The sequence below is a fragment of the Phlebotomus papatasi genome, chromosome 3 (genome assembly GCF_024763615.1).
Source record: "Phlebotomus papatasi isolate M1 chromosome 3, Ppap_2.1, whole genome shotgun sequence".
In the NCBI taxonomy this organism is placed as follows: Eukaryota; Metazoa; Arthropoda; class Insecta; order Diptera; family Psychodidae; genus Phlebotomus; species Phlebotomus papatasi.
Window position 1 is genome coordinate 35,157,136 of NC_077224.1, and position 69,186 is coordinate 35,226,321.

The following is a 69,186-nucleotide window of genomic DNA, read 5'->3' on the forward strand; positions in this document are numbered from 1 at the left end:
AGCTGAAGTTGGGAGACGCCATTCAGTTATCTTGAATCAAATTCGTGAAATTATACAAATTTTGTATTTAAACCAAAATATTAAAGGATTTGGATGAACTGGCACAAAAGTGATATATGGGTGAAATGTAGACCAGAATGTACTCTATAATTTTCCTATAGAACATGATCTCATCGATTACTCAGAAGCCAAGATAAGCGAGGTTTTTTGTTTCTTAACTTTTTTTTTCATCCAGAGTGCCCCAAGTAGTCATTTGTTGAACTTCAACTATATCAAAGAATTGTTGTATTTTGTCGGACTTTCCATTTAAAACCCTATTTTAAGTGTCTTGGTGGAGCAGAGGCAGTCAAATTGGCATCTGAGTGATTTCAAAGCGTTATTATTGGAAAAATCAATTTTTTCACACTTAAACGGCAAAATCGGAGTGATAGCGTAGTCTGAGTGGAAAATGATGTATGGACGAAATGTAGAGACAAATATGCTCTACAATTATGTTGAAGTAATCATCAAAATCGGTTCAGCGACAGTCGAGATAATTGAGGTTATGTGATATTGAAATTGGTTTTTCGACTGTGGCGCCCCTGGTGTTGGTCCCACGAAGTTCAAATATTCTAGAAAGTTGTAGCATTTGGTGAGATCTTTCGTTTAAGCCCTCATTCATCAAAATCGGTCTCATAGAACCGGAGATATGATTTTTTGAATTTCGTGAACTTTGACCCCTCATATCTCCGGTTCTGTTTTAACCACAGCGCACATACGCACCATTTTGGAAACGTCCTAGACTGGACTACAACATACTAAAATTTCATTAACTTGCACAATGCCGTTTTTGAGAAAAGTGACTTTGAATTTCGATGAATTTTGACGCTATCACAGCGCCATCTGTGGTGACTTTTTGAACTTCCATCTGAAAGTGCTCATTGAGACGAAACCAAAAAGGTAAAATTTAGGTCGCTATGTTAGTTAGAACCGGAGATAGAGGCAGGTCAATGTTCGAACTTTGACCCCTTATAGCTCGGGTCAGGGGTTTTAGATCGACTTAAGGTTTTTTTTGTTTGATAGGTATAATCAACGGCTACAACATACTAAAATTTCAGCCCGATGCACAATGGAATTTTTGAGTTATTTAACTTATAAGATTTAAAAATTTTCTTTTTAATAATAGCGCCCCTAGCGGTGGTTTTATGAACTTGCGATGTTAGAAGGGGAAGTGGCATTTCACAAGAGCTTTCCAAAAAGCCCTCACTTTTTAAATTCCAACAATTAGAACCGGAGTTATGGTCATTTTAAGAAATTTTTTTTGGACCCTTATAGCTCGGGTCAGGGGGGTCGGGGGACCTTAAGTTTGGTATTGATGGAAAGCTCTAAGGCCCAGCTATAACATACTAAAATTTGAGCCCGCTCGATGCCATAGGGGCGGAGCTATTGAGAAAACAAAAAAGGGGGGTCTTCAAAATGGCGGAAGGAGGGGTGGGGGGTGGGGGGTCTATGCACCAAGTTGCAATTTTCACCCGATATATAACCTTTGCCGAAAACCGCAAGTCGATATCTTTTTTAGTTTAGGAGCTATTAAGCTCCAAAGAGCGGCCGGCCGGCCGGCCGGCCGGGAACGTAAAATAGCCACATATATATTCGTGATCAGGAAGTGGCGAAACACATTTTGGCCAAGTTTGAGGTCGATCGGACGACATGAAATTTTGTTAGGATTATAGTAGGTGAGATTGTTAAGAATCTCACCTAATACAAAAAAAAATCTCACGATGTTCAATGGCAAAAAACATAGTTTTTGTAGTGAAAGCGGTAGGGTGGGCGAAAAATAAAGGTCATGTCAATGGTACTAGGATTGACTTACAGAGGGAGGATCCCTTGAAGATATATCTCTATCTTTAATCGTTTGTGATCTAGGTCTGGTATCAGACAGAGACGGACAAACAGACGGATTAAACGGCCAACCTAAACGATCAGAAAAAATGTATTTCCGGGGGAGTCGAAGGTAGGGATTACGAAATCAAGGCATTATACTACTTCCTCAGTATATTTCGAGTAGAGATATCGAGTTGGACTTAGATGAGATTTTTTCGATTTTATCGAAAAAGCAAGAACCGACATAAATGCTCTTAATATAATTTACTTGAAGTCAAAATAACAACCAAGATATATTTCAAGACAGCAGTAATATTGATTTCGCGAATGAATTCAAGTCAGGTGAAGTCGTAAAATGAAGCTGATCTTTTTTTTCCCTAATTTTCTTTTAATCAAAATTAGTAGTCAGTATAGGAACTCACGGTGAATACTCGAAAGAAAATGTGCAAGACGGAAAAAAGAGAAGAAATTACTGTTATAGGATGGAATGACGAAATTAGTATGAGTATAAAAACATAATAATAAAGTCAATTCACGAAAAACGTTTTTCCATTGCACGTATCGGTTCATCATCATTTGGCTTTTCGCTTAAAGGATAACACAGAAATTTTTTGTGGGTAGTTAGATGAGAAAATCCATGCATTCTCTCTTTCGCTCCACATTCCTCTGGATCCCCTTTGTGGTGCTGGATATCCCCTTCAATGAGGTCCAATCAATAGCACCACGGAAATGAAGAGAAGAATTTCGAGGTGAAGAGATGTCTGAGTATTTCTCAATCACACTGTTGACTTCGACACTGGCAATAATGAGTGTGATGATGGCAAGACAAAATTAGTATGCTCAATGTACTTCATGTCTTCAAATGGAGCCATTGACAACCACAGGGTATTATACCATTTAAGACAACCACAGTGTGGCTTGCCTCAATATTACTTTCCAATAAGGAAATAATTGTAATTAATTGCTTTGAATATTCCTCCTGAATTAGATACTCCAATTGATCATAATGCAATATTGGAGTTTCTCTTCAGAGACCAACAACCTCATAAGATTCTCCAAATTGTTCAGTTAGAAGTTAGCATTTAAGTGCTATGGGAATTGATATAATATTTGAATCAATTTTCATTAGTGGGCCTTTGTAAATCTAATTAACAATTCAATTATACAATATTTGCTGTAACCCAAATATTCATGACTCATAGAGCTATTTATTTACAGAAAATAAAATTGCGTTTTTTGATAACATTTTGGAAATTACAGTCCGTGTTCAATACTGTTCATTCCTAAAATCATAAGCTACTAACGAATTTGAAATTCTTTCTAACTCAGACTTTTAAGATTTCCTCTCTGAATCAACCAACTATACCAAAAATAAATTATTAACGAAAAGAGTTTAGGATTCACATTTGATTTAAAAACTAAAATTAATTTTCAATTAAAATTTACTCAATCTGTTGAAAAATAATGTTTTTAGAGTCTTTTAAATATGTAATGTAAACATATTAAAAAAAACATTAGTTTCAAAAGTAGAAAGGAGATGTTACTTATGGGGATTCCCTCGAAGATGCTATGTTCATATCTCTAACCGGTTGGCTTATAGCTCTGGTAACTGCTCTTATAAAAGATCAAATGCATAAACAACGTGGTATTATTTGTTAGAACTCATCTGATTCGCAAAGATAATGTTCGAAGAAGTAGTTTTTGGAGTGGAATTTAAAAAGGATTGCAAAGGAGTGTTAAAAATAGAAAATCTTCAAATTATCCTCTTCAAACAGTTCTTTCATTTTACAGATCATGGCCTCATTCCATAAGAAAAGATCACAAAATGACATTGTAGTCTATAGATCCAATTTAACATTTTAAGTAGATTATTTATAAAATGAATTTGAATTTAGAAAAAAAAACTGAAAACAGAAAAAAACTGCTCGGTTTCCCACGGTTAAGCAATGCACTTTTTCCAAAGCTGTTTAATTTGAGACACTACATACATAAGTTTTCGGGTCGCGATCAAAATCCCGAAAGCCATATTTTTTTTTATATATATTTATTGTGATGGAACTGGACTTTTTTCTACCATTTTTGTACATTGTTCAGTTTACAAATTTATTATTCAGTTTACAATGTTTCGTTAAAAAGGGACAGATAATCCTAACCGGCTTATGTAGGTGAGATTCTTAACGTGAGCTAACTCGGAGTGCATGCAAATTCGATTTAGAGCTGAAATTGTGAGTCGCCATTCAGTTATCTTGAATCAAATTCGTGAAATTATACAAATTTTGTATTTAAACCAAAATATCAAGGATTTGGATGAACTGGCACAAAAGTGATATATGGGTGAAATGTAGACCAGAATGTACTCTATAATTTTCCCATAGAACATGATCTCATCGATTACTCAGAAGCCAAGATAAGCGAGGTTTTTTGTTTCTTAACTCGTTTTTTCATCCAGAGTTCCCCAAGTAGTCATTTGTTGAACTTCAACTATATCAAAGAATTGTTGTATTTTGTGGGACTTTCCATTTAAAACCCTATTTTAGGTGTCTTGGTGGAGTAGAGGCAGTCAAATTGGCATCTGAGTGATTTCAAAGCGTTATTATGGGAAAAATCAATTTTTTCACACTTAAACGGCAAAATCTGAGTGATAGCGTAGTCTGAGTGGAAAATGATGTATGGACGAAATGTAGAGACAAATGTGCTCTACAATTATGTTGAAGTAATCATCAAAATCGGTTCAGCGACAGTCGAGATAATTGAGGTTATGTGATATTGAAATTGGTTTTTCGCCTGTGGCGCCCCTGGTGTTGGTTCCACGAAGTTCAAATATTCTAGAAAGTTGTAGCATTTGGTGAGATCTTTCGTTTAAGCCCTCATTCATCAAAATCGGTCACATAGAACCGGAGATATGATTTTTTGAATTTCGTGAACTTTGACCCCTCATATCTCCGGTTCTATTGAAACCACAGCGCGCATACGCACCATTTTGGAAACGTCCTAGACTGGACTACAACATACTAAAATTTCATTAACTTGCACAATGCCGTTTTTGAGAAAAGTGACTTTGAATTTCGATGAATTTTGACGCTATCACAGCGCCACCTGTGGTGACTTTTTGAACTTCCATCTGAAAGTGCTCATCGAGACGAAACCAAAAAGGTAAAATTTAGGTCGCTATGTTAATTAGAACCGGAGATAGAGGCCGGTCAATGTTCGAACTTTGACCCCTTATAGCTCGGGTCAGGGGTTATGGATCGACTTAAGGTTTTTTTTGTTTGATAGGTATAATCAACGGCTACAACATACTAAATTTTCAGCCCGATGCACAATGGAATTTTTGAGTTATTTAACTTTTAAGATTTAAAAATTTTCTTTTTAAAAAAAGCGCCCCTAGCGGTGGTTTTATGAACTTGCGATGTTAGAAGGAGAAGTGGCATTTCACGAGAGCTTTCCAAAAAGCCCTCACTTTTTAAATTATGACAATTAGAACCGGAGTTATGGCCATTTTAAGAAATTTTTTTTGGACCCTTATAGCTCGGGTCAGGGGGGTCGGGGGACCTTAAGTTTGGTATTGATGGAAAGCTCTAAGGCCCAGCTATAACATACTAAAATTTGAGTCCGCTGAATGCCATAGGGGCGGAGCTATTGAGAAAACAAAAAAAGGGGGGTCTTCAAAATGGCGGAAGGAGGGGTGGGGGGTGGGGGGTCTATGCACCAAGTTGCAATTTTCACCCGATATATAACCTTTGCCGAAAACCGCAAGTCGATATCTTTTTTAGTTTAGGAGCTATTAAGCTCCAAAGAGCGGCCGGCCGGCCGGCCGGGAACGTAAATTAGCCACATATATATTCGTGATCAGGAAGTGCTGAAACACATTTTGGCCAAATTTGAGGTCGATCGGACGACATGAAATTTTGTTAGGATTATAGTAGGTGAGATTGTTAAGAATCTCACCTAATATCCATTCAGACGCTTAAAGCATTTGCACCAGGCGGGGCGGGACTCGAACTTACAAGTGTGACTGTCGAGCCGGAGTCACACCGCCCAAGAGCCCAAGAGTCTTACCAATTTCATTACGGTTCCACTAAAAGCCAAAATCACGAAAAAGAAAAAATCTGAATTCTTTAAAGTGTTATAGCTACTCCCACGATTGCACTTGCACTTGCAGGATTTTGACGTTCGAGCTTTTCAATTTCGGTCTTTTCTCTTTTCGAGATCAAAACTATGTTTTTTAGGGATTACTCGAAAACGCGTCGTGCGATTTTCTTCATTTTTGATATGTTTTAGAGATTACCCAGGCGGACATCTCGCCCGGGAAAATCCCGTTGAATCATTCCTAACAACAGTTTTTCAAGGTCAAAGGTTAAAAAGACACTAGAGTGCGCATTTATCAAGCAAATGGGGTCATGTTTGGGGACGTTGGGAAGGTCTTGGAATTTCTGACAAAACTAAATCGGTTCCAATCAGTTTTGAATCGGTAATGAACCGGTTCATAACCGATAAAAAAAATTATCTGAAAATCAATCCTATTACTTTTAAAACTATTTTGGGGGATCTTTTGAGAGATTTATGAATCACTTCAAATCGGTTGAGAACCGGTAAACGGTAAATGATGCGAAAGTACTTTTGCGATATAGCATCTAAGTCACGAGTTCGAAAATTTGGCAAAGTCTGGGACGCTTTGCCATCCTTTTTATATTTGATTGAAATGTCAACCTCAATAGTTAGTTCATGACGTGTAGGTCGACAATCTTCAAGAGACTGTATGCCACTATCATGAATCGTTTATCCTATAGTTCCATTAATGGTGGAACGAACAGACAAAATTTCATATTTTGCAAAGTTTTCATAGAAGTGAGGAACGTAAATTTCGAAGTATCCAAAAGCCGAATTCGTAAGTCGATTTCTCTCTCTCTCTTACTTCCTCTCAGTAAAGTTCGAGCAACAAAATGACTTTCATGATTCTAGCTCCAGAAAAATTTACTATGATAAATTAACACCACTAAATTGTGAATCTAAAATTGTTCAACCAGAATTTTACTAGTGTCTGTCAAAATATTTTATTCTACATGTTTTAACATTTTTTGCATTCCAGCGACATTTTAATATTTATAATCAATTGCTTAATACAGCAATATGATGATGAAACCACCCTATATTAATCCTACAAACAGCATTTTGCAATGAAAATATTTGATGTTACACTAAAATTAATGAAAAAAAGCATCGATGCAATTTGCTATATAATTAATGAAAGTGGTAAAACATTATGTAAATGTCGATGCAAAAACTTGAAATGTAAATTCAGTGATTTGATGATGATATCAATGAAATATCCGGCAATCATTAAATATTAATATGATTTGATAATTGTGATTATCATAGTATGGCACTGGCATGTGAAATAGTTTAAATTTAAATTCATTACAAATTATCTGTGACAAATTACTATATTATTGACATCTCACTCAGTCAGTGTCATTTTCCAAATCGATTAAATACACCATTAATAGAACCAAAATAGCAATTTGAAATATTGCCACATGTGGAAGAGGGAAAGGTGTATTCCTGTGTAACCCAATAGAAAAAAAATGCAAACGGTAACCACGAGAGGAAATTCATGAGGAAATAGTTTTGAAATTAATGCAAAACCACTAGAAAGGATATTGTGCGGATTTGATAATAATCTCATTATAACGTTTTAGGATCATTGAGCCCATCAATTTCATGAGCATTTACTCCTAGCGTTATATGCCGAGGACGATGGTAACAAATCATCTGCAAATTAACATAATTTATTGACTTGTAGATAAGCACAATTGCAAAACCCTCTATCACATTTAAATTTCATAAATATTCTTCATCACCTAGAGCGCTTTTTACTGCTCGAACTCTACGGAGAGAGCAGTATATAATAATCCCTCGATTTTTTCACCCCCCAAATTTCCACCTTAAACTCCCCGGAGACCACTTTTCTCAACAAATCTTCACATTTCAGACGATTTCTGAGAAATGTCGTCACGCTGTTTATCCGTCTGTCCGTCCGGCTGTCACCAGCTCTAGAGGCCAAACGGTTAGATATAGAGACTTAGGGCCTTCGGAGCACCCCCTCCCCCATAAGTCGACCCAAAGACCGTTAACATGTTCCTTATTTTCCCCCCACCCCTCCCCTTCCCCACCAAAGCTATGATTTTTAGGGATTGCTCCATAACGCGTCGTACGATTTTCTTCATTTTTGGATAAGTTTTAGAGATTACCCAGGCGGACATATCGCCCGGAAAAAAAACCGTTACATCATTCCTAATGACTCCGGCACACCTTTTAGATCAGGAAAATTTCATGAAGTCGAAATTCGGATCCCTTTCTTTCTGACATGTTTTGCATATGACTATCTCATTCTTTCGCATACCACATTCGATTGAGCTAAATTGAATTTGGAGTGATGTTTAAGAGAAGAAGAAGAGTGCGAAAGAATGAGATATACATATGCAAAACATGTCAGAAAGAAAGGGATCAGAATTTCGACTTCATGAAATTTTCCTGATCTAAAAGGTGTGCCGGGGCCATAATAACGGATTTTCAATATCAATGTTTAAAAAGACACTAGAGAACGCATTTATCAAGAGAACGGGCTTATGTTTGGGGTCGTTGGAAAGGTTTTGGAAATTCCGACAAAACTGAACCGGTTCAAATCAGTTTTGAACTGGTATTGGACCGGTTCATAACCGATAACTAATTTTTATGCAAAAATTAATTCTATTACTTTTAAAACTGTTTTGGGGGATCTTTTGGGTGATTTATGAATCAGTTGGAATCAGTGTAGAGCCGGTAAATGGTAAATGATGCGAAAGTACTTTTGCGGTATAGCTTCTAAGTTACGAGTTCGACCATTTCGCAAAGCCTGGGACGCTTTGCCACTCCATTTTACTATATCCTATTAATTTGTGGCACTCCGTCTTTTGCAAATATTATGTAGCCTTGAAGGTATGTTCAATTGTGAATTTTCATAAGCTAATATCCCTATTTAATAAATTATGTCAGAGGAATAATTTTATATAACAGTCAATAATGTGCTTGATTTTCTCCATGTTTTTTTTCTCTTTTTTTTTCAAAATATACGCTGTAAATCAAATTCTGTAAATCATATTGGACGTCCTCCGGGAAAAGTGTCAAAATATGTGTGATTTTAAATTCACCTAATTGTAGAGAAAGCTCCTGGCGATAAATGCAATTACATAAATTGTCAGATGTCGCTCCGCAACATAAATTGCCATCACCACAGAATTCCTCCCTTGGCAGATGATACTCTGTGTGACTCAATAACGCCACAGGTAACCCAAGAACACTAATGGATTAATTCGCTCAATAAGGTTTTAAGATCTTCTAATGCAATTGAAGATTTTGGTTATGTATGAAAAGAATGACAAGCATACTATATAAATTATCAGATGATTCCATAAGTTCATATAGGTATGATTTAATTGATGGAATAGCTGTGTATTCTGTAGTTTAGCTGCACAATTTTACAGCTTGAGCTTCAGAAAGACAATAATAATCCCTGATTTTTTTCACCTCAACAATATTTCCACCATCCACCCCCGGAGACCAACATATCGTCGTGTTTCAGACAATTTCTGAGAAATAATGTCATGCTGTTTGTCCGTCTGTTCGTCTGGCTGTTCAGCTGTTATTACGTCAAACGGTTAGAGATAGAAACTTGGGAATTTAGGGGACCCCCTCGTTAGACAATCCTGGAACTATTAACATGCCTATAAATCCTGCCCCTTCAAAACCATGTTTTGTAAGATTGCTTCAGAGATTACCTAGGCGAACATTTCACAAAAAATACCGTTGAATTATTCCCAAGAACGGCTTTTCAAGGTCAAAGGCTTAACAATCTCTAGAGAGTATATTTCTCAACCGTATAGTATTATATTTGGTCTTGTTGGAAAGGTCTTGGCATTCCTGACAAGTTTGAACTGATTCCAGTTGGTAATGAACTGATTCATAAGCGATAACTCCCTTTTATTATAAATTCAATTATATTCCATCTCAGCTATTTTGGATAATGTTTTAAGTCGATTTACATCGGTTACAACAGTACTTTTGAGGTACAGCATCTAAGTTATAAGTTCGAACATTTCGCAAAGCCTGGGACGTTTTGTCACTCGTTTTGTTGCTCGAACTCCACAGAATTATTTCCATTCTTCCACCCTCCGGGGACCACTTTTCTCAACAAATGTTCGCGTGTTAGATGGTTCCTGACAAATGACATCACGCTGTTTGTCCGTCTGTCCGTCCGGCTGTCGTCATATCTAGAGGCCAAACGGTAAGAGAATCTTCCGGGGATACCCAAAAAGGCGACCTAAGGATCGTTAACATGTTCCTCATTTTCCTCCCCCCCTTTCCATTCCCTCCAAAAACCATGTGTTTTGGAATTGCTCAAAATCGCGTTACGCGATTTTTTCATAATTTGGATATACAATATTTTACAGATTACCCAGGGGGATATTTCATCCCTATATGAAAATCGCGTGGAATAACGTAATAACGGTTTTTCGAGATCAAAGGTTAAAAAAACGCTCTAGAGAAAGCATTTCTCATCCGACTGGTATCATGCTTGGGTTCTTTGAGCTCGTTGGAAAGATCTTAGAATTTTCGATAAAACTGAATCAGTTATAATCGGTTATGAATCAGTAATGAAACGGTTCACAACCAATAACTAAGTTTTAATCCAAAATCAATTTTACTCCCCAGCCAGCACCAAATGCTAACCGATTTCAATTCAACTGAAAATATTTGTATTAGGTGAGATTCTTAACAATCTCACCTACTATAATCCTAACAAAATCTCATGTCCTCCGATCGGCCCCAAACTTTGCCAGAATGTGTTTTGACACTTCCTGATCACAAATATATGGATGGCTAAAAACCGTTCCCGTCTGTCCGTCCGGCCGCTCTTTGGAGCTTAATAGCTCCTAAACTAAAAGAGATATCGACTGGCAGTTTTCGGCAAAGGTTAATTGCAATGAAAATTGCAACTTGGTGCATTGACCCCCCACCCCCCACCCCTCCTTCCGCCATTTTGAATACCCCCATTTTTTGTTTTCTTAATGGCTCCGCCCCTATGGCATCAATCGGGCTCAAATTTTAGTATGTTATAGCTGGGCCTTAGGGCTTTCGACCAATACCAAACTTAAGGTCCCCCGACCCCGCTGACCCGAGCTATAAGGGTCCAAAAAAATTTTCTTAAAATGGCCATAACTCCTGTTCTAATTGTCAGAATTTAAAAAGTGAGGGCTTTTTGGAAAGCTCTCATGAAAGTTAGAGGAAAAGACTCATGCTTCGTGCGATTCAAAATTCGTAACTTTTGTAAAACTACGTAATTTCGAAATCTTCGTAAAATCCAAATAACACAAATTTTACTGTGTTTTTCAATAAATGGTTTATGATAGGGTAAGTGTGCCCAATTTCGGCGTAGTTGCATACAGGCGCCAAAGTCTCGAGTTTGAAATGTAATACTTTTAATACATATTGATTTTATTTTGTTACTTCTCTTTAAGGAATATTGCTTGGAATCTTGTAGACAGTTCATCGTCTTTATTTTCTCTAAAATTATTCTTAATATATTTTAAAATAAAAAAAAATAGACATAGCTCTGGTGGCCTATTTCGGCCACCCTTCCGGAATTCTTTCAAAGTCTTTTTCACACATCGTTTGTCGAAGCGACATTTTTTGTTATTATTTGCATTGTATAATCCCTTGGGTATGCAAAAACTAAAAATTCATGGAAATTTGACGAACAAAAATAGTGGCCGAAATTGCAAGCTGGCTGAAATTTGGTACACTTATCCTAGTATATTTTTATAACGAGTTTAATGCCTCATATTTGCTTCTAAAACCTGGGAGCTTAGGCCCGTTTTTCTTAATAGAATCTACTGAAAAACGGATTCTTTGCACCATAAACATCTGTCTTTTTTATGTTATCTTTAGAACAACCTTTTTAAGAGGTTTCGTATATGATGTTTTTTCTTAAAATAACTTTTTCCTTTTTCTTTTGCTAAAGTTTACCTTTAAATTGTGTTGGAACTTATACAATCATCCAATTTTGTCCAAATCGGTTAAGAAATACGCTGTTTGAAGATTATTAACCTTTGAGTTTAAAAAACAGTTTAAATGAATTGTATTAAAGTCTATCCTTGTTTACGAAATTTTTTGAAATAAATTATTTTACTGATGATGCATTGTTTAATTTGTTTAGAAATTTACCAATCATTGTAAATCAGGAGAAAATCGATATTTTGTTTTAAAAAGGAATCAAACATTCAAGACCAATACACTCAAATAGAGTGATGATGTATCCCTGTGCTGTGATTCCCTTTTCTATTGATTGAAACCGGTAGTAGAAAAAACCCCAAAATTGGAAAATAGAACATTACAGTCGGATCCCTTCGTCACTCGAGCGAGATACTGGAGGGCCAGGGGAAAGCCCACCCTAATGGCCAAATAGCAAACGTACATGAGTTGAAAAGGGGTCACTCACCAAAAATTGGCTAAGGGAACAGCAGACGATGGTACAGTGGCATTCCAGAGGAATCAAGGCACTGAGCATGAGGGTGTTGTACGCGACGTGCAAAGGAAGGTTATCAACGAGTTGCCCTCTGAGAAAATTCTGATGTCAGGGATGTGGAAAGTTTCTACGGGGGATTGAGCGTCTCTTCGACAGCATCTCACCACTCTACTTGGATGATGAGGACGATGGTGCTCGGGGGCAAATTTTCTCTCCCGAAAAGCATATTAGTGTTCTAGTCACGTGGCATCATCCCGGCCTCAACTTTTGAAACTTATTTAACCGTTGTCGATGATGAAAGGGATGAGACGAGGCCCCCTTTTTTTGGAAAACCCAACGGATGACTTCAGTGGTTGAACTTCATAGGAAGACTCTCTCTTTAGTGCTAAATGTACAACATCAAACGTATTCCCTGTGGTTTGAGAATGGACTTTATTGCCACGGAAATCATAATCGCTATGAAATTGGCCACAAGCACAAATTTCTGTAGAATTCGTCTCGAGGAAATCACCAATTCACCCCAAATACATCCCTCTTTCACATGTTAACAATCATCCAATGATGTTGTGAAAGGGAAATTATGGTAATTCATGGAATTAGTTAAAATCTCACTTTAATGTCTGATATTGTAGGATAAAACGACTCGGATGATGTAGAGAAAATTGTTTAGTACTCCTTAGTATTAAAAGTATTGATTAGAAATATTATGTTTTGTTTATATTATGTAGATTTGACACTGATAGAAATTTTGATGATATTTACTAAAATTAAACTTAACTTTTTAATTTTGCATGTGTTTTGTAATTTTTTTTCTGGACATTTTGTCCAGTATCACACAAAATCACACAAAACAATTCCCAAAATACACCTAAGAAGAATTATAATTAAATTTCTGATAAAAATTAGTTATCGATTTAGAACCGAATATACCACAATTGAAATATTCAAAAATAGAAAAATCGTACTACGCGTTTTCGAGCAATCCCCAAAAAACATGGTTTTGGTGGAAAAGGGGAGGGGTGGGGGAAATGATGAGCATGTTAACGATCCTTATGGGGGGGTCCCCCGAATGTCCCAAGTCGCTATCTTTTACCGTTTGGCCTCTAGAGCTGACAACAGCAGGACGTACAAACAGCGTAACAGAGGGATTACCGCTCTCTCTGTAGAGCTCAAGCAGTAAACTACAGAAAATGTGCTGTTTTTTAATAGTCGTGACCGACATAAACCCTTAAGATGCTCTGAAAAAAAGAAAACTCGCGTTTTCCAAAGCATAAATACTCAAACTTTTATCAGATTAGCAATTACAATCCTGCTGTAAATATATAAAATGCGACTAAGTAATTAGTCGTAATTTTCACAGGATTGCAAAGTCTGAAAATGTGTAGGTATTCGACATTAATGGAAAGAACTATTTTAAAGTGAAATAAATTTTCTACGCAAAGTAGTTCATATTACAAACATTGTTGTTAATCTCGTTTCATGTTTCGAAATTGGTACCTTTACTCGCATAACATTTAAAAAAAAAAACAAAAAAATATGAAGTTAGTAAAGTCTCTTCTGTACGGTTTTCACAATTCTTTTATAGTCAACTAGGATTTTGGGTGTACAGCAATATTAGGCTAATCCCCAAAAGGCCTGGAAAAGGAGTTCCAATATCATAAGACAAAGCCGAGATCGGGAGTGAATTCAAAGAGCTTGAAATGAAATTACATAAAACACTTCCTTTTCGTTCTCAAAGCATATAACGTGTATTTCTCTCAATGCGCTTCCAGCAAAAACGTGAATCTCACATTATTCTTAAATAAAATGGGGAAACACATCACAAAACTCACATGAAGAAACTCTAACCATTGTCGACTGGGAATCCCCAAAAAAGGCTTTTCTCCTCGCACTCTCTTGAAGTGGTATCCGTTAAAAAAATACTGGCCACATTATCTTACATTATTCTATCTAACCAAAAATTATACAGTTTTATAATCCAGTGTGCAGACCTACAGTTTTTATTGATTTTACGTCATTGTAGATCAAAAGCTTATAGGTGTTCAATATAATCGAAAACTAAAGTAAAGGAGCCTATTATACTCACACCTCTTCGCCTTTACACTTCCCCTTCCGTATTTGCCACATTCTATGTGAGTAGGTAAGAAAAGAACTTATGACGATGTGAACATCAGGATACATTATCTCACACGTGAAGAGGAAAAAAGAAGCACAGAAATCCTGTCAGGATTAAAATAAATGTTGCAACTTTATTGGAATATTAATAAACTAGGAGACATGTGAAAGAGAATTCATCATTTTAAACTAAATTTCTTACATTTTGATATTTGAAGTGGTGCATGTAATGTAATTCAAAAGAATCCTTGTATGATTTTAATAATTCTATTGAAGTTTTTTGGAATTGGCAACATTTGGCTTTTCAAAATATCCATAGAAAATCATAACCACGACTAAGCTATTCTTTTGCGCTTGAGGTCTTCTTCCTCGTACATTCTTTGCCTCTATATTGGTCGATGTCAGAATATTACCAGAGGCGGAACGCTAACAAACTAAAAAACATTCACGAAATTTAGATTTTTAAAATTGTGAAATATTAATATTTTCTCTTATCTTTTACCTAAGTAAAAAGTGACGCCAAACCGTTCCAGCTTTGCAGAAAGCTTGAACTCACGAAATAGCTATCTCCGTAAACTATCTTTTCGCTTGGTTTTTCGGTGCGTATTGGGTCACTCTACTGGTCACTACCCATTTAAATTGGGTTATGTATTTTTTCAGAAAATCTTTTCAAAATTATAAACTGGTGAAGAAAGCGTAATTGTAAGTGCCTTACCGTGCTATCACACTAGGATTTTTTCAATTTGTATGTTTAATTTAATTTTCAGATGAATTGATCCTATGCGTTATTTTGCATTAAAAATCATATGAATTGATAGATTTTCACTTATTTATTTTTTTCTTTGCTTTGCATTAGCAATACGACAAGGTATCGGATCAGAGATACGACAGCATGAAGAATCTTTTTGGTGCCAAATTGACGACCATCTTTTTTCACGAGTTTATCTATTCATTTCCAGAAGTATTATGGGCCTTCTGGGTCCCATTTCTACGATGAAGCATCAGACCACCTTTTATTGATTTATTTTATTGATATAAAACTAATACTTGGCTCACTAAACATTGTTTACATGTGTTAAAATAGCATAAATATGGTTGCTCAAATAAATTTCAATTCAGCAAATTAAAATGTTAAAATTGCTCATTAATTTCGATTTTATTGCAGTTAAACAAGTAGCCTTACTTGTAATTAATTATTATTTGTGGCCAAAAAACATAAAATAAGTACAGTGATTAGTGATAAACTTGTACGCGAGTGAAGCTTCAGTATCGGGAGTAATTTGCTGAGTTCCTCCAATTTGAAGGAAATTGTTGTATCAAGAAATCGCAGTTGGGAGGACTTCATACAGATTTTTAATAAGACAGTATGAGAGTCTCTCCATGAGCCCTCTTGCCTACAACTATTTGTTCTGGCTTTGAAAATTCTTTTGCATAACAGATAAGTGACTTATATATTTTAAGTACTATCACACATTTTCCGGAGTCATTCGCATTCAAAAATCTCGCGGCACTATTTAAATTTGAGCAAATTTCTTGCAAAATGTGTCGTGGCTGTAGGAATTTTCAAGTAAATTGCATAGAAATCTTATAATGCTCAATTGGCTCAACTGAATTTAAAATTAAATTGTGAAAATCCTAGTGTGATAGCACCGTTATGATTTGAAGCAAACGTAAAATATTTATTTTAGTTGTTAAATATTTTTAAAACACTTTAATATTGGATATTGAAAAATCAATAGAAAAAATCTATATATGCAGGGGTTAGGGGTCACTAAAGACTAGAAGTCGATATCTCTTGCCGGTTACAGACAAATAAAAAATATTCTAGAAACATAAATTAATTGATGTACCCGCGTTGGAAATTTCAAAATCTCTCAAAAATACCCAAATTTAAGCAAATCGGCTCAAATAGACATTTCAGACTAGCTAAAACTTCGATGTCGTAAAAACTTCCGAAGGTATCTATGGACAAATTAATCGTCTTGACTACCCTTAAAACATAATCTAAAAATTAAGAAAATATAAGAGTTATTTACGAAATAAACAGTAAAATATAAATTGACCAGAAATCAGAACTGATTTATATATTTGCTAAACAAAAATATTTTCTTTTACTGACCAAAATCTTTTTGTTGTTCATAAAATCACAACAAACTGAATTTAGTTTAATCATATTTTGAGTACGAGAGAATGGAATACACAGTATAACGTTTTTATAACACAATTTTATAAAATTTTATTGATCTAAAAGGTGTGTTGGGAATAGATTTACTTAGTAACCAAAATTGACTTAGACTCACGAAAATTTGTATTTAATCATTGAAAAAAATTTAGTCATTGATTTATTTAGAATAATTTATGAATTTGAAAAGCGAAAATATACTTGTCATTTGTTTTTCACATTAAAGTTTATTTGTAATTCGTATTAATTTGAATTATAATTTATGTACTTAATTTTTATTAATATAATAAGTAATGAATTTTTAAATTTTTTATTTTCGTCTTTTATGGGTTTTTGGTCATTTGAATATTAAATAGATAGAAAGCATCACACACGATGTTAGTTTAATGCCCTCCGGAAGTCACTTCTTTCTTGCTCTACCCATCATCAGAAGGCCCCTAAAGCATACAACGACTGTGGAGGGTTTATGTGTACATAAATGTAAGTATATATAATCAAATAAAAGAATTCTTGTCAGGATTAAAAGGGATACGTGACATGAACGCAAATACTCGTGACATGTGAGATTATTCTCTCTTCTTATGATTATATACGACTGTAAAAAAAATGGATATTTCATACCTATTTGCATCTTCTAAGCAAAGGTACATTCAAGAAGAAATGAGAATGAATTTATGCAAGTAGGATTTTTTTTTTGGTTGTCTCAAATGGAGGGACAAATCTAAGCGTTTTCCATTAATGTTTGTCTCCTTCTGGAATGTCTACTACCTTTTGGGACGGAATGGAGGGTGTGGAAAATAAAGGATTTCCTAGGAAAAACATCAATTTTCAAGCTTCTTAAATGGGGAAACTCCTCTCATTGTTGTAGTTGGGCCAACCGAAGTGGATGGAGGATGTTTTCAATATTGATTTTGCACACTTTTTTAAGTGTTGTGACGGAATTGTTCAGGCGAGAAGATTTATCGTTTTGTTTACCAAACATACTCTGAGACTTCGAGACACTTTCCAGACATCCTTCTCATTGTCAACATGGTACAGGATGAAGGAAGATACGCCATAAAGGTACTTTGAAACCTTCATCATCCACCACAACTTATTTCCTGCATTTTATGCAAAAAAAAAATTGCAGCTTTTCCTTTTACAAAAAAAATAACCGAAAATATTCCTTGTTGCGAACGAATTTATGCTTTGTTGAACTTGCCGAGAGGTAATTAATATTCCTTGTTATCAAATTGGTAAGATGAAATATCAAAATATTAAAAATGTGATGCCCTTTAGAGATCTTTTCTTCGCCTAAAAGTCCAAGTTCATGAATAAATTTCCACCCAACACTAGTCACGAATTCCATTCATCTCTCTTTCGTGAAAATGAAATGGATAAATACATGGGGCATTTCTCAATTTTCAAGTCAAAATTGTTGTTTTTCAAAGAAAGAAGAATAAGGAGACGGATTTGAATCATTCAGACTATTTGAAACGTGCTGAAGCAGTTGAAGCTATACTCACAAAGTATCTTGCGAAAGCATGAAATGTACACAATTTTTGCTTCAAAATTTAAATACTTTGTGAATATCATTTCATGTAATGAATATCAAAAGGTCTCGTTTTGAGACTCTTGTACTTTTCCCCCATATCAAATAGTGCATCACTGTTAAAATACTTTGAGTAACTCAATGAAATTCCATCAATGTTTATTGAGCAAATATTATGTAGTCACTAGAGATAGGTGATCATAAATCTTGTTGAGAGAAATTGGAGAAAAAAGACTCCCTTTGCCAGTATTTTCTGTCTGGTGTTCAGTTTCCTTGAAGAAAAATTTTTATAGGGGTGCCCAAATATATTATATCCTGTACATTTAACATACAAAAAACTGAGGTTATTGGATATTTCAGTTATGCGAAAGCTTCTTAGAACATGCCTGTCGAATTATACCTTTCAAATGATGGCCTTGGTTTCTTATCTGATGAAAAGCAAGAATAGAACAGACCACTATTTCTTTAAAAATGAAGAAACATTTACGAATATTTTATCTGAAAAGTAAATTTAGTGTGGTACTTCCTAATTGTTTTGTATTTATTTAAATAGTATAAAATTAATTATCGGTGTATAACCGATTAACTTCATTATCGATTAGAATCGATTCAGACTTGTGAAAGATACCAAGACCTTTACAACGAACCAAAATAGATAGATTTTTTGATAGAGAAATACGCTTCTCTATAGCCTTTTAAACCTTTAATATTGAAATCTAGGAAACATCCCTCTCAGCAGAGTACAAAGAGTAAAATAATGTTAATTCATTTTCATAATAATTTTTTTATAATTTCTATAATAAAAGACAAGATCAAAAACAATATTTGCAGAATTAAACAACACAAAATATTGAGCAGAAGCACAAATATTGATTTTTGGAGATTTCTTTGAAAAAAAAAACAATATTTTCCTTAGTCAAGATTACACAAAAAACTGTGTATTTGTTAAAAATATTTAAAAAATACACAAAATTTTGATAATTTATTGTCATGTGATTGAAAATTACCACTATTATAGTTGAAAAATTTTCAACGACGTTGTTTAATTTGAAAATGTATAAAATTTTAACACAATAATAGTGTGAAATCGGATAAATTAATTATTTAATTGCGATCTGTGTAAAATTTCTCACTGTTATAATCATAAAAATTTTTCAACAATGTTTCGTGATTTAAAACTGTTTGACAAATTCTAAAAATTACCACTATTATAGTATGATCTCAGTTTTTCACATTATTATAGTGTGAAAAAATACACAACTTTATGGTATTTTTTGTCACATGATCAAAAATTAACACTATTATAGTTTGATCATAATTTTTAACACTATTATAGTGTGAAGCCTTGTGTATTTCAACCAAATTTGGTGAATTTTTAAACAGAAATTGTAGAATTTTTAAACAAAAGTTGTTGAATTTTGAAGCAAAAGTTGCTGAATTTTAAACAAAATTTGTGTAAAAATTGTTGAATTTCCAGTTAAGACTTATACTTCAGTCGACATGATTTTCATTGGGCAAAAGTCATATAGAACATCAAATATTTATATGCATATTTGTAAATCGTAAAGATCCGATCATCAGATGTAATCATTTCGCATTAGGGGGGATCCCGAGTACAGGAAAAACCAATAAAAATGTCTAAAAAGGCAAAAAAATAAAAATCTTCGTAATGAAAAGAAAATTCAACAATAAACAGAATTCAACAATTTTTGAATTTACACATAAAAATTCAACAATTTTTAAATTCAACAATACCAAATTCAACATCTTGAAATTCAACAACTTTAAATTAAATAATTTTAAATTAAACACTTTTTCCAAATTTAACACTATAATACTGGTGTAAAAGATTACACACTATAATAGTGTTAATTTTTTTTCCATGTACGCTAATAAGATCAATGATATGTCAAAAAACTAGAATATTTTCTATTAGAAAGTATGTTGAACTCGTACCTTAGCGAAAGATTTATGAAAAAAATAAAATTTGGATTCTTAGGAGAATTTTACACAATAGTACCATTTTGCGTTGTAATTTACAAAGTAGTAGGGGAAAGTGGTCTGCCTTTGAATGCAGCAGCCTTTGAATATTGTAATTTTTTCACTTTTCTTTAAAGCATAAATTCTTTTCTATTAACTATTAGATAGCTATTCATAATCCTCACAAATCATCAAAAAATGCAGACCCTAGCTCTTATTTTCTAGGTGCTATGGCAAAAAACGAATCTGAGCTCTAAACTGTAATTTTGATGTTCCACAATTCATGTGTTTTTTCATAATTAAAATAATTTTTCGAACAAATCTTCTATTGTGAGTCATAGAAGGTTATTCTTGGATGGTATTTCTCCAAATACATTTTGATTCAGATGAGACAAATTTTGTGAGTGATAAAAGTTTGCAAATATTGCTCTGCGGCAGCCTTTGAATCTTAATGTTGTGTGCCTTTGAATCCTCTCTTTCCATGCATTGAAACATCTGACAGCTTCCTGTCCGGGAGCAGAATAGAACTCCTACTTTGGTCTGACGAATGTCATACAAATACTTATAAAATGCTATCTTGCTCCGGCCGGGAAGTTTCAAACTGACAATTGGCAACTTCAATGGCGTTTTATTACAAATTTTCAAGTGAAAAACAGTGCTTCAGAAAAATGTAAAAAATGTTGTTGTATAATGACTTTTGACTACAGTGGTGGTTTTATTGAGTGCATTAGGGTTCATGCTAATCAATTATGGGCCGTTTAATGTTACAGCCCTAATATTCTCAGTGAAAAATTAAGATTCAAAGGCTGCCCAAACACATTCAAAGGCAGCCCATGCAGGCTGCCTTTGAATATATCGACATAACATTTTTAAGTTCCTCACCAGGAAAAACTGAGAACTTGCGAGTCCTGAATGGGGTAACCATAGAAGCTTAATGAACAAGAGAATATTTTGGTGTAGTGAAAAGTAAAACTCATGTTGTAGTTTACTCTGAAAAAAATCTCAAATTTTGAACATCATTTTTCGTTCAAAGGCAGACCACTTTCCCCTAACCAAGAGAAATAAGAATTTTTATTAAAGTACTTTATTATCGTATCCAGTATAAAAAATTTCAAAGAAATCAATTCGCAAAAATAGCGATTAAACTTGAGGTTTTATGGTGATACTCCATTGAAAAATGAAAATATTTTTTAGTACCTGGCCTGTTCTCAAGTGCTTCTTCATGAACGACATTTCTTTGTATTGGTTCCTGTCTCGACTATTTTTCCAAGTTCTCACCATGTTCAAAAATCACCAAACGGTCATGACAGGAACAAACACGAGAAAAAGTCGATAATGTAGAAGCACTTGAAAACAGAAAAATGCTAAAAAAAAACATGTTCATCTTTTTGTAAACTTTCTTCAGTCAGAATTTCACCCGCGTACCAAAAGGAATTAATAGACTCTTAGATCTCTTAGAAAGGGGGTCAGGGACGAGATTTAAACCTACCACCCGTTCCCCTCTTTCAACCAGATCCTCCCTCTGGTCTGCACGCGCGCACGTCCTTCCTTGTCCGAGTCTAGTCACTAACTAACTCTCTCTCTCGTCCGTCTCTTAATTAATACCCTCTCTCTATTAGCGATCGTCGCTAAAGTCCAGGGGTGTCAAACCCTAATCGTGTATGCGTGCAAGAGGGAGGAAAGTGGTCATGCCATGATGTTGTCCCATCATAACACACAGGGGTAGGCCATCTCCATGGATGATAAGGTGACATCAAAGGATGTCAAATGGTCAAATGCCCGCCGGGTTTGGCAGTCGGCAAGTCTGGGGCTTACATTTTTAATTTACTAAAATTGTAAGAGCCACATAACCTCTCAATGAACATCAGCAGGTTCTTGAAATAACACACAAAAACCAGTTTTAAACCGATTTTTCAAAAAAAGAATTATATTTTTTCAAACATGAGTTATTGCGTAGCACGAATGGCCGGTTCCAATTTTGTCGATTGGTCATGATCATCTTCGAAATTGGGAATGTACATATAAAACATCTACCCCGTAAAACACGTAGATAGCAAACAAGCATATCTTAATAATGTATAATATAAAAACGAATAACAGCCCCCTTGTGAAAAATGCGATGAATTCCGGTACTATAACTTTGCGTTTGATGTTGAAAGATTCCAACAAAAGTGGTGGTAAGCAAATAAATAGAAAAATCGGGGGTATGTATTGAGCTTCCTTCAAAGAAATTTTTACCACAATTCTCATCTTTCATAGAAGTGCAACAGAAATACATACTTGAAAATCCAAGTGAATGCAGAGTTTTATTGATCGCTTTAGAAATACTTTCTGGCGTAAAGTTTTTTTTTCCTTATTCAAAGACGAATTTGGAGGAAATTGACGCAATTCTTCAGTAATTGGAAAATTTTCATGGCTTCAACCACAACTCGTTAATGTCCCCACATACTCCTTCAGCCACTTTCCTGACGAAATACTGTAACTTTCGTATATAGGAGAGTGGATATGTGCAAGAAACATGTGTAATTCAGATTCAATTTCAACCAATTTCCATTTTCACGCTCATTTTGTGTCTGACTTCTCCGATTCACATTGGAATCGCTGGGAGATGTTCTAATTGAGTATCGTAATTCCTCTGACGATGGTCTCCTCCAGAGGGAGAATGATGGTGTGAGGGGTGAATAAAAGAAACACGAGTATTCATCTCCAGAGAGAACCACAAGACACTAATAGAATTAGACAATTTGAAAGTGAGTACATTCATGTTGACACGCCACTTCCTTCTCCCGCAATTTTATCCAAATTCTCCAATTTGCCCACCTCCCCCACAAAACTGAGAGGCTTTTCCATTAGACTTACTCTATATACACACATTTTCCGCCCAAAAACGAAATGAATTGAAAATTTGCGAGCAATTTACTGAGAATGCTTTCCACGAATTAAATTAAATTAAATTATTCGTTCCGAATGGATGTAGTGGATTTGTTTTGTGAACCATTAAATTTGCTGTGGATGCTGGCGTAAATCGATGCCTTTTTCATTCTCCTGCACGAAGAGATAAAATTATCACTTCAATTATTGCATTGGATTATTTCCCGAAGTATTGTAATTTTATTTAAACTGTTATAGGAACGACTTATTATAATTCTGATACGGATATTCAAATTTCAACTTATTTGGATAGTTAGTGAAACAGCATTCGCGAATTAAGGCGCGATAAAATGTTTCATTGAAAAAAAATTATAAATCTTATTTTGAGAGATATTGAATTTGAATTGATTGGATATCACGCTATGTAAGTATAGTTGACTTTGTATGTACTGCTGTAATCTGAAACAGTAGCACGCCAGCAAGAGGTTAAGCTTAAGTTTGAGGTGCTCGACCACTGACAGGATCTTACAATAATATTAGGGTATACTGGGGCAAAATTAGTCAGCAAATGATTTTTTTCATTACGTATAATTCACAAAAAATGTTAGTATGGGAAGTTGAGCTACTTCGAGCCGTGGGGCTACATCATTATACAATCTTTTCGCCAATCCTAAATGAAACTGGTCCTTACAATTATTTTTATTTATATCCACAATTTTTCTGTCTATCCAAAGTAGATCAAGGTAAAACCCAGTTTCCTTTAAAAATATGCGAAAAATCCTAAAACAATGTAGCCCCACAGCTCAAAGTAGCCCCACCTCCCCCTATCAGGTTTATAAATATTTAAAAAGAAAATAGAAAGGGAGGTGTATATTTCGACAAATTGAGTCAAAAGTCATTCCTGCATATGATATCTTCTATCGAAGTAAAAGATCATACGAAAAGATACGTTCGAAAGTTAAAAAGTTATGGTCATCAAAAAGCTACATATATGCAGTCATAAGGCCCTAGAATAAACTGAAACCGATAAACAACTACCAGGCTTTCAAAGACCTTTCCAATGAATCAAAATTTGCACCAGTCGCTTAAGTAATATACTCTCTAGAGCGGTTTAATTAGATTTTGAAATAAAAACCATTGAAGCTTAAAACCATTCTTGTACGTATAGACGAAAAGCCTAAGAAAGTTCCATAATGTCTAAAAATGGAAAAAAATATCGAACTTCACGTTTTATAGAGATAGAAATTCATGACACCCACAGACCCCGAGACTATTCGAAATTTCGCAGTAATGTCACTTTCGGTCTTAGGTGACCCCCTCCTCTTCTGGATATTTCCTAGGATCTGTAGGTTTTTTATTTTCATTTCTTTATTCTCTCACCCTCCAATAACGTGCTTTTATTTCAAAAACTTCATACAAAAATACCATTAATGTTATGAAATTTCTCAATTTTTCTTACTCCTCAAAATTTTCGGTAATTCTGGAACTTCTGGGGGATAAGCAGTTTGAGCAGTAAAATTGATGTTTCTGTATACATGAGTATTCATGTTAGGGAAGTTTTCTTTTAAAAAAGCATTTTTTACAAAAATTACTCCCTTCAAAGCCTTCAAAGGATATGTGATAATTTCTTCAAAACTGAAACAAAATATATATGATGTAATAAGGGAAAAGAGGGGCAGTTTCACACATATGTGACTTTGGAAAATAATAAATTATTATATGGTAAATATGCTATATAAATTATCTAAATTGTCAGGAATCAAGGGAAACTAGCATAGACTTTATCAGTTTGAATATAAATGTTTGGCAAATAACTCTGGAAAAAAACTTTAGGTTAGTCAAACTGGCCCACCTTTTTCCCTAATTCCAATCTCAAAGATATATTTAATCCCTAAAGATTAGGAATTTTTAAGATTTTTATTTTCAACAAAGTTATTCATCACAAGACTAAGCAGTATATTGTGTATTAAGTTTAATCTATTAAAACAAGGTTAAGCTGATGCAGTAATCAAAGATAATTGCGTTTACCAATCCCACATTGAGCTTATAATATTAAACTCTACTAAAATTGATAACTTTGAAACATCTATATTGATTATTTGATAATATTAAATGAGTATTATCATGTTTGTTCTCATAATGCTTTGATATAATAGGTTAAGAAATTGTCAGTGAATTTCAATACATTTCTATTAGATCAAATTTCTCCATATTAGAGTTCATTCATGGATGATTAACTTGCCATACTAGTATGTCAGGTATTTGTTTAGTGAGTAAATGCAACCAATCAACCCCTAACTAATATTTCAATCCAACAAAATGGTATAATGTATACAAATTAATGCTCCTTACTATATCCCTTGGAGCTATTGCAATTTTACAATGCACATAATTTATAGTACATTATGGCTAATGTGCTAAGAAGTGGCATTGATTTGGTCTACAAATTCCAGAGATGCCTTGGGAAAGAGGTGTTGGGAGTGTGCTTGAAATTCGAGTTTGCTATCAAAGGACATGGAAGAGGACGTAATTTTAAATTAACTTACAGAGTGAGGTTCAATATTTGGAGTAAAAATCAGTTTGGAAAATAAGAAAATTTTCTCAGAGACCTGATTTGAATTATTGAGTGTGCTCTGGTACAATTTCTGAGAAAGTGAAGAGACCCAGAGAAGCTCTTAAGTGCAAAAAGAAGCTCGTTAGAGTGAACTTCCCAGGCTGATGTGTCCTACTAATTGTATAAACTACCAGTGGACTATTCAAAGATGAAGTACTCTGGGCAGGAAAATGGGTGTTTTTTTTTATCTTTGCTTGTGAAAGAAAATGGCAAATAGACTCTCAAGAGAAAACCAGGGCAGAGAGAACCCTTTTACTGCCATATACAACCACTGTAGAGAAAAATAAATAAATAATTTAGCAAATGAAAGAAAAATCACCATTTCATCATGTGAATTATAAATTATATTTGTCTCTCTGGCACTGTCCCTACGGCCAACAAATCATTCTCAATGGTAAATTCTGGCTTCTGACAACATTTCATGGAAATTACCAACATATTAAGTAAATAATTGTAAACTTTTTTTTATTCCTCCTCCATTTCAACTTCTTCATTTCCCCAAATGGTACACAAAGTAAATTGTACAGCAAACGAGAATTCTCAGTATCAGCCAGAAAAACTCATTTTGGAATTTGCGCTTAATTCAGGAGCAAATTCATCGACCGCAAATGTCTAGGGAAATTATTGTTATGAAAGCAGAATGTCAACAAAACAGACCCCGGCTATTGACGTACTTGGTGAAATGTTACCCAAACCTCTACGAGACCGGTAAGTCAATGAGGGTGTTAAACGACTTTACCACTCTTTTGACAAACATCCAATATTCCGTGGAAAATGAAAAGGATCTCATGGAGCAACGGAGAAAGCCATAGAAGGAACATTTTTATTATTTCATTTTCCAATTTTATGTGTAAATATTGTTATTTCTTGTGTTTGTAAATTGAATTTTAACTGTTTATGGGTGCGCCTTCTTTCACAGAATATCCTATTATTAATATCCGACTAATACACCATAGCACTATCACCGAAAGATCGTTCTTATTTTCGCTACATCTATTCATCCTGTTGAATGACTTCTTATCTGAAATTTTAATTTTATACTATTGATTTTTCAATCCTGGATTGCTGCATTTATAGGGGAAAGTGAGAAAATTTCAAGTATGCATTTATACATATACACATTTATGTATACATTTATTTTTATTTCGAATACGTAATATCTTAAAAACAGTACGACTTAAATTTTCAGACATAAAGGCTGCCCTAACCTTTCGCAATTATTTAAAAAAAAAACATTAAACTATATATTTCGAAAATATCAATATTTCGAGATAAAGGTTTAACTTTCGATATCAATCCCAAAAAATAAGTCAAACAGAAAAATTGAACAGGGTTGAAGCGAAGGCCATATGTACATTGCGTTTCTAAATATTTAATACCGGAAAATTCGAATTTTCTTGTATTTAAAAGTTAAAGTTTAACCCCAATAGGGGACATATAATTCAGCCAATTTCATTGAATTCAAATTCTTTTAATAGGTATTGATATTTCCAACACAGCTACATCCATTTCCATCCGTAATGAATCAATTAAGTACCGGTAATTAATTTATATGTTCGAATTTTATTTGACCTTATAAGATTTCTATTGGCTGTAGCAGAATGGTAAGTATTTTGGTAAAAAGACAAGTAAAAAATTCAAAAATGGTAAGTAAAAAATACAAATTTGGTAATTAAAAAATCAAAATTGGTAAGTAAAACCTCAAAATTGATAAGTAAAATATCAAAATTGGTAAGTAAAAACTCAAAATTGGTGTAGAATATCAAAATTGGTAAGTAAAACATAAAAATTGGTAAGTAAAACATCCAAATTGGTAAGTAAAAAATTGAAAATTGGTAAGTAAAAAATTAAAAATTGGTAAGTAAAATAATCAAAAATGGTAGGGGAAGTGCTTATAATTTTGGACAGTCTGCTTATAAGCATCGAAGTTCCAAGTTTGAAGTGCGATATTTTCTATACTAATTGACATTTCTTGTTACTCTCTTTTCAGAAGGGTTGTTTAGAAACTTAGCAAGCTATTTATCGTCTTATTTTTATTAAAATTAGTTTTAATACGTTTAAAAATGAATTGATATGTAGAGGTGAATTTGACTCTTATTTTGGACAACTTGTTTATTAATTTGTCCAACTTGGCTGTAAATTTGGACAGCTAATCCGCCTCAATAGGATGCCCATTGTTCTTCATTTGATGAACCAATCTTACCAAGTCCTCTTCCTGTTCATGTAAGGGAAACGTAGAATGTCACAGAAGTCCGGAAACTTTCCATATCATTCATTAAAGTGAGTTGACTTCGGTACTCCAAGTACGTGCAGATTCGCTCATTCCCTGACCTTTCCGGGAGCCTTTCAGGGCATTTCTCGCTACATCTCTTTCGTAGAGATGATGCTCCTTTGTTTCTCCAGGCATTTGTCCAACCTAGTCGTCACAAAAGCTAAAACTTCACGAAATTTCGTGAGAAAAACACCTGTTCAAAATAAGAGCCATCACCTCACTGGTAAATGTCTTGGAAAATTTCCCATTTTTCACACGAAAAATATAATTCACAAGGCAAATCTCATTTCAGGTCAAATGTACAAATCATCAGTAACGTGAATCAACACAATATTCAATGAATATTCAATAATATCACTCAAAAACAGCGAACAAACTTTGTTAGTACTTCACCAAAACTAAATAAGACTGAAGTAAGCCACGAAGTTCTGTCATATTTCTCGTAAGCAATTGCTCACACTGAATTTTCAACAAAGCAATTTCAACTCAAATCATATTCAAAATTTAACGTATTTAGTGTCAAAATCTTCCAAAAAGAACAAATATTTAGATAGAATTCATTTTTCATCAAATATTGGAATAAAAATCCATCATTTTAATCAATTTATTTTTAGTGTCCAATTTTACCCTCAAAGTGTCCAAATTTAGAAACTGTCCAAAATTATGAGCACTTACCCTAAGTAAAAAACTCAAGAATGGTAAGTATAAAATCGAAAATGGTAAGTAAATAAATCGAAATGGCAAGTAAAAAAATCTAAAATGGTAAGTAAAAATATCTAAAATGATAAGTAAAAAAATCTAAAATGTTAAGTAAAAAAATCAAGAATGACCATTTTAGATTTTTTTACTTACCATTTCAGATTTTTTTCGCTTGCCATTTTAGTTTTTTTACTTACCAGTTTAGATTTTTTACTTATCATTTTAGAATTTTTTTACTTACCATTTTAGATTTTTTAACTTACCAATTTGCTTTGTTACTTACCTATTTTGATTCTTTACTTACCCTTTTTGATTTTTTTAATTACCAAATTTCTTTTTTTCTACTTACCAATTTTGAATTTTTACTTACCAATTTTGGTTTTCTGCTTACCAAACTTACAATTTTACTTACCACTCCACCATTTTACTTACCATTTGTGATTTTTTTACGTACCATTTTGCCAAAATACTTACCAAAACTGTTTTAGCCTTTCTATATCGACTCTGGGTGCTTAGTGACCCACCCATAAGTCAAAATTACAGACGGTCTTTCATCCTATTTCCTCTTATCCATCTTTTTCCGCTACAAAACTAAGTTTATTAGTTTTTTAGAAAAGTATCTAACGGCTTTTTTTTTCATTTTAAAATAAGTTTTAGAGGTAGTCTATACAAAAGTTTCATACACAAATATTATACGATTATAGAAATTGCAGGGAAATTCTAAATTTAGAACTTTTAAGATAAAAGTTCAACCTCACTAGAGGGCTGATTTATTCACCGATTCTATTAAATTTAGATTTCCTTGAAAGATCTTGAAGTCTCCAAGCCAGTTGCATAAATCCCAATAGGTAATAAATCGGTAAAAGGGTACTCTTTGAATAGGGACTTTTCTTCCATTTTTCAAAAGAACTGAGTCTTATCATAATGCAATTTAGCTTTGTAATTAATTTCTGAAGCTACATTGGGTATATCATAATAAGATCCAGTTTCATTTGAAAATAGGAGAAAAAAAGACTTATGTCAATAGTTCCTTAATTCATAGGTGCCCCACTCTCCCCTACTTGTAATTGGATATTATTGCTTTTTTTAAATATTCGAAGTCTATTTATAAGAATTAAGGACAAGCGCTACAAGATTACATACTTCCGGTCATCAGCGACCCCTCCCCCTGCATAAGTCAATATTCTCTGTCTTTTTCCGTCTCCCTTCTCCATCCCACTCCTTCATTTTCTGTGTTTTTCGGTGTTTTCCCAAAGACAGCACTAACAATTTTTTTTTACTTTAAAATATGATTTAAGAACTATTTAGGCAAACAAGTTTACATTCCAATGACCTTTATATAGGGTAAGTCTGCCAAATTTCGGCATAGTTGCATGCAAGCGCCAAAGTCTCAAGTTTGAAATGTAATATCTTTAATAGAAATTGAATTATTTTATTACTTCTTCTTCAGGAGTGTTCACTGGAACTTTGCAGACAGTTTATCATCTTTATTTTCTCTAAAATCATTTTTAGTACATTTTAAAATGAATAAAAATGTAGACATAGCATTGGTGGCCTATTCCGGCCACCTTCATTCTTATAGTTCCTTCTCCCTCCGGAATTCTACCAATGTCTTTTTCAAGTCACCTTGTTCGTCGTGCGACATTTTTTTGTTATTTTTTGCATAGTATAATCTGTAGAGTATGCAAACACTGAAAATTCATGGAAATTCGACGAACAAAAAATGTGGCCGAAATTGCAAACTGGCCGGAATTTGGCACACTTACCCTATTTATTAAATATTTATATCCCCTAAATTTTTTCAGAAACTATATGAATTACAAATGTTACAGAAAGTAACTTTCACTTTTTTTGAATGGTTTTTAATTTTCCTAAAGAATTAACTAATTTAAATCGGTTGTAAGTAAAACATTGTGGATCCACAACATGTGCAAGATAATTCACACACTGAGAAAAAACGGGGGTGCGATTAACTTTTTTCCTCATAACTTTAAAACTTTTTAGATGTCAAAATGTATCAACATTTTTTAATGTTAATTTTACACATTTTTAAGGGTAAAATTAACATGAAAAAGGTTAACTTTAACCCCTAATACACCTAAAAAGCCTAAAAGATCATATTTAATATTTACACCGAGTTCGAATCAGTAATGTAGAGTAAAATAAACGTTTCCATAATGTTATTTTAATTTTTTCGGATTTCTCTCAGTAGTGCAGAGAACTCAATCTCATGAATTCCAGCATTTCGCAAAACTATAATGCTTCACTTCTACACTTTCTTCCATAAAAATAAAGAAAAAATGCTTTAACGATATTTCTTAATTTATATTATCCACAATTTATACTACAAATCAGTTAAATATAGTTCTAGTCTAGGATAAGAATTAAATCATTACGAACTGATATAATTACTTTCGTTTTCTTTGCCCCGGAAAAATAATTTGTCACTTAATTGAAAAGACCGATAAAACATAAACCAGCACTAGAAGCGTGTATTTTATCGCCGCTGAGTTCAAACTGCAGTACTTCGTGTTAATTGGTACAACGAGAAAAATTACCTGGTAATCCCAGTGAATGGGGTAGAGAGATGGATGGTAGTGGCACAGAGATACTCCGGATTGTGCAGCATCTCAGAAGGGAAACGGTTGAGTGGTGATGGAAATGCAGAAGTAGGGATTTCTCTATAAATTTATTAGAGAAAGGTGGATAAAATCAGTTCTTCGAGGAAATTTCGTGACAACAGTGGAATCTTAAAGTGGGATTTGTGCAATTTTTATTAGTGATTCTCTGACCGTTAAGGAAGTTATTGATTTTCGTCAGTGTGGCTAAAAAATGATAACTTTGGGCGGAAATTACTTGGAAATTTTGGATTATCACTCAATTTTCAATTCGTTCTTGGCGAAAGGTAAATTTTATTTGGAGGGAAGTGTAAGAAGAACTTAATGAAAAGACTGTGGCCTATATTTATATTTAACACAAAAAAAAACTCAGTAAAGAAAAACTTTAATTGAAATATTGAAAATCCAATAGGAAAATGCAATAAATAAAAATTCTTTATGCAAAAGAATTCCCGATATAACTTGCTAGGAAAGTTACCTAAATAGGAAATGATCACCCAGAAATCTATTTTTCTTTTCGAAACATAAATATTTCCCATTGCATAAGTTTGATTTTTCACAATGCAAGTCACTCTCGCAAACCCGCAATTCAATGGCTCTGTGAGAAAAACTTTCTCCAAAGAGAAGCCGACAAGCAATTGCGGTGTCTGCATATCTTGTCTCTATTGCACTTGCACTTTGTCCATTACGTAATGAGTAAGTTGCTCATGTGGTGTCTTTTATGAATTGAAAAAGTACGGCTAGAGATGCAAAATGCAATACAGAAAACTAGTCCGACGGAGATGAAAAGGTAATAAAATGCATTCAAGAAGAAATCTCCACAGCCACCTCAAGAGATACGTGAGTTGTTTGTGGGTTCCGCAAACTTTAGCAGGAAGTTGCCCAAAATGAAGAGATTGCATCAAACTTTTACGCGTTTCCTCAGTGTAGGGGATAGTGGGACTATTCCAATTTTCATTTTCATGTACACCCTTGTAAACTCTGAAATGTTCCCTTTCAAAATGAACTTTAAATAAAATGAGGATATTTAAATTTCGCGGGATATACATATTAGGAAGGATTAAGCAACAACCTTGATATGAATAATGCCCTAGACCCTAGACCACTTACGACTTAAGTCGAGAGATGTATTAGTCAGAAAGTTATGGAAATGTAATCTGATTTTGATTATAATTTACGTTAGGCCGTCTCTCGGCTTAAGTTGTAAGTGTGTCTGTGTCTAGGGCATAAGGCTATACCTGCATCCCATGTATCCTAAAATGGCTGAATTTCTAACAAATCTGATTAGAGTTTTTTTTTGTGTAACTTACCCCAAACCTACCCCACCTTACCGAAGAAAGTTCTTAAGCCTTGAGGCCTATTTTAACTAAAATCCGATGTTAAGAAATCCTGATATAAAATTATACACGTTCACGAAATAAATACCAAATCATCAATGGATAAAATTAATTTGTCTATCAGATAATAAAAATAAATAAATAAATAAATAACGCAACAAATTCTTTTGGTATCTAACAACGGAAGACTTTCGACCCTTGGAGTACCTCATTTTATTACAATTATATGAAAAGATGTGGGCATTTTTTGATTTTGTTTCTGGTTCCTAAGAAGACCCATCGCCTCTATGACTTTAATTTTTTCTTTCTTTTTCCTCACTAAACATTTTACCAATGATATTTCAGAAAAAAATATGTAAAACTTTTTAAAAAAAAAATATAATTATAATTTAAAACATATAGTTAAAAATTTTAAGTTATTAAGCTTAGTTAAACAAAAATAAATACCCTAGCCACTAAATTTATTCAGTAAAATTGTACTTATTTCCACCCTAAAAGATTAAATTCCATTAAAATTCTAAGAATATTAAGACTAAAAAGCAAAATATAAATTCTTAATGTTGGTATATGAAAAGAAATTATGTTTTAAGTATAAATTTTTTTCAAGGCTTCTTTGAGTTCCTCTAAGGATTATTGGATGAAATTACTTAACGTTTTGAATTATCCATAAGGCTGTTTATTAGGTTTCACCAAATTAAATCGTCTTAAAATGCTCTTCAAAAGTACTTAGTGAACTGATTTCCTAAAAAGAAATATTAATTATTTAAAGACAAACATGTTTTCTAAAGTTATTTTAAAAATTAAAAAATAAATATAATTCAATTAAAACTTCGAAGTTTATAAATTTTTAGAACTTAATAATTTAGGCTTTTGTCACTAAAATAAAATTTCTTAAGAGACATAATATATTTTTATAATATTTAAATGACTTTTAAAATACCAGTTTATTGAAATTCTTGATGTCATGATTTTGATGTTTTACCCGCAGAGTAGCTCAACATAATATTTATTGATTAATAAAATTATTTTGGGGTGCAACTTATAAAAAAAAGATTCGTGATCACGAGTTGAAACTTTCCGTAAAGTTCGTTTCAACTTGTATAAATTATTAAACAAGAAACTCATATATAATCTCGCAGGATTTATTATCCTAGAGTTCTCATTTATTGTAATGCGAACTTTCTTGAAAAGATAAACAGTAAAAAAAACTCCATAATTATCACAAAAGAAAACTAATAATATTATTTTGGCAAAAATGTGTTCCTGATTTGTATGAGTAATTGAATTTTTTAATGACCTTAATATACTTTTAAATATTTCAAGTATGGAGTCTTCCGGGACTACTATTCTTCCTCACGGTCATACTGTTTCTCATCTTGGATTGTCGGAAACCTCGGGACTTCCCTCTCGGACCTTTCTGGTACCCTATCATTGGTAGCGCTCTGAGCCTTCATCGAGAAAGAGAACGCCGTGGAATGTTGTGGAAAGCCATAGAATCAATAGCCCAGCATTACGATAAGGACCGTCGAGGGATTGTAGGTTTCAAAGTAGGAAAGGATAGAGTAGCATTTGTCTACACAAGTGCCGCCATCAAGGATATGATGAGTCGAGAAGAGATTGATGGGCGACCTACAGGACCCTTTTACGAAACAAGGACTTGGAACATGCGAAGAGGGGTCCTGTTGACCGATGAGGACTTTTGGATGGAGCAGCGGCGTTTTGTGGTACGTCATCTGAAAGAGTTTGGCTTTGCAAGACGTGGAATGGTTGAGTTGATCCAGCGAGAAGCTGAATTCCTGCTCGAGGATATGAAAAATCTTGTTGATAGTGGTGGAGGATCAGTTCTGGTGGAGATGCAGAACCTCCTCAATATTTACATTCTCAACACTCTGTGGACAATGATGGCGGGTAAACGGTACTCCAGGGACAACCAAAAGCTAAGGAACCTTCAGAGAATCCTTCATGAGCTCTTCGCCAGCATTGACATGATGGGAGCTCAGTTTAGCCACTTCCCCTTCCTAAGGTACATTGCTCCTGAAGCTTCGGGGTATAAACAGTTCGTTGAGTGTCATAAGTCTATGCATGAGTTTGTGCAGGAGGAAGTTGAACACCATAAGCTAAACCTTAAAATGGACGATGAACCCAATGATTTAATGGACGTGTATCTTCGCGCATTGAACTCTCCCAACAAGAGTGACAGTTTCTCAGAAAAACAACTCCTTGCCATTTGCTTGGACATGTTCATTGCTGGGTCAGAAACTACCAGTAAAACCCTTGGATTTTCCATTCTCAACCTCGTACGTGATCAGGAGGTTCAGAGGAAAATGCAAGAAGAAATAGATACAGTAGTTGGACGTGAGAGACTCCCTAAGCTCGAAGATCGCGTCAAGTAAGTATCGATTTTTGAAAATTATGGCCAGAGTTAGTTTACATTTACATTATTAAAGTGATTTTCTGATTAGGGACATTACCATTCTCAATACTCCTTTGTCTAAAATGCGCTTAGGGGTTGAATTGTAAATTTAAAGCAATGGCAGAGCTAAGGGCGGTAATTCTATGGGTGCTCAATTATAACTAATGTAGGTTATTGCAAAAGTTTACAAAGGGAGTAATTTTCATAAGTTTTACTCAAATGTAGCATAACACCATTTCACTGTATATTCAGTGGAAAGGTGTTGTAGGGGAGACTGGGGCACATGTAACCATTTTCGATAGATGCGAATTTGAGGTCATTTTCCAAGGACACCGTAATTTTTTGGAAAATCTTTCTTAGCCAATGTTTTACCCTTGGGTATAGGCAATTTGTCGAGGGTAATGCGGATGCTGGAAAACAATTGAGTTTTCCATAAAAATAAAATTTGTGTCAGTGTGCATTTTTGTCTTTTCACAAAATACCTGGGGTAGAAGTAAACACTTTCTGGGGAGGATGTAAACACCCTTTTTTCCACCCTTGAAATTAACTTTGCACCACCTTCGATTATTTTAATTACTTAAGAGATATATAAAGACTGCATATTATTAAAAAAATCACGACACTTTTTACAAAGAATAATTAAAATAGCAAAAAAAGGAAAAGCATGCATATCAAAGACATTTTTCAATGGAGTTTCCCCATATTTTGACATCATGTGACTTTTTATTGAACACAGCACCAATTTTTTTCGTAATCTATGAATTATAGATATTTCGCATGAAGGTCAATTTCCCGCTCTTTTACCTACTCATTTTGTGAAATTGAAATTGCCTGTTTACATCTACCCCAAATGCTGTTTTCTGACCAATTATTAATTCTTTTGAAATAATGAGAATCTCTATTTGTCTAGTAAATGCATTAATATAATCCTAAAAGATGTAGGAAAGAACTGGTATTGCTACATTTCGATTATTTTACACAGTTTTTAATTTCCAGGTGGAAATCCAAATGACCAAAATAATCGAAATACCAACATTTTCGGGAAAAATGATCTTTATTTTTAAAGTATTAGGATTTTATTGACCAATTCATCTGTGGATATACATCCCCATGGTATCTATGAATGCTTATGGGTTTTATCCACTGGAGTCTTAAAATTAATGAAAAAAATCACAGTGTTTACAACTACCCCAGTTTACTACTGCCCCAGTTCCCCCTATTTGATTTTTTTTGGGTAAAATGCTCTATTCATGTACAAGTAAATAAAACAATAGTAAAACTAGAAATAAATGAAAGTTCAGTGTTGCTTTGCAATCGAATTTGTCCAAAACTAAATTAATTTTGATTAAGCTGCATTAAAGTGGTTCCTTTGGCAGATAATGAAGAAAAAACTTATTATCGAGTTATCACAACACTTAAGTTCCTTATAAAATTGCTCTCAAGGTATTAAATGCTTATCTACTGAATGCTTTTTAACTATTTATTTTAACTTATATTTAGTTTCAAGTATATAGGCGACAAAGCACTTGTGAGCTTTGAAAACCTCGAACTAATCAGACTAAAGTACAGAAATATATTTTTTACTTGAATAAATGTTAAAAATTGGTTCAAATGCAGTTTTTCCAATACTTTGTCTTCTTATCTTTGAGTAATTTTATTGAATATGCAAAAATTTTAGAAAGTTGTGACATTGAAAAATTATTAGCATACGAGATGACAGAATGCTCGAACTCTCAAGAAATAGCTCTCCGAATATTATATTTTCGAATGCTTTTCGGGTGAATACCAATTTACTATCAATTAAATTTGTTCATAAAATTAAAAAAAAAAAGTATTCCGAAATAAAAATTGCTTAAGAAACGCACATATGTATATTAGAATATTTTATCATGAGTAAGAAGTAAATACGAGAATGGTATATCATTTACGTATGGGTATATTACCAATTAAATCCGAAGCAGCCGGGTTGGAAATTTAAAGATCTTTAAAAAATAATCAAATTTGAGCAAATCGGTTGTACAATAGACCCTTCAAAATGGTTAAACGTTAATTTTCAAAAATTCGATATCGAAATGTTTTTCGAACATAAGTGTCAAAGGACGAAATATTCAGCTTGACAACCTCCAAAACATATTCGAAAATGAAAAAGAAATTGGAGCCGTTTGTGAAATAAACCAAGAAAACATGGTTTCAAAGGGTGTAAAGAGGGGTCGGTGGGGGGGGGGAGAAAAAGACTGTCCTAGATAATGTTGACTTATATGGGGTAGAGGGGGGGGGGTCGTCGAAGACCGAAAGCCGATATCTCTTAAAAGAAAAAGAAATTGTAAAGAAGTAAAACAATTGAGTTACAGATTAAAATTAAGATCAAGGGGATATAGGAAGGAAAATATAAGAGCATAAAACTTTGATAAACAAGTCAGGTAGTCTCTAGTAGATATTTCATAACTTTAAATTAATTCTACATTATCAAGATTCGAACTTCAAAACTGGTTTGTCTAATATTCCAAATTTTGTTCTTTAAGCGCTTTTTCTGAAGTTTATAAGACATGTTAACCCATTATCTTGCACGATTCGTACGTAAAGTTAGTTCATGATTTTTGTTGATTTTTTTCTTTTCTTGTCTCGTTTTGAATCAAATCCATAGTTTGATTTCTAAACCTTATTTTTTACTTTTATCTAGTGTCATATTCGGATTTGCCTTGTATGTTTAAATAAATGAATTTATTTTTGAAACCTCATTTATCAATAACGATAGAAACATTGACAATAGCAACTGGTATAGTAATTTACTGACACAACAATTTATTGACAGTCATGAAAGGATGAGCAGTGATCTTGAAAAATCGATATCTTCAATAATTTACTTTTCCACTAAGTCAGATTACTTTGACTATAACCAAGGAGCAGATAATATGGTCGGAAGTCGGAAGTAGTGTGCAGATATTGGAGATTTTCATTACACAAATTTTTGAAGGATTTTAAAGAACTGTTGTAGACATTATGACCATACAGTAGAGTCTCCTAAATTCGAACGCTCGGGGGGTATTTTTGACATTTCTCACCTCCCAAATTCGAACGATTTTTTCAAAACTAACGAAATTTGTGTGAGATTAAATTGTACTTTGAATCAAATTTCCGTACTTTCTCGCAAGTTTTAGTGATAACATACTTCATTTTTATTTTACACGACCATAATGTATGTAAACATTCAGGAAGAAGCACATAAATATGATTTTCATTCACCAAGAATACGAACTTTCTAACATAACCTCACAATTGACATTTTGAATCCAAACGGCGTTCGAATTTGAGAGATTCAGATTTGAGAGACTCTACTGTAATATTTTTTGGTATTTTTACAACCTGAAGTTGGCGTAAAATGAGTTGCTCAGTTAGGCTCAGTAGGACATTTTCTACACTACCAACCATTAATTACAGTTCTTATGTCAAATATTTTGATCAACGAAATTGAATGGTGACAAAAATAGATTTAGTCGCAAACAAATAGTTTCAGGAAAGAGAATTAAAAATACATATTTTACGGATCGAGAAACTATTTTCTATACAGACAAAATTGAATTGTACAATAGAAAATGAGGTTCTTAGTAATCAATATTTATTTTCTCATTGGTCTTTAATATTGAACCGATAAAATGTATGACAAAACCCATAACAAAATTCATTTTTAAACTCTATTACAGATTATTAAAGGCGTTTTCAAGATGTATTCAAGTTCTTAAAACTATCGTATATAATTCTGCCTCAATACAGAATTTCTACAATTGTCGGTATAAATGTAATATATAAATATAAATTAATAAACATTCTTCTTTCAGCATGCCTTATTGCGAAGCAATTGTGCTCGAAGGACTACGTTTCTTCATGTCAAACACTTTCGGCATCCCACATCGTGCCCTCAGAGACACCACACTTTGTGGTTACGCAATCCCCAAGGATACCATGGTGGTGGCATCCTTCTTTGGGATGTGTCGTGATCCCGGAACGTATGCAGACCCTGAGAAATTCGAACCCAACCACTTCCTCGAGAATGGCAAGGTCACCATCCCTGACCAATACGCACCGTTTGGTGTAGGCAAGAGGAGGTGCATGGGCGAAATGATGGCAAGGAGCAATTTGTTTCTCTTCTTGACCACACTCTTTCAAAACTTTCGTATCTACGTGCCTGAGGGACTTCCACCGCCACCAGAGGACCCCATTGATGGTGCAACGCCCAGTGTGAGGCAATATAAAGCCGTGATTACATACCGATAAGTTCGTGTAGCTGGGAAGCGCAACGCATGCTTAGTGTTAACCCATTAGTACTTCTCGCAGTTGGCGCTGGTAGCGAGAAAATGGTCTCCCCTCCACAACTCATGTCGCAACTGACAGCTTAGAGCATTTTTTACCATTTAGTTTGAGGAGAGGCGAATCTCGTTTCACATGAATCGCATAAGTTAGGGAGTTTTAAAGTGTAATAAATAGTGATTTACCAAATAAATAAATAACCGTGGATATTACCTCGAGACTTGCAAAGTCTCTGAATTTGGATTTGCTGCCAAAAATCGTGACCAAAGCCCAAAAAATGCTCCCATTTGACACCAAGTGAGTGTTTTTCCTTTTCCATCGTCTGGATTGTTGTTACGTAAAAAAAATATTTGAGTGGAAAATGTTCAATGGAAAGAGAATGTTGGCTTTTTGTCATTAAAAACCTGTGTGTGGGTGGAAAGTCAAATATCAAATATATTTATTGTGTGAAAATAGGAACTTTTGACACACATTTTCCCTTATGGCCATGGGGGTGGTATTGTACTAACGCCCGATGATGGTTGGGGAACCTTGTCGAGAACACCTCAATTTGTCATTCACAGCAAATCATAATATTATCCACTGAAACGCATATTTATTTCCTATCGAAGTAATAATATTGCCCCGGAAACTCACGCTTAAAATCGGAAAAATTGTCAGCATTTTGTGAATAAAATCGAAATTTTGGTAGATGATCCGAAGTTAAATTGTAGCTCTAAAACCGCGGAAGCTCAGGACTAAAAATACACATTTGCCGTACCTATAAATTCAAGGAGGGGCCACTGAATGAACAATCAAATGGGCATTTCCCTCGTCAAGGTACACTCTGTGTCCCGAATGGAAAAATTATTTGTTAATCCTTTGAATTTTTTCACAATTTGGGTGGGTCCTACATTGAGAAGTCGATGTACAATCAGGGTAACCATAAAAAATACATAAGTTCCGGTGGAGGAGGATTCTTGAAAACAACTCATTAATAATTTATTGAAACATTTAACATTTATAACATACGGAAAAAAATCAATGATGGAAAATTGCATGACCATTACTTAATTGAGAGACAGTTTAAATTAATTGTTTAGCATGAAACAGATAAAGCAACATGCAAATTTACGAATTAGATAAAAATCATTGATAGTAACTACGAAATTATAGTTAGCACTGCGGAAGAGGATTGTGATCTTACTAGTTGAAACTTTTTTGTGTAATTAGTATAAATTTTTTGATATGAATAACGCAAATCTCTGTATAAATAAACCATATAAGCAAATAGCACTTTAATCATTCTTAAGTTTGTAACAATATGTTTGTTAATGTTTATCAAGTGAATTTCATTTAGTGTAATAAAAACTTAATAAGAGCCAAGACTCTGAAGAACTCTAATGTGCTGGGCACACCTATGGCTTAAGCCGAGAGACAGTTTAACGTAATTATAATCAAAATAATTATTAGACTACATTCCCATCAGCTTACCAGTAAGCCGCCTCTCGGCTTGAACTGTAAGTCTATCTAGGGTTTAAAAAAGCGGCAAAAATTACCTTTCTCATATTGTACTGTACATGTTTTTATGAAGCCAAAAATAAAGATATTAATATAAAATAATTTAAGTCCTAATTAGTTTTTACCGTCACTCTACTGCCATTAATCCCAAATGTATTGTGGAAATATTTAAAAAAAAAAATACCCAGAATTATTAAATTCCAAAACTAATTCTGTTATAGATAAATAATTTTAGAGGCTCCGGGAGAAAGTGATGATCGTTGAGTAAATGGATCGTTGCTAAATTGTAGGAATAGTCGGAATCGATTGTGCCATTGTACATAAAGCATACAGTATTTTTATAAACATTAAGCTTCTGAATATGTCTCTAGCCAATAATTCTTGTATCTCAAAAAAAACTATTTCGATAAATTCTGAAAGAGTCTAAAATGAATTACAATAACTTCTCACCAATGGTGTATTAATCGTATCAAGATATTTGTATTACAAGATATGTAATCATTTTTTACAATGTCATATCCCTCATATCCTGTGTTGGAAGAATCTGCTGGAAGTTCATTGTAGATCTCCCGGAAGCGCCTTCCAGTGGCGCGGATGCTTTTTACATTATATTATGTTATTGTTACATGTGAAAATTGCCTAACTCAGACATTCAGATCTTTCCAGCGGGAGGGACTCAAACTCACAACAACTGTGAGTCAATCCGGGGATCTATCCGCCCAAGAGCTAACGCTCTTGCCTATTGCGTCACTGGTGGATGTAGAAGCTATATCTGAGAAACTCACTTCAAATTTTTGATTTTAGCGCATCCACTCTAATGGGTTAAAATTTATAAAAAACGTCTATATTAGCCTTCGCTTTTCTCGCTACGGGACCATAGAGAAATGCTAAAATCGTTTTAAGCACTACTGCTCGAAAATCTCTTGATACCTCTGCTGGATGCAACTCCGGCTCGTATAGTAGACCCTATATAGTTGAAATATTTCACGCATTTTGCACAAATCTATGACTACACAGTACACTATGGCATTTACAACCTTGTTTACAATATTAAAAACCATTTAATCAGCAGAAAATTACAATTTTAAGGGACTATGATATTTTTGTTGAACACAATGACACAGCATCTTTGGCATTTTTACAACCTGAAGTTGGCGTAAAATAAGTAGCTCAGCTGGGCTCAGTAGGATATTTTCCATGATCAAATTAAAGCGTTAGTTCGTTAAAATCTTTTCTCTTAAACTAGCCCCAATTCCATTGTCTGCAATATTTTAAATTGATATTTTTGCAATAAATTGTTACCCTCTTCCTGCGTGTTCCAATGTTTCCCACGAGGAAGACATAATTTTATATTTTCTCTGTGATCTTGCCAACAATTTTTTTTACCATAACCGTCGACTTCCTTTTTTATATCCTGTGCAAGAAAAAGAATGACTTGTATAGAGATTGGCTGAGAAATTTTTCAGTCTCCATGGTGAAAAAGCGTGGAACTATTTATAATATCTCGTTGTGATAATTCCTTCGAGCGATTTCAACATAAACTCTAGTGCATTTTGCTGCTGAGAAGAAAAAAAATATCTCATGGGGATTCTAATTGATTTTATTAATAAAACACCAATTACTCTCAATAACTTACACTGTAAAAAAATCTGCGCCTGATCAAAGTTCTTATTGGAACAGAAGACTTTCATCAATTTATTGACTTCTTGTGTCTCACATGTGGTCTAAGTTATATAGCTCAAAAGTCATTGCTTTGTTGAACTTGACTCAAAGATAGATTTATTACAATGTTTTTCTTTCATAATTTATTCAAACAAATTAAAATTGAAAAAAATCTCGAATGAGCATAAGCAGTAACACAGCAGTAAAAATGACTAATGAACCCGCCAGCTTTAGGAACATAATGTCTTTCCTTGCACTTTCTGTGATTTTTTTTCGTGTATTGCCTTCCAGTGTTACGACTCGAGCCTTTTTATTGGCAGTCGATTATTCTCTATTTTTTCCACTTCTGTTTTCCGTTTCCAATGTAACTTCGTGATGGAGACGACAGAAGCCTTAAAAAGTTGAATGGCAAGAGAAGTATAATTTTCATAGTCGATGCAAAGAGCATGCAACTTCCACCAGTCACAATTTAGTTCCAGACGCAAAAAGTCCTCATATCTACGTGGTCCAACACATTTTAATCACAACACTTGCAAATATTGAAATTTATTAGGAAAAGATATACAGAAAAATTGCCTCATTTCGTCCAGTGAGTTTTGCAATTCTGTTATCAATGATGCATTTTGCAGTGGAGCATTTGATCAGCAAAGGGCAATAATAGTTTATTATTTATTGCTGTCAGAAAGAGAGTGAATTAAACTTAACTCACTGAAAGCCAATATAAATCATTACAAGTGATTTCAATTATATTTAGTGGGTTAATTAAATGCCATAAATAGTGTTGAGAGGGGAAAAAATTACGGATTCATTAAATTGAATTTGTGTTTCGGAATTCTTCAGAGGTTTCAAAGTGTTAAAATTATTTTAAATTCAAGCAAGATAATTGTGTAATTGTTCAGAATTACATGAATAACGTAAACGTTAAATTACACCTGTTAAAAAATGTATGTATATATCTTAGGTAAATTATTAAATTGTTAGTGTAATTAAAAAAATGTAATTTATTCGAAATCCCTAACTTTTTAAATTAGTTATTGATGCAACTACATGGCTACATTTAAAAAAAAACCGAATGTTTATAGTTTACATAGATCTGCTGCAATAGACAATTTTTTAAGAATTTTAACAATTTTCAATATCTTTTCTCGACTAACTAAACCTTCCAAGACCAGTCAAATTGATCAGGTTTAAGACTTTTTAAAATTAACACACAATTAAACGGTACAATGTCGCTATCAAAATTTATAAATTTCCTTAAAATACATGTAATATATTTTGCAGTCTTTAAATTTTAATTTTTTCTCTTTTCCAATAAAAAATTGTTGAGTATCCTGCCTACTGCGGTCTGTCATTTGACAGATCACGCTAGAAAAAACGACCAAAAACGGTCGGTAGGTTTACTGTTAAATATCAGTAGACAGATAGCTTCACGTGCCAGAAAATGTGATAAGATATGGATCTTTGAGTGTCAAGAACTTCGATCCTATAAAATGTTAAAGGAAAGAAGAAGAAGATAGATAAGGTGATAGATCTGTATTTTGTAATGTGCAAATTTTTGAATTTTTAAGATCTAATTTCGTATTAAAAAATCTGACCGAAAGAGTTTAACGTAAAATTTTGTCATTTTTTTTTAAAAGTTTGTCAGAAGGATATTTGTTCATACAGAGGTACAGGGGAATCACTTTCAATCAGTAGCCAGGGTTTTATTTCAAATTTCGCCAAATGAATACAAGATGTTCTTTAATCCGAATTGAAAAAAAAATTTGTAAAATTGTTAGAGAACAGTCTTTTGACGAACTTTTAACAATTAACTACACCGAGAAAAATTTAGATGGTATTTGCTATAAATCGTGTCTTTAAATTCTACTGCCTCAAAAAATAGTAGAAAATATCATCCTCCATAGGAACTTTCCTTTAGAATCTACCATCTTGACAAATTTACTATCCTATGGATAGTAAATTCTAATAGCCGGATGGTAAAATCTACTATCCTCCTTTAGATTTTACCTTGACCTCTTTTAGATTCTAATATCCGGGTAGTAAATTTTACTGGCCGCATATTAGATGTTAGAATTTAACATCCGGGGATATTGGAATTTACCACCGGCTATTAGAATTTACTATCCATATAATAGATTCTACAATTTTTGACAGTACGATTTAATATCGCGTTTGCTGGGTGACTTTTTTTACTATCCGGCCATTAGAATTTTGTATGGAGGATGGTAAATTTTACCGTCCTAGTTTTTCTCGGTGTAGATTACTGAACTTTTCTTTAGGCATTGACTTGAATCCTTAAAATCTATTTATTAGTAGGCATTATAGTTATTCTCACTACTCTTAGGGCGTTATCACATTTGCACATTAAAATTTTAATGTGATTCACATTAATTGTCGCTTGTGAGCGTCCAAATATGTTATTTGTGTCTTTGAGTCACTTAATATTTGGGGTTTTTCTATTAATTGATAAAGAAGTGGACTTGGCCTGCAAAAATAAGTTTAAATTTACCTAAAGCATAAATATATTTCACATTAAAAAATTAAAGAGAAAATCGTATTAATTTTTCGCATTAATGCTATAAATAAATTTATATCAAATTTTGCGGGCCAAGTCTACCTTTTTATCAACAAATAGATCAAATTTTGAATATAAAGTGATTCAATTACACAAATTACACATTTGGACTCTCACCAGCGACAATTAATGTGAATCACATTAAAATTTTAATGTGCAAGTGTGATAACACACTTAGGCTATCTGAATTGGAATCCTCTGATCGGTATTATATCAATAATAAAAGAATTTTAACAAACAATTTGTTGCAGAGCTTTAACCCTATAAGATATAAGGAGAAGTGGATAGTAGATACGTAGATCACCGTTGATCCAAAAACAAAAACATTTTATATTAGTCAGAAAAAACTTTAGGTTACCAATGATCCAATCGTTTTTAGAGAGTTAAGACCACATAAATGAAAACGATGAACGTACAAAAACGGTTTGAAAATCAAACCTGTCTCACCAAACGATTGTGAATTAAGCCTGAATTGAACCCTATATTCCAAACTTTACTTTACTATTATGAACCGATAAGTAATTTTTATCTTAAAATTAATTTTATCCCTCTTAAAATTATTTTGTTTTTTTTATTATTCGAAAAAGCCATTTATATCAAATATTGCGAGTTTTACAAAGCTCTTTGCGAAATCGATTTGTAGCTCACTGATCTTTATTGTTATCCTGCTCCCGAATTTACAACCAAAATTTGTCAAATCGTTACAGAATTCCCCTACAGGTTTCAAAATTTTAGACTAAGCGTGAAAAATCGAAACCAATAATATAGACTATACGCGCCTCACAAAATACTTTCGAAGGTTTTTTTTCTTTTATTTAACTGCTCGAACTCCACGGAGAGAGCAGTATAATCCCTCGATTTTGAGTTATATATATATTTCGACTCCTTACCCCCCCCCCCAGAGTTGTATTTTGGTAGAATTTTGGAAATCTAAAGTTTCGAGTTTTTTGGCGTCACGCTATTTGTCCGTCTGTCCGTCCGGCTGTCATCAGCTCTAGAGGCCAAACGGTTAGAGATAGCGACTTGGAACTTAAGGGGGACCACTTAAGTTCTTAAGACCACTTAAGATCACTTAAATCGACTAAGGGATCGTTAACATGCCCCTCATTTCCCCCCCTCCCCTTCCAAAACCATGTATTTTTAGGATTGTTCGAAAACGCGTTGTGCGATTTTTTTCATTTTTGGATATGTTTTAGAGATTATCCAGGCGGACATTTCGTCCTTAGACGAAAATACCGTTGAATCATTCCTAATAACGGATTTTCAAGGTCAAAAGTTAAAAAGACACTAGAGAGTGAATTTATCAATCGAATGGGGTCATGTTTTAGCTCGTTGGAAAGGTCTTGGAATTTCCGACAAAACTAAACCTGTTCCAATCGGTTTTGAATCTGTAATGAACCGGTTCATAACCGATAAATAATTTTTATACCAAATTCAATTAAATTACTCCTGAGGTGTATTTTGGGAAATATTTTGAATGATTTATAAGTCGGTTCAAATCGGTTGTGAACCGGTAATGTACCGGTTATTTACCGATAAGTAACTTTTGTTCGAATATAATTTTAATTACTCTTTAAACTATTTTATGGAATCTATTGAGTGATTTATGAATCGATTCAAATTGGTTGAGTAACCTGTAAACCTTTTCATTCTAAATAAATATTTTCTTAAATTTTATAGAACAACTGGTGTATTTTCCTCTACTTCAGTTATATTCAAAAGTTCATTCTAGAAAACTACATAGGACTTATCAAAGAATTTATAAGCATTGCCTACAAATAGATTAAAGATGGTAAATAAACCATTGATTGTCATAATTTCCTCTTGAATGGGCCAGTATTTAAATAAATTTTATGTCCCCAATTCATTAATATAATAATAAAATGTGTTTTTACTCCACACAAATAATACCAATATCTGTATAAAAACATTTAAAAGATTATTTTTTCTTACTGTAAATAATGTTCAAATAATTTTTTGATTCTTTTTATTAAGTATTTTTCTTCTTTAGTTGGGATACAATATTTAATTTATTCACATTCATTCACAGTATTTTATGAAAATGCATGAGTGCTGAGAATATAAAGACATTGGAATCTGCAAGTCTTAATTGATGTTTTTCTTGACTCTTTATTCAGTTTTTTATTCAAAATTTAATAAATTTTTTTTCTTTAAACTTGAAATCAGACTAAGAGCACAAACTGAATGCATTTCGTTATCGGGAATGGCATGATTTTAAATTAAATATTTGCAAATAGTGGAGAAAAAACTTAATGGGGCATGTGTAAATATTTTATTGGATTTCTAAGCGAAAGCCAAATGATTCTAAATAATTTTGAGCGTTATTAAAGTGAATGAAACAAGGGTTCTCTTTCAAATTGCTTCACTTGATGATTAACACAGAATTTTTAAAAATAGATATAAGCTTCTTTGATATAAGCTTCTTAGATAGGGTAGATGGGTAGATACAAGAACTTTAGATGTTACGTTGACCCTGCATTTTTAGCTGAGGTTCTTCTCGAGAGCTAAGAGAAGATTAGAAAGTTATAACCATTAAAATAAATTTCGATATCTCAACTTTCTTTAACAAAAGGGAAGATAAAATTATTAAATTTGTAAATTAAAATTCTAAATAAAATTTATTTAAAAATCAGTGATCGCAGTGAAGACAAAAACCATTTGTAAATTCTTAATGGCATCATAATATTTTTTTATCGTTTTTGCTAAACCTAATAAAAATGTGTCTGTTTGAATGAGCTTAAAAAATGAATGATAAATGTATATTGTTCTTGGCATCATCAATCTCTTTTCCTCTTCCACCCAGACAAAGGTAAAGAAAAGGAAAATGGGACTGGCAGGACCTCCTCTCAGACGACGTGGCTACTATTTCCTCTTTGTCATCGTCGTTCTGGTGCCACTGACAATACTTTTCCTCATCATTGGACCAGGTAAGTCACGGCAATTCTTTTAATGGAAAAGAATAAAACATCTAAATGACCTTTTCAATTGGTCGCCCATTGACAAGCATTTTAATGAGGCGAGGGGAATTCTGTTGTTTTATGCAAATGGCTTTGTATGTCTTTGACTGTAAAAAGTCCAATTGGGTGTTAATTGCATTGATACGTTGCAAAGCGTGAATAATTGCGCTATAAGAGGGAATTCTTTGTTGTATTAACAGATCTTTCAGCCGAACAGACCCTATCACAGCGCGTAGCTGAATTTCAGATCCGTCTGCAGTACTTGGAATCCATGTACAGAGCTCGTCAGGAAGATGTGGCGATCCTATCTCAGTATTTGGGAATGTCAAATGCCGCAAATGGGGTCAGTGGTTCGGGTGGGGTTCAGGATGGCTCCAATATCACTCTAAATGGTGCCATCTTGGATGCTCTGAGTCCAGAAGCCAGGGCTATTTTGCGAAATATGACCAATGCAGCCCGTTTCCCTTCAACTTTGCGAATGCCTACTGCCTTTCACTTCCTGCCCCATCTCCTGGACGATCCAACATCCCTCAGACCGGCCTTTCTGATGTCCAGAGGACGTCAAAGTGTCTCTGTGGTCTTGGGTATTCCCACGGTGAAACGGGAAAAGCAATCTTATCTACTGGGTACTCTTCACAATCTCATCACCAACATGAATGAGGAGGAGCGCAACGATACGATGATCCTCGTGTTCATCGGTGAGACTGACCTAGACTACGTGCAGCTGGTGGCGAAACAGATCGAAGTGAGATTTAGTTCTCACGTGGAAAGTGGCCTAATTGAAGTATTTTCCCCACCGGCAGCATACTATCCCAATCTTGATGCTCTCCGGATGACACTCAATGATCCTCCCGAGAGGGTCAAGTGGCGGTCTAAACAGAATCTAGATTTTGGCTTCCTCATGACCTATGCTCAACTAAAGGGCACCTTCTATGTACAACTAGAAGATGACATCCTGGCCAAAAGGGGCTTCATCACGACAATGAAGAATTTTGCACTGGAGAAAAGTGTTCGCAAAGATCCGTGGTTCGTCCTGGATTTCTGTCAACTCGGGTTCATTGGGAAACTCTTCAAGTCAGCTGAATTGCCATGGGTAATCACCTTTTTGCAGATGTTCTACAACGATAAACCCGTGGATTGGCTCCTGGAGCATCTGATCTACACAAAAATTTGCAACTGGGAGAAGGATATGGTAAGTTGAAGAATTTCATATTTATTAAAATTAGTATGCAGCAGTAAATTTCTGTAGATAATTTGATAAGACACGTCTCGCTATCTTATCGTATTCTTTTATGCGCAATTTTAATGGTCTATAAAAGCTTTCAACAGAAGCTTCCTGCAAACACCAAAGTTCATGTGATTATACTGCAATAGTGATAACACTAAGGGGGATATATCTAGCTCATTTAGGAATTAAAATAAAAATTTAGTTAGGATATGATTGGAAAATTTATAAATAAATTTAACAAATGGATTTTAAAAATACACTATGTCTTCAAGGAAAATTAATTTAAAAATTCCCATAATTCTGGTTTCGATTATCTAAACTTAATCGTGGATGCAAAGACAGAGTTAAGATAATTAGTGAATTTGAAATTTTGATTATAGTACTTTATAAATATAAATTAGAAAAAGACAAACAATTGCAGGAAACGCTAAAATCGGAAATCTATTTTCGAAAATTGGATATCGAACACTCGAAAAATAGGTCGGCGTTTTGACTTAACTTGGTACGTTGTAGCTGCGGTCTAGGCTATCTAACAATAGGTCGCATTATACATTTAATTGTTACATTCAGTAATAACCTTCCTGATTTGAAAACTCTTTACGGTTGAGATTTACAGTATACCAATTCGAAAGTAAATTGGACAAAGCTTATCTACAGTCTCGTTGGAAGTTGAAAAGTTTAATTCGACGCTTTGCAAAACAGTGAATAGATTCATGAAAGAACATTTTTTTTAATGAGATTGAAATTCAAACATTGTACTATTCTGAAATTCCACCTCAACAGAAAAATTAACTTTTTGCAAAAAACGTTTACACATTGTTGGTGTTGTGGTTTCAAGAATACCGTAAATTCGAAGCCAGCTCTAAACGTTTGGCAAAATATTCAAAAAAAGGTATCTTGCATTCTAATTAGAAATTCAAAAAGAGAGTGATTAAAATTTTAAAGTTTAACAAAATAAGGTCATGATGTTTTATTCTTTGTAGATTTATACCCAATGTACAGTATACGTTGAAGAAAATCTAGGCTTTTAGAAATATTTAGAGACCCAATTTCTTTCTAACCCTTAAAACCTAAATGAAATTCTGACCAAAAAATCCGTCTCAAATGTGTTGCAGACCAGCTACCGTAAGAAAATGAAGCATTAGAAAGAAACATTGAAAAATATAAAACTTGTGAGAAGGTAGCTTTTTCCTATAAGTCGGATCGCTACACAATTTGATTATTTTTGAAAAATAAAGAAAAATGCCCTTTAACCACTCCTAATTGCGATTTTCAAGGTCAAAGGAAATAAAGACACTAGAATGTGTAATTCTCAACTGATTGAGATAAGGAGATAAGTTTAGGATCGTTCGAATCCTAAACTAAAGACCCTTAAGCGGTCTTCAGACTAGAGGTTTAGCCTAGTTCCCGAAGGTCTCCAAATCCTATATAGTGAGCAATTTTAGAGCCTTTTAGAGCCTAATAGGTTAATTATCTTTAATAATCCAATCCTAAGTTGAATCTTCCCATAAAATCATGATTCATAAGGAATTAGAGCAGTAAGGCCAGCTTCAGACTGGAGGTTTAGCCCAGTTCTCGAAGGTTTCGAAAAGCTAAATAACAAGCAATTTTATTGATTTTTCAAAATCTATTGGATCATTTGCCCTTAATATCCAATTCTAAACAACAATTTCCTAAAAAATCGTGCCTGATGAGGAATTAGAGGAGTTAAGCCAGATAGCTAAGCCTTAGGTCTGAAGCCCGTATAAGTCTATATGGCTAAGCCTTAGGTCTGAAGCCCGTATTAGAGTCTGACAATTTTAGATCATTTCATATCGGTTACCAATCAATTTGATGAAAAGGAGCAGAACTTTGTGATAAGCTCATACTCATGAGAAAGATACTTCTACTCGCGACCTAGGGTTAGAGATTTGAGATCTTCTGGGGACCCCCTATAAGACCATCTTCAGACCAGAGGTTTAGCCCAATTCCCGAGGATTCCAAAACCCTTTTACAGCAACCGATTTTATTGATTTTTCAGAATATAATAGATCATTTCCCTTCATAATCCAATCAAAAGTCAAAATTTTCCAAAAAAATCTTGACCGACAAGAAATTAGACAATTCAAGCCATATGGCTAAGCCTATGTCTGAAGCCTGTATAAGTCGATCCAAGGATCGTTAACATGCTACTCATTTTACACCCATCTCTCTCCTCTTCCCCTTCAAAACCAGTCTTTTTGGGATTGCTCGAAAACGCATTGTGCGATTTCTTATTAATGGTTATGTTCCAACGTCTTTCCAGAGCGAATTAAAAGTCTGTAGAGCGCGTATTTCTCAATCAAATGATGTCGTGTCTGGGCTCGGTGGAAAGGTCTGTGAATTCTTAAAAGCCTCAATGGACTGTAGTCGATTAACTAATAACTAATTAAAAACTATTTTTGATCTGAAATTCAATTATATTATTCCTAAGGTATTTTGGGCAATATTTTGAGTGATTTATGAATCGGTTGAGAACCGGTAAACGGTAAATGATGTAACTAAGCACGAGTTCGAGCACTTTGCAAAGCCTGGGACGCTGTAACACCCCTTTAACATTGAATTTCCCTCACTGAGAGAAATCCGAAAAAGTTAAAATAACATTCCGGAAATGTTAATTTTACCCTACAGTATTGATCCAAAATCGGTGTAAATATTACCCTTTTTAGGTGTATTAGGGGTTAAAGGTACCCTTTTTCATGTTAATTTCACCCTTAAAAAGGTGTGAAATTAACATTAAAAAATGTTGATATATTTTTACACCTATAAAGTGTTAAAGTTACGAGGACAAAGTGTTAATCGCACCCTCTTTTTTTCTCAGTGCTCACTTCGCACTGTTTCAGATAGGGAAAAGAAAAATACCACGAACGAGTACCCTTGAGTGTAGGACTTGTTCTTCTCCGTGATTCTTTTTCTCTTTGCGCATCTGAAACAGTAAAAGAAATTTTAGTATTCAATATTTGACTCTGTTCAGAATTACCCTACTCCTCATGGCTTTTATTTTATTAATACACCATTATTTTGAGCATTTTGAGAAATGAGAATAGTGAACTATAAAATTCTGCTTCAGATATTCACTCCTTGGATAAAACTTCCATCATTGAAGAATAGAAAATGCAAATCAATATGATGCCTTATCTTTTCCAGAAACACTGCAAGCAGGAGAAGGCCAAATTGTGGATTCACTACAAGCCATCGCTGTTCCAACACATTGGAACAACATCATCGCTCAAGGGGAAGGTGCAGAAGTTGAAGGATAAGCAATTCGGCAAGATACCTACATTCTACTCACACAGCAATCCAAAGGCTCAAGTCAAAAGTGCCATAGTAGCGTACAAAACTCACACCCTCAGACGAGCCTACGACGGAGAGACCTTCTTCTGGGGCCTGCTGCCACAGCCCGGTGACCAGGTGGAGTTTATCTTTCCCAAAGCCATCCCTCTGCGCAAGTAAGTGTGCCCAGGCTGAACTCATTCCATAGCAAATAAACCTCTGTAAATGGCATTGTTTCGCGTGTAGATATCTCTTCCGGAGCGGAAACACCGAACATCCGTCTGATAAGTTCTACAATACAACGGTTGAAATTCTACCGAGTGGATTGGATGAGGCATCACCCATTTGGAGTACATACAATACTACCACTGATGGTTTCCTGATTGTGGGCAGTTTTAGTAGCTTTGGCATTGCTGAGGGCATCCTAGAGCCCAAAATTGGCAAAGTTAAGGAGATCAGACTACATGTGCACAGTGACAGCGAAAATTGGGCCATTCTAAGTGAGGTAAGTCCATAATGTTTGTATATAAATATTTTCCCAAGAACCTCCCACGCTAAAATAATATCCTTGCTAACTTTCATTCCTCCCTGGTGAGAGAATGTTGCTTGTAATAAATTCTGCGAAAACTTTACAATTAGCATCTGTTACACAGCGAACAGTAAATTATGCTATTTTACCACAAATCACACTTGCAATTTCATATTTCTTGAGTGTATATTCCGCTATCAGTGGCTTTTGAGGTCTATTTGAACTGCTAATGGGAAAATTGGGTGTGCTAATTGGCTGTTAATTTCTGAGTCAACTTCTTAAGTGAGAGTCTGCGGGGAATTTACGGAAAACATCAATTTTTCCATTGATTAGGAAATTCGCGGGATTTATCACGGGGTAAAAGTTTCAAAACATCAATAATGTTCAATTTGGCTCAATTATAATTCATGACAATGCAAGACTTGGACAGTTTTTTGTGGATATGTTTGGCTTAAAGAGTTGTTTTGCCAAGTTAGCCTTAGCTCTAAGGTGACACAGATGTATCAAATCTTTGAGCTTAGAGCAATTAGAATTACTGAAACTGTTGAAGTTTAATGTTGATGAATTATTTTTGATCCAGGATTAAAAGATCATTCACGGGTAATGAAATATTTAATCCTACCAAATATTATAAACCCATTGTGTTATCTGATTGGATAGAGCTTTGAAGGCATTGAAATTACTTCTTCAGACAAATAGTGAAAACGATAATATTAAAATAATTAAAGGAATTTAATATGTCATTATAATACGCAAATACTAATTAATCCTAAAGATTTGCATATAATTTACACTTAAATCAATTTAGGTGAGATTCTTAACAAAATCTCACCTACTATAATCCTAACAAAATTTCATGTCGTCCGATCGACCTCAAATTTGGCCAAAATGTGTTTCGCCACTTCCTGATTCCGAATATATATGTGGCTAAGTTACGTTCCCGGCCGGCCGCTCTTTGGAGCTTAATAGCTCCTAAACTAAAAAAGATATCGACTTGCGGTTTTCGGCAAAGGTTATATATCGGGTGAAAATTGCAACTTGGTGCATAGACCCCCCACCCCCCACCCCTCCTTCCGCCATTTTGAAGACCCCCCTTTTTTGTTTTCTCAATAGCTCCGCCCCTATGGCATTCAGCGGACTCAAATTTTAGTATGTTATAGCTGGGCCTTAGAGCTTTCCATCAATACCAAACTTAAGGTCCCCCGACCCCCCTGACCCGAGCTATAAGGGTCCAAAAAAAATTTCTTAAAATGGCCATAACTCCGGTTCTAATTGTCAGAATTTAAAAAGTGAGGGCTTTTTGGAAAGCTCTCGTAAAATGCCACTTCCCCTTCTAACATCGCAAGTGCATAAAACCACCGCTAGGGGCGCTTTTTTTAAAAAGAAAATTTTTAAATCTTAAAAGTTAAATAACTCAAAAATTCCATTGTGCATCGGGCTGAAAATTTAGTATGTTGTAGCCGTTGATTATACCTATCAAACAAAAAAAACCTTAAGTCGATCCATAACCCCTGACCCGAGCTATAAGGGGTCAAAGTTCGAACATTGACCGGCCTCTATCTCCGGTTCTAATTAACATAGCGACCTAAATTTTACCTTTTTGGTTTCGTCTCGATGAGAACTTTCAGATGGAAGTTCAAAAAGTCCCCATAGGTGGCGCTGTGATAGCGTCAAAATTCATCGAAATTCAAAGTCACTTTTCTCAAAAACGGCATTGTGCAAGTTAATAAAATTTTAGTATGTTGTAGTCCAGTCTAGGACGTTTCCAAAATGGTGCGTATGCGCGCTGTGGTTTCAATAGAACCGGAGATATGAGGGGTCAAAGTTCACGAAATTCAAAAAATCATATCTCCGGTTCTATGTGACCGATTTTGATGAATGAGGGCTTAAACGAAAGATCTCACTAAATGCTACAACTTTCTAGAATATTTGAACTTCGTGGGACCAACACCAGGGGCGCCACAGTCGAAAAACCAATTTCAATATCACATAACCTCAATTATCTCGACTGTCGCTGAACCGATTTTGATGATTACTTCGACACAATTGTAGAACACATTTGTCTCTACATTTCGTCCATACATCATTTTCCGCTCAGACTACGCTATCACTCCGATTTTGCCGTTTAAGTGTGAAAAAAATGATTTTTCCCATAAAAACGCTTTGAAATCACTCAGATGCCAATTTGACTGCCTCTACTCCACCAAGACACTTAAAATAGGGTTTTAAATGGAAAGTCCCACAAAATACAACAATTCTTTGAAATAGTTGAAGCTCAACAAATGACTACTTGGGGCACTCTGGATGAAAAAACGAGTTAAGAAACAAAAAACCTCGCTTATCTTGGCTTCTGAGTAATCGATGAGATCATGTTCTATGGGAAAATTATAGAGAACATTCTGGTCTACATTTCATCCATATATCACTTTTCTATCAGTTCATCCAAATCCTTGATATTTTGGTTTAAATACAAAATTTGTATAATTTCACGAATTTGATTCAAGATAACTGAATGGCGTCTCCCAACTTCAGCTCTAAATCGAATTTGCATGCACTCCGAGTTAGCTCACGTTAAGAATCTCACCTACATAAGCCGGTTAGGATTATCTGTCCCATTTAAAATATAGTAAAATTTTATAGTCCCATCTTATTCTCAAATTGACCAAAATTTTCGATGCTGAACTGCTTTCAGTTTTACTGCTCGAACTCAAAGTGAGAGCAATTATATACAGTAGACTCTCTCTCAATCGGGCATATGGGGCAAAATATCATCCAAATTATTGAGAGATTTGGGCATCAAAATCATTATAAATTCCACAAAAAGCGCTCAAATTTTAAGAATCACGATAAAACAAGGAGAAATACAGCGAATTTGAACAAATTTGCTTTAAAATCAAACGTGAAAATTGTCAACAAAATTTTGCGCCCGATTGACAAAGAGCCAATTGAGCAAGAGTCTACTGTAATCCACTTTTTTTCAACTTGTGACACGATTAGAGGCCAAACGGTAAAAGATATCGTCTTCCGGTCTTCGTCGTCTTCTCCATAAGTCAACATTATCTAAGACAGCCTTTTTTTCTTATTCTCCCCGCCGCCTCCTTCTCCTCCAAAACCATGTTTTTTTGGTTTATTTCGAAAACGGCTCCTACGATTTCTTTCATTTTCGAGTATGTTTTAGAGGTAGTCAAGGCGAATATTACGTCCTTGGACACATATGCTTGAAAACCATTTCGATATCGAATTTTCGAACATCAAAGTTTAACCACTTTGGAGGGCCTATTTTTTACCGATTTGCTTAAATTTGAATATTTTTGAAAGATCTTGAAATTGCCAACCTGACTGTATCGCACTTTATCGGTCATGAGTCAGTATAGTACCCGTAATTGATTTCTCAAAAATTTTTCAAAAATATTTTTTTTATTTTTTCGAAAGCTTGTGACACGGCTAGAGGCCAAACCGTAAGCCATATCGACTTCCAATCTTCGACAATCCCCCCTCCCTGTAAGTCAACATTATCTAGGACAGTATTTTTTACTTTTTCCCACATCCCCTTACTTCCCCTAGAAAATCATGTTTTTTGGTTTATTTTGAATACGGCTCTTACAATTCCTTTCATTTTCAAATATGTTTTAGAAGTGGTCAGGGTGAATTTTTTTTCGCTTTTAACTTCCCAAAGCACAGAAAATTTCCCTTTTCCCCAATAGGCGTTACTGATATTAGAACTTGAAGGTCGACTCTGAACTCAGACCCGAGGCGCATAAAGCCCTTACCTTTGTTATTTCATTATTTTATTTTATAAAATATAAATTGTGCAAAGAGAGACGAGATTTCCAAAGAAAAGTGTCCAAAAACAAAGATTACCGAAGACAAAGATTCCAAAGAAAAACTGGGAAAAAACATAAGTGTATGAAACAAAATGAAAAAAAACGAAGATTCTCGATCCCGTTTCTTCAACCCTAAACCAATAATTGAAAACCATGATATTCGACTTTAAACTCAGACTCGAGCCGCATAGCACCCTTGATCTCGTAAAACTACAATTTTATTATTTTATTGGTTGATAAGCTTATGTGAGATGTATGGCAGACGAAATGTTCAATTTTTGTAAAAATGTATGAAAGGCAAAATGTAAAAGACGAAGATTCCGTAAACCGATTTTTTCTGACCTTCAATTTTTGACCCTCTCGCTCCTAAAGGGTTAACCAAACTCTGATTGACCAAAAAGCATAGCAAAATTTTGATAAAAATCTTCTTTAAGGTTCTCATACGAAGAACAACCTTCAGGTTTGAGAAACACTGATGAACGCCGGTGCTCTTCCCTTATCCTAAATAAAAAAAACAAGATCAAGATTTATTTCCCATGTTATTTATTTAACTTAAAATATCTCAGGGGTCTCGGTCAAAGTCCCGAAAGCCAAAATCCCGAAAAGCCAAAATCCTGATAGCAAAAATCTTGAATTGTCAAAATCCTGAAAGGGACAAAATATACGGAAAATAATGTATAAAATAATTTTCCAAAATACAGAAGATTTCTCTTTGCTTTCAACAAGCGCAGGTGCAATTGTGGAAGTAATTACGACACTTGAGAATTTCGGATTTTGACTTTCGGACGTTTGTGCTTTTCAATTTTGGCTTTCAGGATTTTGGCTTTCGCGACTTTGACCAAGACCCCTGAGACATTTTAAGTTAAATAAATAACATAGGATCAGAATACGAAATCTTAATCTTGGAAATATTTAACAACTTGAAATTTTTATATTGCTCTTATTCTCAAAATTGAGGCCAATGTCGACGTATGGGCGAGTCACCAATAGCTCTATGTCGGTATCTCTCATTGTTTAACCTCTAGTTCGAGAACAAGAATAAAATTACACCAGACATTTCAAAATAAAAGTCCAAATTTAACTAAAACGGTTTAAATTTAAATCCCAAGAATGATCGAACTGAATAAATTCAATTCAATTCAATTTATTGATAAATAAATAGGACAAGCTGTCCTCTGTACAAAGAATTTCCCTAAACAATTGTTTGTGTAAATTAATAGTAATTTTTGTTCAATTTCGAAATTAATTAGGAGACAAAATCTTAAACTCGTAACTCTTAAATACTATTTTCAATTAACAAAAATTTACTAGTTTGTCAGCTTTTATTCAATTAATCAAATCTAAATTTAGTATATCTGAATATATCAATAAAACTGTCGTTAACTTTATGGTATAAATATAAAGCCCCGAAAATAATTTGATAATGACTTTCTGTGAATTGCTGCTAATTCATCGAAAATTGGTAGTTCAAGTGGTGAATATAATGGGAATGAAAGTCACGTATACTTTAACTTCTGTGTTCTGATCGATAGACATAACTTTGATTCATTTGAAGCAATTAATTCTTTCACTCAATTGACGTGAATTGTATTTTTTTCACTTGGTTTAATCAATTGTCTTCGCTTGAAATGCATTTAGAAAGAAAAAAAAACAATCTGGGTCAGTTTATTAAATTTGCTTTGCTGAATTTGTCAGCATTTGATTTAGCTTCTGTCTCGTTTCCTTTTATCTCTGTAATATCCATGTATAAAACGATCATGTTACAAGCTCAACATTTTATAATTAAATTTTGTTCATTGAACTGAGAGTGTTTTTTTTATTTTTTTGATAAAATGTTGCAACTTGCAAGTATATTGAATTTTGTAACAATATATTTTTCCAGATTCATCTCGAGGAGAGCAGTGCAAGATGACCTAAAAGCAAAAACACGAATTTATGGCAAACACTGCAGAGAAACTTTTCACTGCACAAGGTTACAAACCCTTAAAAAAAACATCCCCAAAAACCAAGATTGTGAAAAAGGCTTCTTAGTGGCATTATTGATTGGTAGAAAAAGAGATAAAAAAAATTACATAAAAAATAACCTATGATTACAACTGTGATAACAAATATTTACGATGTAATAATCGATTAAAGAACCCTCTGATTAACCTAGTCTCATGTGTAGGAAGAAATTTTAAATGAATATTTCGTATTATTTTCTTTCCAACGCAAGTTATAAAAAAAATAATGTCGAAGAGAGAATTCAATTCAGGATCATGAAAAAAAATATTGTATTTATGATATTAGCATTTTAATTGTATAAATAATATTGTATTGGAATATTTCTTGGCCATAAGGAAATTGATGTTAACTCAGAAATATTATATTTAGATTTAACATTTTAATCATGGCGTGGGAATTTAAAAATCATTTTACATTGTAATTCAAATTGAATTACCGTTTATTTAGTTAACAAAATTTATTTGTTGAATCTCTATTTTATGAACAGCAATAACTCTGAAATTTTTTGTTAAAAGGAAATTATACAAATTTAGTTTTTTTGGGTTCTTAAAAACAACAACAAAAAAACTCACCATCTCTAGAATTCTCACACCATGCACATAAAACCCAAGATAAAACCGTAGAAATCTCAAAACACAGATAATAAAAAATAAACATTAACAAAACATTAACCGTTGAAATAAAAAGGGTCAACGACCAAATATTTAGAACAAAAATCGAATATTCACAATAGTATTTTACGAAGGAAGATGTAGTAGATGTTTAAAAAAAGGTATATAATAGATATTTTTGCATCAGCAACAAACAGCTATATGAGCAATGTAAAAACCATTATATGCATTAGCAAAAAAAAGAAAATGATGGAAATTAGTAAAACTCATTAAATGGAATTAAGCTTAAAAAAAAAACAAAACATAAAATAAAATCTCCAAATGTGAATCTCAAGAAGAAAAAACTAAATGAATCTCATCTTTTTGAAAAGCTGACAAAACCGAAGAATAATGCAGAATTTGCATAACAAAGAAAAAAAATCGAGTATTTTGTAAATTATTATATACGAAAAAATAAAACCCAAAACAGCTATTTAATGTGTCAAGTAATTTCTGTAGTGATATTGTTTAAATGTATTATATGAAAATGATTGTAAGATGATGAAATTGTCCAAGAACCACACCAAAAGAAATTGAATGAAAGATTAAAATGGAAAAAAATTGTGAGGAAATTATTTTGTTTTCTTTCTAACGACTTTGATGTACTATAGCGCGGATCATCATAATTGGATATTGGATTGGATGTGAACTGAAGTTTTTCTGATGCATTGATGAATATGATCCTGGTTAACAGCCCTTAAATTGACTCCGAAACTCAACGTATTGACTTACCGGTTTTTCAAGGGACTTGAGTTTCCGGGATGACGGTGACACCATTCCCCTGTGGTTCGTAAGCTTTCTTTTAATTTTAGCAATTAAGAATGGCCCCTTAACACTAAACCAACCGACCGTTTTGGTCGTTTTTCCTAGCGCGCTTAGTCAAATAACAGACCGCGGTAGGGTAGAATACTCAACAAATTTTTCTTGGAAAAGAGGAAAAAAAATTAAAATATAATTAAAGACTGAAAAATATATTACGCATATTTTAAGAAATTCGGAAAATTTGATAGTGACATTATACCGTTTAAATATGTGTCAATTTTAAAAAGTTTTTAAACCGGTCAATTTGACCGTGTCTTGGTAGGTTTACTGTTAACCGATCCAATCTAAATATCATGTAGAATCGGTGTCTGTACGTGTACACCATCCTTAAGTGATTTAATCAAAGAAATGCTTAAGAAAAGTACAGGGACAAAATCCCCCACATCTACGGTGTGTATCGTATTTCGAAGGTTCAGCAAGCAGATCGTTATTGGACAAAAGCAGTAAAACGCTAAAGGCTCTCCAAGTGGCACATGTCTTATCAGAATTATATTTTAAACTTACGTAGTAAACTACAAGATTAAAGCAGGATACTAATGCTCCTTCCGGAATCGTCAGTTAGACGTTAAAATAATAACGTGGTTTCTAAAATTCAAAAGGAATTGATCAATTATAGAGACGAAACATCACCTTTGGAAATGTGGAAATAATATTGTTATAAAGAAAATGTACCAATTTGTTCCTGATAGTGGGAACAAAACAGCCGAGTACAACAAATTCTATTCCAAATTTCAGGAACAAATTTGTATAAAACGAAATCAACTCAAATTTGTAGACATTCCACCGTATCAAAACGGTTCCAAAAGAAAACTCTAACAAAATTGTAACTATATTTCGTAGCAAAATTGTAAAGAAAACTTTTTGGAACAAACAAGTATCTTCTCTAGGTACAAATTGATTCCAAAAAGTTTGTTCCACTATTTTGGTTAGTGTCCAAAAGTTTTTACCGTGTAGCTGGGTGATTCTATTCCGGAATGCAGGGTTTGAGTTGTTACAAGGAAATATTTCATATCGTGTTGTAAAGGATCTAAAATCCAAAGATGAAGTTTCGTCTCTATAATTGGTTAATTTCGTTTAAATTAAAAAAAAACACATTATTTTATTTAATATTTGTGGTTTCTTTCATGAAATCATATTCAATAAACCTTCCACGCTTTTTTATAGAATCTTCTGCAGGGTATTAATTGATATTCGAATTAATTATGGAGTCCATCCTGGCTCTTTAAATTTGTAATACTCACAGTAAAAAGATCTTGTAAAAAATAACGTGTAATTTCCAAATTATCACTTAAAAATTGTAAATTTTAATTTTTACTGTACCACTATTAAAATGATAAATTCGGTAAGTATTTCCCTTTGTTTTCCGAGTTTTCACGCCCTAATTTTGTTTAACCCTTTAAGGACAATTGGAACACCGTTGCTCCATAAAAAAATTATTTTATTCTTATGTTTGTACGTAATTGAAGGAATCTAGGATAGTTTTTGGAAGTCTCCAGCTATTTGCTATATAATAATAATAATAATAATAAGTTTATTCATCGCATTTTTTTTTCTTTACATAAATATTTCAATTTTTCTTCCACTCTTCACATTTACATTAAGAAAAAAAAGAAGATGCGAGTAAGTAATGACTGGTGACAAAAAAAATGTCAACGTGTTGTCATCACTGAGTTCAGTTATTACAGAATATGGTCAAACATTACTTTATGTGTTTTTGTACTTTTCAATATCATCTAGAGAATTAATATTCAATACTTTATCGTTCTCTTTTTTCCGCAAAAGTATCCTTCCCTTTTTCACCCAGACGAAACTCCACCCCACATCTCTTGCTACTGCTTTTGCCTGGAACAACAGATCTCGTGTCGACTTGCTCAATCTCTCATTCATTCTGATCGGAAGACCAGTATGTCCTAGCACGTCAAATGTGGTCTTCCCAGATTTCCACACACCTCTCCAACACTCCAATGCTGTCTCTCTGAGTCTCCGAGATACAAAGTGCACAACTAAAAAATCACATCCCGTTTTCGATGCAGAGTTCAATTTTTTTGTGCTATTCAATCCAGTTTTGTCAGCGGAATTTTTTTTCTTGATTATAAGGCATTCATCCAAATCACGTTCTTCGATATGTATATTTAGAACTTCTTTTAAGATACGTTCAGTTATTCCAAATTTATTATCCTCATTCACATGGGGCAATCTCTGAAGTCCATGGATCTCAATCGCGTTCAAATCCAAAGAGTTTATTTTAGATACTTCATTTTTTAAATGCGCTACATCTTTTTTCAAAGCATCATTCTCTTTCTTTAAGTCCACGATATCCTTAGTAAATGCGGGAAGCGAATTTTTCACCTCAAGAATAGATGCCTCAACGTGATCGAAGCGGGTTTCCAAAAACTTTTTCAACTCTGAAAATTCAGAGCCCATAGATACTTTAGCTGATTCTGCAACCGTAACTGGATTTCTCTCTTTCACACTAATACGTCTCTCCCTGCATGATAGGCAACTCCACGAACTTTTCTGCGCGGGTGAAGAATTTACATAATTCTCAAATTCACTTTTGTCCATTCTTTGACATCGCGCATGATAAATATTATCGCACACATTGCATTTAACGCAATCTCCAGCATCTCTAATAATTTTGCTTTTGCACTCAGAACAATAACACGGCATATTGTACCAATGAACACAGCTGATTGGAATACGTCTGCACTGGCCGAGATACTCAACTAAACTGAGTATATAGTAAATTTTTAAGCTAAAACATGACGAATTGTTAAATTTTCATATTCATATAATATAATTGATTTTAATATTTTTTTATATTTCCAATTTTTTTAAGCAAAACCGTTTTGGAAAAAGAAACTACAATACTCAAACATAATATTTTTCATTAGTATGAAAATTATCATTCATTAGTTATTGTAAGAAAAAAAATATTTAAATTTATGGGCTATATTTGTCTCTAATCGTTCAGAGAGGCAAAAATACACAGAATCAAACTCTGGTGACCTTTCCAAGGTTAGATGTAAGACGTTTTACTGATTTTTTCTTATCGATTTCATTTTTATTGCTGATTTTCGGTCAACGAAAACTATCTCGTCTTTAAAGGATTAAAAACGACCAAGTTTTAAGACGTTATAAGCTTGAAGTGCGATATTTTCAATACCAATTGATTTTTTAGTTTTACTTTTTACTAAAATTAGTCTTAATAAGTTTAAAAATGAATTGATATGTAGAAGTGAATTTGACTCTAATTTTGGACACCTTGGTTGTAAATTTGGACAGTTTTATGAAATTTTATGTTCAATGGAGGAATTTTTGGTGATATAGGTCTAATCCTCATCCACAATTCCTCCAATGAACATAAAATTTCATTCAAACCTGTGGTAAGCAATAGGAAATTTTACACAAAAATTAAAGACCAGTCCACTAATGATCCATGATCATCAGGGGGATCTAATACAGTATAAATTGAAATTCCCAACCAGGTGCTCATCAAACTTAATAAAAAGTGAAGATATTTTTCACTTTTCCTTGTAAAAATTTTATAGCTATTGCACCGCGTCTTAAACAAATTTGCTCGTAGTTCTTGTATTATTTCAGCGACCATTGTGAAATATGTATTTTTAGATAGCTTTTAGTGCACGATTTCGAAATATATCAGACTTATAAGTCAATGCTCTTTAGGAAAAAACTTGCCAATAGTCTTCAGTGCCTCTTTACAAAAACGTATAGAAAAATGAAATGTTGAGAGGCCCCTGCCCCAACGATTACCAGAGAAACGGTTCTTGATTATTGGACTTTGTAAACAGTAGTCTCACAAAGAAATCTTAAGACCCACAAATAGAGAAAAATTACTAAAAATTGTTAAAATAAATAGAAAATCAAGTGCAATGTACCAGATTCCATGCCCTGTGAACCAAAAGACCCTTTTACAAAGCAAGAAAAGACTAAAATTTGAGTAAGTAAATTAAATTATTGTAAAATGATGATTTGATGAATAAAAAGTGCTCTTTCCTAACCCAGGTAGGGGAGACAGGGGTAGAATTAGCCAGCAAATGAAGGTTTTTTTTTCGCGAGTGGCTTGTGAAAAAATGATAAGTTTTGTCTAATATTTTTATGTATCATAAGTAGCCTTAGGATATTGGCTATATGAAACAGTGTAGTTCAAAGCTCTAAAATCCTTGGCTTTTTCTTGAGAGGATAATGAAAAAAGTACTGCACATTGGCTACACTTACCCCTGCCTGGGTAGAAATAGCCACTTTTGGGGTACTAATTGCCACTAGTTTCCCAGATGAAATTTTAAACTGGATATACCAAAGATTGTTTCGCTTGATACATTGAAGCCCACTGATGCTAAATATGTTACTTAAACCTAAAGAAAAGGGCTTTAGCCAACTTTTTTATGGCATTTTTGTAATTGAAGCAAAATTAATGCAAACATTCTGAAAAAATCTATTTCTCAAGTTCCTCATACAAATGGTAATATTGCTTGGAATATCAATAGTACTTTTTCATCTAACAATTATCCATGGATTATTGAAAAATCATTGATAGTTTTAGCCCGCCACGGAAGAGTGACTACAACTGCCCCGAGGGCTGTTTCAGTGTTTATCATCTTATATAAAAAAGTGGATAATTATTATCCAAGTGAAAAATATTTTTTAATTAGGTTTATTAAACCAGAAACGAGGTAAAACTATGAAATCTTGACTAGAAACTCAGAAAACCAAATGCTGGTCCAAAAACTGTAACATCAAAACTACAATTTTATACCCATTTTATAAAAATGCTTCTAAATTGTAGGATAACAGGATCAGAGTTATAAATATTTCTGGGAATATGGGGATGTGTTCCTACTTTCATTAAAAAATACTTTGCTCGATGTACATTTTAAGAAAAACGAGAAAAATCCACTGTCTACTTTTACCCCTGGCTATAGGTACCCCGGTCTCCCCTACTGAGGAAGGCTTAGAGTCCGAGCTGAAAGCTTTGGGAAAACTTTGAATTTTTCCGTACTTCTTCTTTCTTACCCGACGCTCACTGGTTTTCATACATATTGAATTAATCGTTGCAAATTACCAAAAATTCTGATTAACATAATAAATACTCAGTAAATACTTAATACAATGCTTCAATTTTAAGAACTTTGTAGAACAAATAACTACTCACCAAATGTGTGAAATTTAATTTTAAAAAATTGCAGCTGCATCCTTTTAAAAAGTAAGTAAAAGTAAATAATTGTGTCTCAAAAGATTTTATTTTTTCTTCTAATCTTTATTCATTTATTTCTCTCATGTAAAAGAAAATGCAACAACAGTTTGGAGATTCCGATGAACATTTCTCCTTCCACTCAAACATCATTCTTTATTCAAACCTATTTCAAAGTTTTTCTGTTAAGTTTCCTTTTAGTAACTTTTTCAGGATGTATTGGGAAAATATTTATGAACTTGTTTATTTTCTTTTCTTTTATTATTTTTAAATTTAATTAGAAAACCTAGGAGAAGACACATTTATTATTTAACTTCATCATTAAAGCACAGCAAATTAGTGAAGTTAAAGCATCTCTTGCCTCAATTTCTTTAACATTTTAGATATTTTCTTGCAATTTCTTTTTACACGAGGTATCACAAAATATGTTATATATCCTTTCATTTTCTTTTTACTACAATCTGTCCTAAATAATTTTCCCTTCATTGAACTAATCTTGCAATGTGCTCAAATTTCACTCACTTGATCCATCAGAATGTTCTTTCTTTTTTTTTAGTTATTTTCCTCTTAAACCTTATTGTCATCTAAATTGATCACAAATTCAGAAAATTAGTGAGAAATATACTACTAAAAATCTTTTGTAAATTAGGTTACAAAAGCTGCTGTTAATCTTCGAAATTGGGCCTTTTCTTTTAAGAACACATGCAAATCAGGCGATGAATTTGTAGAGAATTCTCCACAAATTTTCTTCTTCGTCGATAAATTGTTGTGATTGAACTACTAAATTAGACACAAATTGTTTTGTGTGAAAATCATCAGCTATATATAATTCTTTTCCTAAACACTGTACAAACATTCACGAAGGATAAGCCTTCAACTTGTTTCTTGGAATTGTTTTTTTTTTCTTTTCGAAAGTCTCTAGACGTCTAACTTCCTTCACACTATCATACAAATATATGTGATATTTTATTTAATATATTTTGTTAGTTTATTTTTAGGGCATCAGGAACACACATCCATTGTGAAACTCTTTGGAAAGTTTTCATTAAGGTGTCAAATACTTAAAATTTCTCACTGAGGTACTGTTGAGATGTGACTTGGAACATTAATCCATCTGAGTCTTTCTCAATAAAATTGCCATGAGCAGAACCCAGCTTTTACCTGTAATTCCATTTCTGTGTAGCAAGTCAAATTATTCATATGGATAGAACACAATTCCTTTTATTTTGTAAACATGTACTTGATATTTAAAGAGAATCGCCCCATTATAAAAAGCAAAAGCATAGGAGCGGACTTTTTTAAAAAGAAAAGCAATTTCGGTTAATTATTGGTGCGATAATTATATAATTGATCCACTATTAAAATTTACAAACTTATTATAATTCATGTCCCCCCAGAACGCTCTGGAAATGCCATATGACAAATTGCGTTCGAATCTTAAAAGAGCTTTTTCGAAAATGCGATTCTGTAGCCGTGACATTGCCATGTCAGTTCACGTGGCGTTGTCAAAAGTCACATATTTGAGATTTCTGGCAATTCAAATGACAATGAATTTTGTTAAACAAATCAACCAAAATGTACCGTATTTTCATAAAATTATCAAGTTAAGGGATTTCATTAAATATTCAATGAATTCCATTTTCGAACTCAAGCGTGACAATGCCACGAAAATTACAGAATTCCCCTACAGATTGAGCTGAAATATGTCAAGGTGCTTTACCTCCCATGAACTGCTGGCAGCAAATTTAAAAATAATAAATCTAAAACTCAAAATATTTATAAAAACGCTTACAAACGGCCAAGGGGTCTACTCCAGCATTTAAAATTTGAAAATTTTCAAAAATCAAGTAGAAAACAGAGTTCTTATAAAAAACGGCGCATCTTAATAAATTTAAACAGTTTTTCAAATAACCATGGAGAAAAAATTGAAATTTCGGACATCTCGGAATCGGAACTGTAGACAAAACAATTTACATTTCGGATTACTGCCTCTTTAAAAACTTAATTAAAGAACATTCTTCAAATTACTCTGGAATTGCATAATTACTAAATTCTTAATATTAGTAGATCATGAAAATCTCAAATTTTAAATTGTTATTACTCGAAATTTCGCGTTATCCGAGATTCCAAATTTTATCCTTTAAAATGATTAAAATATTCTATATCTAAAAATATGCACTTTTCAGTAGAATAATTTTTGAAAAACTAAAAATTGAAAATTTAACACTTTGAAGGATTTTATCTTCAGTAAACCATGTTCGTAATAATTCCAAAAACCTTCCAAAATTACTGTGTTGCTCGAATTCTGCAACACAGAAAGTTCAAGTCTTGCAAGTTTCTGCAGGAAATAAACTTCTGTGCATGAGAACTGTGCCAAACTTTGGACAAGTTCCATAACAAGCATAGATGATCTGATTTTGAAGTGTTATATTTTTAATACCGTAGATGCGAGGGACTTTACATCCCTGTATTTAGTAAGCTTTTCTTTAAATCTAGGACTTAAGAATGTACGTTAGGATCATCTAGGACATTGGTCTAAAGACCACCCTTATGGCCTCTACAGTCTAAAGAAATTTATGTCCATATTGTAGAGTTTTCTCTACACCAGCGTAGGGAATTTGCTTCAATATGGACATAAATAACTCAACTGTGTAGTTGCCATTAAGGAGAAAGCCTGAATCACACAAAGTCAAAAATGGTCAAATTTTTTTTTGTTTAAATCGATAGATAAACTATCTAAAAATATACTAAATTTGAGAAATCAATTCGAATTATTTCCAAAGATACAGAGACGAAAGCAAAAGAACTCCGAAAAGATTTACAAGCGTTCGGGCGAACATGCAAAACTCATTTTAATAATTCCTTCAAACATTATTTCTTTGTGTGCATTATCGGACATAAAGTTTTTTGAACTTTCTTGCCTCGGAACTTTTAGGCACTATCTTTCTCGAAGAAGAGACACTTCAATGTTATTTTGGCATGGAAAAACCTTTAGAAAACAAAAAAAAACAAAAATTTGTTGAATTTTGGGAAACGCAACGAGTGTCCGATATTGCAAGCAGTCCGAAATTTGACAAAGTTCTCCTATTCAATTTTGGATTTTTTTTTAAGTGATCTGCTCACCACTTCAGTATGATAATTTAGAATTAGGTTTTCAAAACTCGATATTTTATTTTAATTTTTTATGTTATTTTTCTTTTCAAAATGACTTTGTTTTCTGTTTACCAATTTAAAAAATTCTTTCTGGACAAATTAAAATAAAATATTTTTTTAATGCAATTGAATTTTACTGTTATCTCTATCCTTCATTCCATCTCCCATATGGCCATCATCATCTTAGAAATGGTTTTAAACTTTAAGACAACGAATAATTTTGTTAAAAAGTAAGGAATATTATGACCTGCGCACAATGACTTTTGTTTGTAAACATGTTTTCAAATTTTCCTATGAAAGAGAGCAAGATGACTAGATCTAGATCTCACTCACTCTCATTGAAATGTCAAAAACATGTTTACAAAATTAAAGTTATTGTGCGTTGGACATTACT

The 69,186-nt window shown here is 33.6% G+C and overlaps 2 protein-coding genes across 2 annotated transcripts; both read left to right on the forward strand.

Moving 5' to 3' along the window:
- Positions 1 to 31,404: 31,404 nt before the first annotated feature.
- On the forward strand, positions 31,405 to 39,576 carry LOC129805440 (probable cytochrome P450 303a1). The gene is made up of 3 exons (XM_055853342.1): positions 31,405 to 31,596; positions 33,970 to 35,035; positions 38,896 to 39,576. The coding sequence occupies exons 1-3, from the start codon at positions 31,524 to 31,526 to the stop codon at positions 39,329 to 39,331; spliced, it is 1,575 nt and encodes a 524-aa protein (XP_055709317.1). The 5' UTR covers positions 31,405 to 31,523; the 3' UTR covers positions 39,332 to 39,576.
- LOC129805437 (alpha-1,3-mannosyl-glycoprotein 4-beta-N-acetylglucosaminyltransferase A) lies at positions 39,449 to 60,177 on the forward strand. Its single transcript, XM_055853332.1, has 6 exons — positions 39,449 to 39,661; positions 47,926 to 48,049; positions 48,280 to 49,271; positions 52,473 to 52,774; positions 52,845 to 53,103; positions 58,834 to 60,177. The coding sequence occupies exons 2-6, from the start codon at positions 47,947 to 47,949 to the stop codon at positions 58,861 to 58,863; spliced, it is 1,686 nt and encodes a 561-aa protein (XP_055709307.1). The 5' UTR covers positions 39,449 to 39,661; positions 47,926 to 47,946; the 3' UTR covers positions 58,864 to 60,177.
- Positions 60,178 to 69,186: the final 9,009 nt, after the last annotated feature.

Bases quoted from the DNA above. Each gene is read 5' to 3' on its own strand.
- LOC129805440 (XM_055853342.1), top strand. From the start codon at position 31,524: ATGATAACTTTGGGCGGAAATTACTTGGAAATTTTGGATTATCACTCA. The intron at 31,597-33,969 runs GTAAATTTTATT...AAATATTTCAAG, and splicing joins CAATTCGTTCTTGGCGAAAG to TATGGAGTCTTCCGGGACTA. The intron at 35,036-38,895 runs GTAAGTATCGAT...TTCTTCTTTCAG, and splicing joins AAGCTCGAAGATCGCGTCAA to CATGCCTTATTGCGAAGCAA.
- LOC129805437 (XM_055853332.1), top strand. From the start codon at position 47,947: ATGGGACTGGCAGGACCTCCTCTCAGACGACGTGGCTACTATTTCCTC. The intron at 49,272-52,472 runs GTAAGTTGAAGA...TATCTTTTCCAG, and splicing joins GCAACTGGGAGAAGGATATG to AAACACTGCAAGCAGGAGAA. The intron at 53,104-58,833 runs GTAAGTCCATAA...ATATTTTTCCAG, and splicing joins ATTGGGCCATTCTAAGTGAG to ATTCATCTCGAGGAGAGCAG.